This window comes from Neolamprologus multifasciatus, chromosome 4 (genome assembly GCF_963576455.1).
Source record: "Neolamprologus multifasciatus chromosome 4, fNeoMul1.2, whole genome shotgun sequence".
Classification (NCBI taxonomy): domain Eukaryota; kingdom Metazoa; phylum Chordata; class Actinopteri; order Cichliformes; family Cichlidae; genus Neolamprologus; species Neolamprologus multifasciatus.
Window position 1 is genome coordinate 18,512,864 of NC_140442.1, and position 72,089 is coordinate 18,584,952.

At 39.2% G+C, this 72,089-nt stretch overlaps 2 protein-coding genes, 2 long non-coding RNA genes and 1 gene segment (V, D, J or C); 2 read left to right on the top strand and 3 right to left on the bottom strand.

Moving 5' to 3' along the window:
• Positions 1-1,115: 1,115 nt before the first annotated feature.
• On the bottom strand, positions 1,116-18,393 carry nacc1a (nucleus accumbens associated 1, BEN and BTB (POZ) domain containing a). Of its 3 annotated transcripts, none has more exons than XM_085157720.1 (8): positions 18,259-18,393; positions 14,277-14,431; positions 12,740-13,018; positions 11,946-12,576; positions 11,594-11,764; positions 8,216-8,321; positions 7,910-8,007; positions 1,116-5,132 (listed from the first exon to the last, which is right to left on the bottom strand). In XM_085157720.1, the coding sequence occupies exons 2-8, from the start codon at positions 14,400-14,402 to the stop codon at positions 4,822-4,824; spliced, it is 1,722 nt and encodes a 573-aa protein (XP_085013846.1). In that variant the 5' UTR covers positions 14,403-14,431; positions 18,259-18,393; the 3' UTR covers positions 1,116-4,821. The 3 variants fall into 3 exon arrangements, with proteins under 3 accessions (XP_085013846.1, XP_085013844.1, XP_085013845.1); XM_085157718.1 differs by lacking the exon at positions 18,259-18,393 and adding an exon at positions 17,598-17,751; XM_085157719.1 differs by lacking the exon at positions 18,259-18,393 and adding an exon at positions 17,194-17,391.
• Positions 18,394-18,426: 33 nt separating this feature from the next.
• Positions 18,427-26,142, top strand: LOC146520258 (uncharacterized). 2 transcript variants are annotated; one of them, XR_014873814.1, is made up of 4 exons: positions 18,427-20,473; positions 23,473-23,521; positions 23,690-23,753; positions 24,152-26,142. It is a non-coding gene; the product is annotated as an uncharacterized LOC146520258 (long non-coding RNA). The 2 variants fall into 2 exon arrangements; XR_014873813.1 differs by lacking the exon at positions 18,427-20,473 and having other exon boundaries at positions 20,798-23,521.
• A 2-nt stretch (positions 26,143-26,144) lies between these two features.
• Positions 26,145-33,792, top strand: LOC146520259 (uncharacterized). The gene is made up of 2 exons (XR_014873822.1): positions 26,145-27,094; positions 27,126-33,792. It is a non-coding gene; the product is annotated as an uncharacterized LOC146520259 (long non-coding RNA).
• A 20,515-nt stretch (positions 33,793-54,307) lies between these two features.
• Positions 54,308-72,089, bottom strand: part of LOC146520260 (uncharacterized) — a 160,044-nt gene continuing 142,262 nt past the window's right edge. For 3 of the 14 annotated variants that reach the window (XM_085157705.1, XM_085157715.1, XM_085157713.1), the window contains 12 exons: positions 66,622-66,918; positions 59,227-59,550; positions 58,718-59,011; positions 58,322-58,636; positions 57,923-58,207; positions 57,514-57,807; positions 57,118-57,432; positions 56,719-57,003; positions 56,227-56,553; positions 55,816-56,133; positions 55,501-55,649; positions 54,308-54,550 (listed from right to left, as the gene is read on the bottom strand). In XM_085157705.1, the coding sequence (XP_085013831.1) occupies positions 54,539-54,550; positions 55,501-55,649; positions 55,816-56,133; positions 56,227-56,553; positions 56,719-57,003; positions 57,118-57,432; positions 57,514-57,807; positions 57,923-58,207; positions 58,322-58,636; positions 58,718-59,011; positions 59,227-59,550; positions 66,622-66,918 (3,215 nt within the window). In that variant the 3' untranslated portion in view covers positions 54,308-54,538. The other 11 variants (XM_085157704.1, XM_085157702.1, XM_085157701.1 and 8 more) reach the window with 9 other exon arrangements.
• LOC146520261 (Ig mu chain C region membrane-bound form-like) overlaps positions 64,101-72,089 on the bottom strand; it is a 35,856-nt gene continuing 27,867 nt past the window's right edge. Inside the window, 3 exon segments of the C gene segment in view lie at positions 64,101-64,651; positions 64,874-65,191; positions 65,279-65,611. Coding sequence covers positions 64,260-64,651; positions 64,874-65,191; positions 65,279-65,611 — 1,043 coding nt within the window.

The window sequence follows — 72,089 nt, forward strand, 5'->3', positions numbered from 1 at the left end:
AACAAAACAAAAAACCCCCACCATTAATATAGTTTAATCAAGATGTAGGCCTGGGGTTCTGAGCTCATGAACAACATTTGCTTTGGTTTAAAAACTAAAATGTCTCAGTTTAAACATCCATTTTCTGTGTTCTACTGTGAACAAAATATCATTTTATTTAACACACAAACCACTGCATTCTGTTTTTCCTTTTACATTTTATACAGCATCACAACCTTTTTGTTTAAAAAGGTGTTTCAAACAAGAGATTCAGAGGTTTAAATGCTATTTAAAATCCTACTTCTTTACCACACAGTCCAATACTATGGCAGCCAACTAAACAGCAATTTAACAAGGAGGCAAATCTTTGATATCAGATGTGGGTTATTGTATATAGATCAGTTCTTCATCTAGAAACCAATTTATAGCTGTATTTCCCAATACTCCAGTTTTAATGTTTGCTCTTCATCAGTATAAGATTACTGTAAATATCACCATAAGCTTAGATTTGAGCTGCTACAAGATCATACAATGTTTGAACAGTTTCAGTGATTTAATTTCCTGTATTTGTTGTATTGTTAGCCTTAACACTGGGTGGTGCACTTAACAATAGAAATTTAAAAGCCTACATGACACTTTTCTGTCCTGCATGTTTGACATCTGTTTTTAAAACAAAGATTTAAAAAAAAGGTCATGCATGCAATGAAAATGGAGACGGTGCTTCAGATCCTTTTATCTAAATATGAAATATAACCCATTATTTAACACCTCATCAGGAAGCTCTTTTCAAGCATGTCAAAGCAAAACTGTAAACAAATGATGGCAAGAACAACTGTGTGTGACACGTTCATACAGCATGAAAGCGACAGGTCATACATGACAGCTTCCAGGTGTGAGCACTGAAGCGTTGAGTTTAAATTAGGTTTATGAATGGTGCTTAAATAAATTACATTAAAATACACTTCTTCTTGCTGTGCTAACCACAGTAGTGCTAACCATTGCAGAGCTGTGTCATTAAATCATTTGCAATAAAGTAAGATTCAATTCAAGTTCACCCGTGAGCAAACGCCATGAGAGCAAATGGCAGGCAACATCATTAAAGCGATTAATGAAACACAAAAACGAGGAGTCTTGGAGAAATTGTTACAAATCTTTTATTAAGATACTCATTATTTGTTCCATTTTTGACATTTTCTCTATGATTTGTATTCATTTATCTTAAAGTTGTTAATGTGCAATTACCTTTGATAATGTTGGGTCACAGTTACAGGGCTTTCACAAAGTTATTGGCACTTGGAACACAGAAAGAGGAGGATGAGCAGTACAGGAGGTCCACTGGTGCTACAGGGTTACAGAGGGCAAAGAGCAGGGGCAAAGACATGGGCAGACCAATAACTGCACAGGTTGTGAAGAGAAGCATTGTATCTGGGTAAATATATACCTCATGCTGCGAGTGCACAACAAACAAACTATGTGTGCGTCTATATATAATATACAGTATTTATCTATACATGTATATAATCATATTTATATATGTACTGTTTAGTGACAAAAGATTCCCAATGCCGTGCCACACCTTATCCATTCAAGTGTGTAGGTCTACATTTTGTAAGTGTAAACACGTACGCTGCAAGGTAGAGAAATTGCTTAGAATGTGCAATAAAAAAAGCAAGAGAGCTCTCAAAAAAACACAAATTAAAAACGAGTAACACCCACATACCTAGTGATGATGGAGGACTGAGCGACTGAGCAATCAAGTTATGAATAAGGGAGTTTTTGGCTGCCAGTGAACTTTTACTTCAGGGTGAAACCCCCGAAATGTCCCGGAACCACATTTTATTTCAACTGAACTTGTTGAACTGATGGCAACATGGGCCCTAATCACTGTTTATATGTAGTAAAAGCTTTGAAGCTGTAACAGCAGCATAATCTTACTAGGTCAATGGTGCAGTGGGGACATTTCCGTATACGGGTTGGGCAGCTGCTTCATTAGAGTCGACACCAATTCGCTGGCGTAGCTGAGCTCTCGTTAATGACTCACAATACAGTACAAGTCATTCAGTGGGTCACTGAGTAATATGATTACTGTGGGAGAAAAACAGAAACGTGTTTCTCACGTTGAAATCTTAATTGGTCATATTTTATCTTATTTGGAGACTCACTGACAGTTCTTCTGAGTAATAGTATGTAATAAAGCAAACTTTTCAGCTGATTATGGCAACTTTAACATGCCTGGCAAGTCTGGTGATTTGAAAAAAAATTATAGTCATACTTAAAACAATGTGAAGCAACATCTTGTGAAAACCTCTACACAAATTAAAGCTACACATTATAATTCAGCTCAAACAGAAACCACTGCTTTGCCTTTATGAAGTGCATGAATAAACTTGGAGGAGTGAAACATGACACCAGCTGCATAAGGGACAGGAAGCACAACAGTCTTCAAAGATACTTGAGGTATGTGGGGGAGGGGTGCTCATGTGGCATCTACAGTCAAATGCAAAACTGAGGTTTCTTTGTTATTACCCTTAATGAATGCTCACAAGGTACTGCATTTATGTCTCATCCATATACTGTATCACCCACCTAAACCAACCTAGAATTTGAAACAATAATGAAAATATGCTGAGCTAGAATCTTTATCATGCCACTAGTCATTTTATTTCTTTTCAGTAAGACTTAACTGCCTTTGATAGGAAGCATCGGCATCTTCCTGGCTTTCAAACTCTACCTCTCTACACAAAAATAGAACCTCTATGGAAAAAAAGAATTCCTGAAAGAGAAAGTAATCAGTTGTCCGTGCGAACGTATCAGGTTAAGAACACATTCCGAGTCAGACCCGGACTACTTTCAGGTTTTTCCACCTGCAAATGTAAGAATGAATCCCCTGTACTGACCTCCGTCCTTAACAGATTAACATGCATTCAGAAGGTTTCTAGCAAACACCAACTTCCACATACAAAAGGGTCAGTTGTTGACATTTCTTAAATCAGACACATTCAGCAACAGAAAAAAAGAAGAACACTTGGGATTCAACTCAACAGTCTTCTTGATTATTTACAGTAGGCGTTCGTGCCACTACTAAACAACAAATACAGGCAGGCATGGGAGAAAGAAAAAACCAAAAAAAACCAAAAAAAACAAGGCAAATTCCACCTAAAGGGGTTTGATTGCTACACAACACTTCTCAAAAGGTGCATGAACTACTAGTTCTTCTCAATAAGGTGCAGAAACCACCACTCTTATCGCTCATGGAAGGTGCAAAATCATTTCAAACTTCAAAATAAAACTCATTTTGAATTTCCAGATGAAAGAGGTGGTGCATTGCATACATGAATAAGCCACACACCAAAGACACATCTGCACAATACAAACTTGGCTTTCTTACCAGAGAACTATGTCGAACACACACATACACACAGTACCATTAAAACCTTTTTGCTTCAAGCAGCATTGCCTCCCTGTGACATCACTGTGCCCACCAGCTTATTGACGTCAAGATTTGAAAGATGCTCTTGTTCATTTCGCAATTATTTCTTGTGAACGTCACTTTGTTCCTCCCTCCTTTTAGTAATTTTTCTTCGAAGGCTAAACTAGCAGAGCTGTCAGATAAATGTAACCTATAAATGTCCAAAAGTAATCTTCAAAACTGTGGGCCAATGCTGTATCAAAGGAGGCGAATGTTGCAGGTTCACAACCTAACAAGAAATGCTAATCATAGTCACAGTCGTGCCAGCGGAAGCAGTCTTATTATTCCTTTAAAGATAGTGAACAAACGATGAAATGTGTCAAATTTAGCAGTTCAACTGCTCATTCCATCACTTTCACTGTAAAATAAGGATAAAAATAAATGACTGAGGTTCTTATAAGACTCCTTTCATTATTATTATTGTACTCCTGCAAAAATAGCACTTTTCCTTACTTGACAAGCCCTCTTTCAATAAAAGCTGAATACTGAGATTTTAAAACAATCCCTCTTGCTCTCTTTGCTCACACCATTCTAGGCATGGGCACTTGTATAAATATAGTTTTTGTCTTCTAAAAATATGACCATCTTTGATTACCTGTTGCCCTTCAAATTTCATTTTTTTCCCCATTACAATCTTCTGAGTAAAAAGCTTTCACCCTTCCTACTGGATCACTTTTCAGTTCACAGACAGAGAAACATGCAAAGAAAATAAAAATAGGCAGATGAGATATATTTCTATAAGACAGCACACAGTGAAACACTCGAGTGAGATTCTCTGGTCTCAAGAAAGGTGAGGTGAGGCTGAAGAATACTTGCAGGGTGATCAGTGGAAGATGCAAGAGGAGGAAGAACAGGTAGTGTTACTTTGTTTTAATAATGTATCTATTTTGAAATTTAGTTTCTTTCCCGATGCTGGAATACAAGTTGTCAGGGTTGCATAGAGAAAAATGCCACCGACACTTACATTCAATATACCCGTCACTTCTGCTCCTGGAAATCTGTCCATCCAGCCATCTCTTCCTCCTCAGGCTGCACCAGTAACTCCCTGCCCTCCCCCCAAACCACCAGCACCTCAGGGAATGTATTTAATATGCAACAGTGGATGCGCTTACACACCTTAAAAAGACAAGGGGAGGCAGAGGGCAGTTAGGACACAACTAAAGACCCTCTTACGCCCTTCCTTTCCTTGATTACCTCCATTATACAGTCAAAGCAAAAAAAGACTTAAGTTTTCAAGTCCTGGTTACATCAGGGCAACAACTGTTGACCCTAACAGTGTAGTATAGACAGTCAAGATGTGAGAGATCAGCGTGGGCCAAAGAGTGAGAAGGCAAGCGCAACTGGGGAATACTGGTATGTGCGTCACCAAACATTCAAAATAACGGTCCTCCGTCCCCACCCACACCTGGTAGCGATTCACCTGAAGAGCCGCCCGACTCCATACCAGCACCACTGGCGGACTCCAATGAGGCAGGGTCGAAGGTTGGATCCGCCCCCAGGGTGTCTTCCTCTGTCTTGACACCATCGGGAAGGAACGCAGAGTAAGCGTCACTTTCCGCCATCAGTAGCTTTAGCTTGGGTATCCAGCTCTTACGGACCACACGTCGGGCATTGGTGCACATGTCGGCTGCAATGGCGTTCATCTCGCTCTCTTTGAAGCTGGTTGCAAAGTTCTGGCAATAAACTGACAAACAAAAGGGGGAAAATAATTAGGAATTAGGCTGATCACACTTTTATGATGTGACTGGAGCCAAGAATGAATTTCACGAGTGTACTGACAGATCCTTTTGCCTGTCTTCTACCCAAAACAGACAAAAGCATCACTTTCACCAATATTTGAATGAAGATGGATTTATTCTAAGTACATGCACATACTACAGTATGATCTGATCTATTATTGATGCTGGCAAAAAAACCTAAAAGGGGTAATAGCTTTGTTAATAAATATATTTAAGGACTATACTGGATTATATGGGACTGACAGTATAAAAGTGAGTCAATTTTTTATGGACCGCCTGCAATCCTTAGGTTCTGCTCTAAATTTAGATGGTTGCCAGGCAACATAATATATCAGATATATCCCAATATTCAAGTTTTGTGGATATAAATTAAATGCTGCGGTCACAGAATGAAAACAATACAATGTTGCAAGAAGGAGTATAAATGCAGAAATGCTAAAAATCGATCATATTAATGCATTTGTAGGTGGCTCCTAGGCAGCATGATGATGTCACAATGGCTGATATAGATAAGAACCTTCAGGAATCTAAGACGTACCTGTGTGCCAGGTTTAGCTGCTGAACTACTGATTGTATAGGAGGAGTTAAAGGACAAATAGGCACACAGAGGCCTGCTGTATGAGAGTTACAGTGTTTAGGGAAATGACTACAGCTATGGCTTTTTCTTTTTGGTTTTAACCGTGACAGTCTCTATAGAAGTTTGCACACAAAAAACTTCCGACAGTTTCAAAAGAATCAGATGAGGATATTTCCATAGTTGTCCCTATTTATGTGTAGCATACAGCATGAAACAGCCTGCTTTAGAGGTGTTCACATTATTGGAATTAACTCTGTGGCACAGTCGATGGAAATGCCTGCAGAGAGAGTGCGGAGGAAGCTGAAGTGACAACCATTAGGCAATATTCCTGTGTTATTACCTGCGGGTACCAAATGATCGCCTGTGCTATTTGCTTATTGGCACAGTTTGATATTACACAATCTCCGCAAGTTAAAGAACACTGCAACTCGACTGGATCGGACATCTTCCTTCTCATGAGCACCTCTGCTGAGTAAGTTCTAGAAATGATCAGGGCTGAAGAGCATATGTGAAAACGACTCATGACTGACAAAAGAAAGTCTATTCAATATGCGAATCAACACTTTAAGTGCTCGGTTTAAAATTCACCTGAAACACTTTAGACAATCGCAATCTTTTATAAACACCAGCCAAGTTATTTACCCAGCTGTCTCTCATGTTCAGTGTTTATTATCCTGGCTAAAGTTACAGTATGCAAAATGCATAAGAAACCCCCAGCACATGTGGCATGACCTCAACAAAGCAACAATTGTTTTGCTGACTGATTTCTAGTAAAAATCTACTTCAGGGGAATGTTTTTAATATTCACTACTGAAATTGCTTGGTTTAATGGGTGGCACAGTCAGTTTTTTTTCTTGTTTTTCACCCACAGGGGTTTTGGCACATCACCTACATGTAAGGTGCCAAGAGAATGATAGAGTATCCCCTCCAGGCATGTTCAAAGACAAAAATGCTATGATTTGCATAATATTTTGGGCAGGAGATGTTTTTCTGCAAATAATAAAAATTAAAGTAGTTCTGTTACCTTCTTAGAAATTCTAAAACAAGGTCAGGCTTCAACTGGCAAAAACCTCAGTGGAATACTGAACCCAAGATCCAATTAATGTAGTCCAAAAAAAACTAAATGTGAAAAGCTAGAAAAATGTAAACTTTCAAGTCAACAAGGACAAAACAGTCACATTTAACTTGTTTACTGGCTCACACCACAGTAAATATGCTCTGTACTGGGCAGAATAACGACGTGGCATACTCCACAACTCCATCAGCTACAACCAGTCATGTGATGCATGGCCATTTTTAGTTTGGTATGATCCAGTAAACATGTGAAATATGATTATTTTGTCTTTAACAACTCTAAAAATATATTTTTTGCTCAGCCCTCGATTGCAAACATGAACATACATATTTTTTTTGGTTTAGGTTTTACAAAAGAAGACTGCTGAAAGTGTTTCATGTGCTGCTGAAATGCTATTCACAATGTATTATGTGTGTTGTGCAACACAGGCTTCAGACTAGTAGTGATGTCACGAGTCCCGCTCACAGCTACATGTCTTTAAATCTGATTTTATGGTGAGCATGGATACATTTTCCACTTTCAGCAAGGTTTTACTGAAAAAACACAGCTGTAAAGAAAAAGGGCAACTCTCAAAACTCAAAGCTGTGAAACCTCCTATAAGCAGGACAATATCTCTGTTCTGGTGTGTCTGATGTCAACACTTGATTTCAGGGTAAATGTTACTATCTAGCAGTCACAGAGTGCCAAACACTAATCATACCAATGCAAATCTTATTTATGCTTTTAAAACAACAAAACCAAAAAAAACCAAACTATGCTTGTTTTGTTGCTGCTGTGAGGCACGTTGTAATGTGGATTTTTTTTTTTTTAAATTACTAAGTATTAATAAAGATTAATATTATTGTTGTTACTATTAGTACTATCTAAATGTATCTGAAAGGAAAACTGAGACATTACACAGCTAACTCATTAATTCAGCTACGGTTATGATACGGCTTAGTTTACAGTGTAAATACACAGTGTGTGCATGCAGTGTGAATGCATGTACATTCCCCTCCATCAGTACATGCACAAATTGTTTGCATGCTTGTGGGCAAACACCCACAGACAGACAAAACATGTACGCTCACATTTGACTGCATGGAGCACTCTGTTGTCCAAGGGCTTGCGGCTCGGGTCATTGGTGGACGAGCGAATGCCTGTCCCGCAGCTGTTGGCCAGAGTGTTCCTGATACATCAAAAAAAAAAAAAAAAATAAGAAAGGAGGTAGACAGAACAGAGGAAACACAAAAATAGTTGATTTATCTTTCATATGCCAGCAGATTAAAAAAAAAAAAAAAAGGAAAACAAAAAAACTTTAATTTCTATATTAAAACTACGCTTTGCATGAAACACTTGCATAAATAGACCCAGACAAATCGAGGGAAGAAGCAAACCTGTCAAAGAAGGCGGCCAGCAGCCTCCTCAGCAGCACCTTGTGTCTGGTCCCTGCACTCACATGACAGTTCATTAGCTGAGCTCGTGATATATACACAGAAGTACCTGCAAAGAATCCAGAAAGAATTGAGACCATTTATTATCACTGTAGATTATCTACTGAGATTATCTGCTATCTCGCTTTATGGCATTTCCCTTCTTCAACTTTTGTGGGTCAGGTGCAGCAATGATACAGTCAGGATCTTCGCTTTCGGTTACTGGAATGGAGAGTTTGTTTATCTAGCGACAGCTCTGATTCATATCACACTGCAGCTGTGGGTGGGGAGAGAGAAGCCTGTGCGCCAGTTAAATGTCACAGCTTTGAGGTTTGATTTGGTTTCATTACTTCAGTTTATTCCTTTGACTTTTACAAATGTAGTATAAAACTACCCTGAAACACTTGCTTCAGGTTGCTCTGTCACAGGCACATGCTGCTGCAGAGTAAAGTGTGTAACCCCACTGGTAAGGTAACACGCACAGTCACAGTATGTCCTTGACATAAACAAACTGAGTCACATGTGCAATACAGCCCTGCTTGCCAGTGCCAATCTCAGTCATCTGAGGACAGCGTCCTCTGAAGATATGAATATATATCAGTGCTACCTGCCTTGTCCTATTTAGACCTCATACTATACTGCCTATATGTATTTAATAGTTCAGCTCTATCTTTAACCATAATGTCATTCATTTCCAGACTGCAGACTGAGGCAGATAAAATTATTCACCTAAAAACAACACTAAAATAAAATATATATTTATTTTTATTTTATGTTATATAAGATTTGTCTGTCCTCTTCCCCTTATCTTTATCAGGGTTGTGGGTGTGCTGGAGCCTATCCCAGCTATCATGGGGTGAGAGGCAGGGTACACACTGGACAGGTTGCCAGCCTGCCGCAGGGCTAACACAGAAAGACAGATAACCATTCACACTCACATTCACACCCATGGGCAATTTCACAATTATCAGTTAAAATAGCCCCACTAACTGCATGTCTTTGGACAGTGGGATGAAGCCTGAGTGCCCACGCAAAAGTGGGGAGAACATGCAAACTCCACACAGAGAGGCCCTGGCCAGATGTTGGAGTCAAACTCAGGACCTCCTTTCTGTGAGGCAACAGTACTAACAACAACACCACCCTGCTGCCCTTGTGATATCAGATAAATATATAAATAAGATAAGTTAGTTTGATAACATATTTCTGATATACGCAGTACTGTGCAAAACTCTTAACCAGCTGCTCATTTCTTTATCTTTATTTTTGCTTCCAAGGAGCCAAATTTTTGTAAATTTTGTAAATTTTTTTAACGTGGTCTTGAGCAATAGTTCTTCCGGCTTTCTGAAGAACTACTTTTCCTTGGACATCAGCTTCTTCGTTTATTCATTTTCAGTCCTTGTTGCTGACCATTTGCAGAGGAAGGATTTTTATATGTTAAGCCACTTAACACTGACTTAACTAAAATTAAAACTAAAAAAAAAAAAAGATACAGTATCGTAACACAGGGATACCAAATATCAATATAGTACGAAGAAGCAGCAGGCTCGTGTCATCTGACAGGAAGCAACCTTTCTGCAAGTAGTCGCAGCCTGACTTGGACTGACAGCAATCTCCCTTAGACAGAATACTGAAGGTTTACAGAAACTTTTAATTTAGAAATGCAGACAGATTTCTGACATGTTGCAATCAGTCTGAATGAGCCTTTATGAAGAAGGATAACTTGTGGGGACTCAACACAGCTGACTGCCAGCTGGCTGTATTCTGGTTATACTCATATGGAGCAGGAAGGTTGCTGAATGCAAATGTATTAGTTTTGATAATTCAGTGACAGTGTTTGTTTGCTTCACAATCTAATTTTGAAGCAAAAAATAAATAAATAACTGAAATAAGATCACTTTATCGTATTGGATAATATCAGTACAAACAAAGTTTAATTTTAGGGACATAATGTGCAGTTGGAAAACGTGATAAATCACAATATATTTCACTGCAACACTCAGCATGCCACAAAATGTTAAAAATTGCAATAATATCGTACCATGAGTGAAGCATTGTGATAATATCGTATTGTGGAGTATCTGGTGATTCCCACTTGTAGACTCAACATTGGGAGAAAAGGCTGAGGTACGCCAAATTACACAAGAACTGGACTGAAAATCAGTATCCACAGGTCTTATGGGGTAATGAAACCAATTTGGAAATCTTTGGTTCAAATTGTTGTCAGTGTGTATAGAGGAGGAGGACTGAGCATGCATAACGATATAGAGGAGGTCAGTAGAGAGATACAACACTGAGTGTCTACAACCTATAAGCATTTCAGTCAGATGTGTCAGATATCTTGTTAAAACTGATTAAATATACGAACACAGAAATATATTGTCAGATTTTGATCCATTATGCAAAACCATCTGGAAATCATCTAATTGGGAACAGCTCAATTTTTCAGCATGACAAGAATTCCTAAAACACTGCCAGCACAGTATAAGCAGGATTTGAAGCAGCTTGGCTATATTTACGAATAAGATAATGACCCAACGACAGTCTGGTATAAATGTATCTATGATTTCTGTAGTTTAGATCAAGGTAAAGACTTCATTTTTGATACACTTATTTTTCTTTCTTTTTTTTTTTTTTTACAAACCACATGCTAAATATTTTGTTTTGACACTTGGACAAACAACAAATTAAAGAAGAAAATCCAACAACAGTATCAGGCCACCACAACAGCTATGCTGCACTTTAGATTCTCAGTCTCTGGTACTTCACTAGAAAATATATTTTTCCTGTTTTGTTGTTGATGGTTGATGATGGTTGTAGAAGATGCTTGATTCTCATCAACCATCAACCAATTCAACTCGACTGAGAAGAGGCGATTTGAAAGCCAAACAGTGAACATCAGTTTTATATCCAAACTATTCAGTGACCCCTTGCGCTCTGCAGATGGGTGGAGGACACCACTCCCAACAGGAAATGTTTCATCATAAGAAAAAGGAGATCACACATGGCATTTTCTTTCTTATTCCTTGCTTGCCTCTAAAGATACAAGCAGACCCAATCCACAAAAGCAAAAAATCCCCCCCAACAGCATCACAGAGCTGCTGGATTCCCTTTAGTGTAAAGGTCGAGGGTTTCAGTTTTTCTTTCATCCGTCACCCACCTGCAGGTTTCTCATGTTAAGTTTGACATTTTGGAGACAGCGAGCCAAGACAATTCTATGAAATTTGGATATTTTTGTCTCTCAAATCGAATCATTTTGAATTTCTTTCTTTCTTTTTTTTTTAAATTTAGTTGTAAATATTGCCGTCTTTAGGTACACACACACACACACACAGAGAAACATACCTGAGACTAACTCTAGTTTCTCAGCAGGATCTCCTTCCTCGTACAGTTTGGGATGACAGCGGTTGCCTATTTGGGCAATAAGTTCTGCAGGAAGACACGAAAGATCTCTGCCACGCATCCGACCTCGCGTCTCCGTGTTATCTGGCAGAGCCTCAACACGCTCACCAGCAGCTAGAAAATCACCATATGGAAAAATTTCGAATCAACTATAAAAATATATTTATGAGAATATTTTGTGCTGTTACAATGTCTCCACAAACCAAAAAAAGGATACAAATATGTAATCAAGGTGTAATGAAAAACGTCAGCTAGATATATTTGTATGTGTTGTTATAACTATTCTGTCCATTACCTGCAGCTCCCATGTTGAGCATACTGTACATGGTGTACATGTTGCAGATTTGTCTGTACTGCTCCTCAGCACTTTCATCTGTCCCCTCCTCTTCTTCTTCGTCATCATGGTAGCTGATAGGTGAGTCACTAGCGTAGGTACTCAGGGTGCCAGGGCTGGCGCCCTCTGACATGATAAGCCCTGCTGCAGAATTCCCGTTGGTGCTGGCACCGCCGCCAATCCCACCACCGGCCACCATTCCCACGAGGTTGGTCGTGGTGGCACCCATACCCACAGCCAGTCCGAGACCTCCGGGGCTCTGGATAGCGCTGCCCCGCACTGCCTCCTGGGAATAACGGGCTGCTTTCCTGGCACCTCCTCCTCCCCCTGAGCCTACCCCACCTCCATCTCGGGTGCTGCCACCCTCCCATAGTCGCTTGGCTACAGGAGTGCAAACCACTGAGTAAGGAGTGGCCGCCTCTGGTTGGCTCGCTGGCTGCTCCGTCTTAACTCGTGATACCAGAGGGAGCGGCGTCAGACAGGAGGCGGGCCGGGCTGCACCGTTACTGGTCTGTGTTACAGGGCTCTGGGGCTCTGAAGGTGGGGCCTCCTCTCCATGAAGGCCCTGGGAGTCACAGCTGGGGGAGGATACCTACCAATAAATGCATATATCACCTTTGCGTCAGCAAATAGATAGATCTTACCTTGCAGAAAGTCTCAACACAGAAATCTCAAATAACCTGTATTTTACCAGTTCAAATTGATGAAACAATGACTTTAGGTTTTCTGCTACTTCACTTTCTATTTAGCTTTACCTTGAGGAAGAATTCAGTGCCTTTTTCCATGATCTGTTGGATTTGCAAGAAGCCGGCAGTATACATGAGGAGAAACTGGTCCCCCACCGTCATGCTAAGACGGCCTGTGTAGCAGAAAGCCAAAATCTGCTGGAAGCTCTGAGGCTGCACGGCCGGCGGGAGCTCCACTACGGTTGGGCTGGCCTCACTGCTTCCGCCACCTCCACCATTGCTGTTGTTGCTGCTGCTGAAAAGATCCCGGAAATAAGAACTGCTAGCAGCCAGAACTGCTCGATGAGCCTAAGAAAAAAAGAAAAGAAAAAGAAAACATAATTTAAAAATGATTTTACATATTACAATATACTGATTTACTAAGGGCTAGTGAGATGTTTTGGAGATTTTATTTTCTCACGGTATAGCTTCGTTTAAACAAAACAACAACAACAATAAACAATACTTTTAAGATTAGGTTTAAAACTTCCCTTTTTAATAAAGTACATAGTTAGGGCTTGATTGGCTGACCCTCAATCCTCCCTTTGTGACACTGCAATAGGCATATGGCTGCCCCTCCCTGCCTCCCCTCCCTGAGCCTGGTTCTGATGGAGGTTTCTTCCTGCTAAAAGGGAGTTTTTTCTTCCCACTGTCGCCATGGCCCTTGCTCACAGGGGGTTATATGATAATTGGGGTTTTCTTTGTTTTCCTGTATTATTAACCCTTCTGACAGCTTTTGGTAAACTGCTTCTACACCAGAGGTGGGCAACTCCAGGCCTCGAGGGCCAGTGTCCTGCAGGTTTTAGATCTCACCCTGGGTCATGACACCTGAATCAAATGATGAGTTCATTACCAGCCCTATGGAGAACTTCAGGACATGTTGAAGAGGTCATTTAGTCATTTGAAACAGCTGTGTTGGATCAAGCACACATCTAAAACCTGCAGGACACCAGCCCTTGAGGCCTGGAGTTGCCCACCCCTGTTCTACTCCCAGCCAATGATTTATTAACATATTGATTTAGTAGCTCTTCAGTGTACTTTCATTTTTAAAATACTAATCGAGTTCTTTCAATGTCCCTGAAAAAGAAGGCCCTACTCAAAGTGAAAGATCTCAGAGAAGGTAAAAAAAAAAAAAACCTTAGTTAGAGGCCAATATTTAACTGAGGAATGAATACAATGCACAAATTACATTGTCTCTAATGGACAGGATAACTCAAACTACTCAGCAAATGAAAGAAAACCTGTAACCCGTAAAAAACAATCTTTAAAACAAACATTAATAACATCTTATATACTGGAGCTAGAAACTTGCACAAATGTGGATTCACACTGAATGATGCATCATCTGCTGCAAAAAGTTACATGTTGCAACATCCCCCCCACCCAAAAAAAAAAAAAAAAAAAAGAAAATGTCCAAACAGCAGTTCTTCTGAAGAATAATGACGTTCCTTTTCCACGGAGCACGACTGCCACAGGACTTTTTGTTTACACTCGGGTCTTTTCTTCTTCATTATAACCACGACCTTCAGTCAGTTGAGTGCAAAGAAGAGAAACAGTGCACCAGTACCTTGAAAGCATGGCCCTTGACCACCACGGACACATCACAGTAGAGTCCCTGCAGCCGCTGCTCATTCAGACACTCTAGAACGTTGTTGCCGAAGTTTGGGATCGCCATCTGGAGGGTCTGGGCCATGGTGCGCCTATGCACACCACCAAAAAGGTCTTGTTGGGAATGAATAGAGACAGGCAGAAACAAACAAAGAGGACAAATGAGGAAGTGAATAGATCCAAATGCTGGTTACTGAAAAACAGGATTGACTTCATATATGGAAATACTGAGCCAAATTCCCACTCCCCCAAACACGCTCTTTTTCTCCACTGAATTTTTTCCCATGATACGGAAGAGCACCCAACTCAAACTACATGTATAATCAGACCTTTTTCATACAGAACAACTACAACTATTATCAAACCAACCCAAATAACGATGGTTGATATATTTCTTTTTGCACAGGATTTTTGTTTTAATTCAGGTAACTTCATACTTCATATTCACAATCCAGTTCTTCATACATCTTAACTGAAAGCCTGTTCAATAAGGAGACCACACTAAACTAAACTTTCAGTGCGCTCCATGTTAGAACTTCTAATATGTAATAAGTAATTGGCAAACTCATGCTAAGAGAGTGGATGCCTCGGGTGCTGCCTCCTGCATGTTTCAGCTAGGCCACATGTGAGAACGGGCAAAGATATAATCGCATGTGAAAACCGCCGTCATTTACCAAGTATGAGCGCCTTCCTGTTGGTCTTGCCGATATGTGGATAAACTTTGACCATGAGGCTGGTCAGAAAAGAGCTTTTATCATGATTGATTAAAGCTCTTAAAGCCCCCCCCCCACCCGTAGGCAGTGTGAGGTGAAGGTGTAATGTAACACAGCTATGTTAAAAGACAGAAAGCTCAAAGAGAAGCTAAACAGCTGAGGAATGTCAGAACCTCACATTAACACAATGCAATAAAACGCCGAGCAAATCTAACTGGCCTGTTTTATTACTGTTAGGCCAAAGTATTCATAATGAAATGCCTGTCTGTTAAAGGAAGGTTCCCCACAATTAAAACAATATATCTCTTGAAAAACCCAAATGACATGGGCCGCATTTTCTCCTTCGCACAGTCTACCGAATAGTATTGGCAGGCTCGCAGCACTCTGATATTTCAAACTAGGTTTTGTTGAAACGTCCACAGGATAATCTACATTTCATTAATCCTATACGTCACTTCAGCCTTTCAGTAGCTGTTGGTGCCGGGCACCAACAGCTACTGAAAGCCTTTTTATTTTCTGTGTCTTCTGTGAGCTATATAATCCCATGTCCTCAGATAACTGGGTCATGTTCTGGTATTCTATGTGCAAACGTGTGTTTGTGTGTGTGGTCTAAACAAAAACCACATAGCATGTTTCCATTCACTTCAGTCAACAGTCAGAGGCAAACATGCCCCCCCTTTGCCCCATATCCGCTCTAAGATTGATAGATTATGCCTGTCAATATTAAATTAAAATGAGCCAACGTTCCCTCTGCTGTGGCCATGAGGGCTATAAGCAGGGTATATTACATTACTCGCTTGATACTGTGAAGGTATGTAAACATGCTTCGATGGTGTTACACCAGCTATGTTTTGTGATGGCACGTTCTATAAACAGCAATTTCGGTGGTGCCATTCACATGCATGTATATGCCCTCTGTACCCTCAATAAGAGCAATGCAAACAACAGATCCATTGATCAGCCTACATGGCATTGCACTGCTCGTGCTTACTTAAAGCACAAGGCCCGTCATAAGTATTTCTATGCACGCAGATGAGGGTACAGGTCTGCAATGCAGAGATATATTACCACTTAAAAGTGTTGCATGAATGCTTGCTGAACCTACATGCACCCACACATAGAGCGTTATCAGTGTAAGATACTATCTGATAATGTGAGAGCAAAGTGACTGAAGCCCACCCTGTGAGAGGCATAAAAAGCAAACTTTAGTGTGACTGACTGATGAGGGTTGAAGCGAGCCAGCCCATCATATCCAAAGCCTTTCATTTGGGACCTCGCCAAGCTCCAGGGTAAAGAGAAATGCTCCCTTTGTCTCCATCTCACTCAAGCTCCCCTCTCCCTCATACTAAAACACAGATGCGCACACACACAAACTCAAACAAACCCACAAAAGGCACACTGAGTCACACACAGACATTAGACAATACTGCTTGTTTACAGTTTGGCGAGCCACAGTAAGCACACATGGTTGCACATCAAGACACACAAACGCTGGGCCGAGAGCAGGGGTGTGTTTGCACAGTTTGCCCCAACAGTGAGCGAGAATGCGAGCGTGTGCACGCACATGTGTGTGTGGCCCTGTGCACTAAGGAGGGGCAGCGGGGGCCTGTAGGGATGAGAAGAATAATCTCAGGTCCTTAAATATATACAGTAGAGTGCAGCAGCAACAGCGTGAGCAAATGAAATTCACCCCAACTAACCCTGTAGCTTAGCTCTCATACCAACGAGCCCTGGGAGGAAAGTAGGTCAGACATGCAACATACTAAAGACCTTACATTTTTAATAGCAGCCTTTAGAATATTTCAAGGGGGGCTCAGTTGTGTTATGATGGACTGGTTCTCAGCCTATTTTGAAACTTATTCCACCAAACTCTTATGCTGGTTCAAACCTTTCAGATCATTATGTGGAAAAGCCCCTGATGCAGCTGGCACACACAGTTCCCTCTATAGGCATTTCCTCATTATATGCGCCCATGCTTGCATAGCTGTGCTCCTGGCAGGCCTGACTTTTGCTTATCCTCACAGCAAGAAGCCTCTGATTGTTTTACAAACTGACTTTTTTAACTTCACATTTCTGATTTTTTTTTTTCCTTTAATGTGTGTGCCTCTGTGCTGAAAGTGTTGCCAAATAACGTGGAGAAGGATAAGGAGTTGTTTAACCCACCTGGGGGTGTCCGATCCGTGCCTACCCAGCCGGGAGGCTACTGGGAGGTAGGGACAGCATGGATGCGTTAAGGGGGAATCCAGGATGGCGTGCGATTGTTTACGTGCCCTTAAATGGCAATCGGTTAGACGAATCTAAAGTAGTTTTACAGGAATCGGGCCACTTCGGGAGTCCCTATCCCCCCTCCATCCCCCCTCCTCCAAGTGGCTGTCAGCGCTGAAATATCTGATTGCCCTCTCCTTCCATCCGCAGCACGGCCTATGGGAGGTGGCTAACGGCTAAAGCTAACGCCACAGTTAAAATATTTTGGGTTCGCCCGGCGCACCATCCACCTCACGCACAGTCAGCCCCAGCTGCACAATGTCAAGCATTTCCGCACTCACAAAGGTAAACAAAGCACTTACTGGCCGAGCGGACGAGGTAGCCGTGCTGCGACGCCGGTTAGTCAGGCCCAAAATGTTGCTTATTTAAATATTTTGGCGACGGGGGAAATCGCTCCCCCTGCCATTCTCCATTCTACCGACATCAACAGGTCATCCCAGGACACGCAGCAGCTGAGGGCGAGCCAGACGGAACCAGTGCGGCACGGAGCAGGGGGGGTGGTTGGTGGGGGGAGCACAACAAGGCACAATTCTTTTTGCAGCCGGCGCTCACAAGAGCTGCCGTGCCAAAAAAAAAAGCGAGCGACAGAAACAAACTGACTGCCGTTGAATTTTCTCATGTTTTGTGAGTCTCGTTAAGTTAAACGTGTTCTGCTCCGCTGCTGATAACGAGCTATATTTTTATTATCATTATTATTGTTGTTAGGCTGAAAAAGGCGATAGAAAGTTTAGATTGTGCCAGCCTGGACCGGCTTTCCCCTTAAAGTCGCGCACTTATCCCAAACTTTAATTGCCCCACTGCTGCTGGTGCTTCTGCTGGACTGTCCCCCCCTCCTCCTCCATCAGCCTTAAAAATCTAACGGTGACCACCCCCTCCTCCTTCTTCTCCTCCTCCACCGCCGCTGCCGCCGGTGGATCATCAAACGTCCCTACCGACTGACTGACGGCCGAACAAGACACTCACCCCCTCGCTGGGAAGCTGATGCAGAGCACTGGTTCGTTTTTCCTCGCTCCGGACAGCCATTCAGTGGGAGCGGAACGGCGATAGAAGAGCCATCGAGGGCGGTACAGTATCCCAGGGGATTGCGGAACGCAGAGCCACCGATCGCAGCGAACAGCAGAGGAGGAAGACAAGCATGACGCGCTCGTCATTCAATCGCATGATCGTTGAGAGCGCAGCCTCAATTTGGGGGAGACCTATCCCACGGCGTAGACTGTTTGCGCATTGGCACAGGCTGCGTGGAGGAATTAGTCTGAGTCTCTCTCTCTATCTTGCTCTCTCCCTCTCCGCAAATGAACTATGGAAGTAGGCCGTGTGTATGTGTATATGTTTCTCCGTGTGTGCGTGTACTTATTTAACTTAAGTGAACTCCGCGGGCGCATATAAAGTAGCGATAAAGCCGCACCCTTGTTGGCTGTAAACAAGTGAAACCTATCATACTTATACAGGCATATTTGCCCAATTGGCATACAGTTATAAACCGTGCAGTGGCGTTATTTATAGCAGCCTATCTATAGAGTGCTCTGTTCTATGAATTCTTTCTTTTTTTCACCCTGTAAGCTGGAGGCACAGCGAAATCAAAATCCGAATGGACACAGTGCACGCAGAAACGCAAACCTGTGTCATCACAAGTTTGTTAATAAACGCAATCAAAAGAGCACATTCCCCAAACGTGGACATCATCATAAGAACAAGAAAACTCTATGACTATATATACTTTGATAATATAATAATTCCATATATCTGGCACTTAAACCTCGCACTATTCTGTTCACGTGCTTTTGCCAAATGCATATTTCAATGTGGGTACCTAAAACCCTCGTAAAAAAATCTCGTAATTCTTTGTTTTTACATTCATCGGGCCCCAATACGCTGAAATATCAAAGAGAAATTAAAAATGCATGCCGAGTTCGGGTCTTAGGAGGTTAAACCTTTTGAAGACAAATGTAAGAAAGTTGCTGATGAATTTCAACTCAGTGCTTCTTCTGGTAATAATCTGATGTAGAGCATTAAGATTTGAATGTGAGTTTGCTTTACTTTGATTTACATTGCATACTTTCAGCACATTCAGTCTGAAATAAAATAACAGCCAAGGCATGGGTTCAGCAGTGACTTCATCTGTGTTACTGAAGTTAACTGATTGCTGATTACCTGATAAACAGGTAATCAGCAATCAATGGAACTGACTGGAATTGGCCCCCTAATGTCAACCTTGGTAACTATTAAAACTGAGGAAAGTCTCTAATACACAAATCAACATTTTCACTGGTCTTCTGGTCTTGGCCCCTTAAGTTACCCAGGGGCCTCTGACCATGCCTCCTTTATATTTTCTTTTTCACTTCATTGAAGTTTCCTTCAATGAAAGGGAAGTAGGACAAATGCAGAATCATTTCAGGAGTGTCACCCCAATACATTTCTCACCAATACATTTCCTCCTTATCATTGTAACCTTAATAGTATTGTAGCTTTACAATAATGCACTTATTTATCCAAAAATGGGGAAATTATTGTATATATAATAATTTTTGTTATTCATCCATGGATAGATACATTTTCTTTCACTTATCCAATTCTGGGTCACGGATAGCTCGCACATATCCCAGCTGTCACAGGGTGAGAGGCAGGGTATACCCTGGACAGGCTGCCAATCTGGTTATTGTTATATTCATTATTACTACCAGTTATTTATTAATTTGTATTTTCTCTTTGATTATTTTCTTTCTTGATCTTCTTAAACACAGCCTCAGCTTTTGCGCTTATGCATTAAACATCTCAAAGAGTCACATCTTAATATCCAGCTGATCTACACTGTAAAATGTAATATTGTATTTAATTAAAAATATTAAATAGGCTGAACTCAGTTTTTACCAATTTGTTATCAGAACTGTATTTAAATAAGTCACCAGTACTTTTTATGCAAAAATGCTGATAAACTTAATTTATTTGAGTTGTCTTAACTTAGAAAAACTAAGTAAGCTGGAAGTTTTGCTTCTCAGGGCGGAAGGATGAAAGTTGTGTTTTGAAAATGCCACGTGACTACCGTCCTCCTCCCTCTTGGATCAGTCCGCATGTTCATGGTGCCAGCATTTGTTATGGAATATGTTGAGCAAACCTGGAAAAGCGTCAGCTCAAGATGTTGTTTTCATTGCTGTGAATCTTTACCTGATACACTGACTTGGTGAGTAAATGTTTACTCTTATTCAAACTGATTTTGTGGCTTCTCTTAGTTTAGCACCAGGTTTATAATCTTGCTAGCTAGTTAGTGTTAGCCTAGCGTTGCTGCTGCCGCTGGGCTCATGTTACTTAAAAATTAACACCACAGCCTTAAAAACCTTACATAAAACTATGTCTGTAAAATTTTCTATTGATTGTTTGAAATAAAAAAGTGAGATAAGAGCCCAGACAAAATTCTTCGGGAGGTGCAGCATAGGGGTGGGGTGTGGGGGGTATTTTCAATCCATAGCCATAACTAACTAACTAACAAAATATATATATATATATATATATATATATATATATATATATATATATCATGTTTAACCTGAGTAGCAAAAGAGTGCAGGGGGATTGAAAAGAATACGCCAGGAGTTAGCTGTGCTCCCGGACTCTATCGAGCCTTGACCTCCCGGTCAGCTATCGCGCTGGTGGATAACAGAGCTCTCCGAAAACGTGGAAGCACTTTTGCAAATATGTGATATTTTGATAAATTAAGTAGATATTTGAGCATTACACAGCTATATTCTCGCCTGAAAATATCTTAAAAGGTTATTTTGCGACCCAGAAAGGGTAGTCTGGGGAAAAGGAGGATCGCATTTGTCGTCTGGTGTTCCAGATCTACTGGCGTTTAGATCAACTGGCGTTGGTCGAACAGATGTGTGGCAGTCTTGCGTTTCAGGAGCTGCTACCGACAAACCAGCAAAAAAACGCCAAATGTGTCATCTGTGACACTTGTGAGGTTATCTCAAACAGACTCCGTCAGTCTTGATGCTGTTGAACAACAAAATGTTTAAAAATGTGGCGAGTTTACCTGATGATATCCTCATGCACGACACGATCGCGAAAACATCAAACAATTAGCACCACGCCGATGTTGTTCACAGGACAGCAAGAGTAAACGATCGGGAGACTCTTGTTGTCGTTATCGTTCCCCTCGCACGTTTTATTTCTCCGGTTTCAGCGTTTTTGCTTCACAACTACAGCGTGCAGTTTACTTTGTGTGTACTAACATGGACTCGAGTCAACCAGCGCCACCTCTGGCCAAGTGCCACAGCCTACAGCCAGATCAACTTGTGACACACATCTGCACCACGTTTGAATTCGTTTCATGCACATTTGTACCTTTCAATTGTGTCCGTTTGTTTGTCATGCAAATAAACCTTTGAAAAGAACGAAATTATATCATATATTTCCTATTGGCCTACATTTGTACAAAATTCCAAATTATATATACAAAGTCATAGAAATCAACACTCCAATTGGTCATCATGATTTTAATATTCTCTTTTTCCATAACAATAAAATACGCTTTGGACAAATATGACACATCAATATTTCATCAGTGTTGTCACATCACATCCTGTAAGCAGAGTCTGTCTGTGTCTTTTCTCTGGAAATGAATATTTCCAGCCAATATAGGCAATCCATCAACATGGCTGGAGAGTTGGTAGTTATATACAGTCTGTATAAGTGTGGTTAATCTAATGAACATTTGTAAGGAGATGGCAGTTACTGTGAATTCACAGCAGTTACACAGTGATTAGTAATAAACAGCCAGTGAGAGTGAGTGGATATAAGAAAGTCAGTGACTCAGGTGTGGCGATTGGTTTGTCATCTGTTGTTGAGACTGGAGGAGACGTAGAAATCTTTTGTTTTAAATCTAAGTTAAGAAGATTCCTGTTTTAAAACAAGCATTTTGTGTGAGAAATGCAAGAAGTACATCTGCAGAAAGCAGACAGTTACATTCTGTCCATCATGTGGACAAAATCGAAAATGTTGAGCATTGAAAAACTGAGAACGTTGGGCAAGTTCAAAAGAAATGTTTGTAAGAACAAAAAACCAAATTGTTCCTAAAATACTTATGGAAAGTCTAACTGTTGCATGTCTGTGTTCTACATGTTTATCTGATGGGAAATAAAGTTGCTATTGTTTTATTGCAGTTTCTTGACAATTCTGAGTGGATTTACACAGTGCGGGTAAAAATGACCTGCAACTAAATCAATGTCACTTTTTTGTTTTTCAACATAATACAAGGGTTAATTTCCAAAACTTGCATGTGATCTTCAATTTGTAGCAGATCCACTATCACATAGCAGCTAGAGCAGTCTCCAGTGGAGGTCAGTCCACTGCTGCCACCTGTGGCCAAATACCACAGCCTACTACTAGATTAACTTGTGACACATCTGCACCTGCTGCTATGATCACATTGAGTAGAGGCTGAGTGGCTGCACTTACCCCTGGTACATCCACATCTACCCACAAACATGTTGAAAGATGCAAGCCCAGCAATGTGGATTGTCAACACTAAAAACAATCAGTAAGCAAAGACAACAGAGATCACTTTTTTCTGTTTATTTAGCACCCACAACATTTGTAGTCGCCTTCTGCACAGGGGAAGTCCACACACACTGTGTGGTACCACTTTCCGCAGAAAGTGCATTCAATCTGCAAGATTGGATGAGATTGTCAGAGTCATTGTCTGACTGTTTATTACTAATCACTGTGTACCTGCTGTACATTCACAGTAACTGCCATCTCCTTACAAATGTTTATTAGATTAACCATACTTATGCAGACTGTATATAACAAGCAACTCTAACATGTTTGTTCGCAGAGAAAAGACACAGGCAGACTACGCTAACGACATGTGATGTTACAATACTAGTGAAATATTAGTGTCATTTCATTCATGTCAAAGGTTTATTTGCATGATGCACAAACGGACACAATTAAAAGGTACAAATGTGCATGAAACGAATTCAAACGTGGTGCAGATGTGTGTCACAAGTTGATCTGGCAGCTTTTGAACTTCTATGGCATCTATTAATGTCAAATCTAGACTTTATTTAACAACATAAGCAAATTCTATGTTACAATAATCGCACAGCCATTAAGGATCAAATCAGTTTCTAAAAAATGTTCTGTTTTTTCTCCCTCTGCTTGCTTCTTACTGTCTTTGAGGCTCGGGACCAGCACTCCTGCTGTTGGACAGAAAGACATCAACTCAGTGGTAAGTATTTTGGTTTTCCAATATATTAGCAACTGTCAGTGACATTTATATTAATCAGGCTGAACTTTAATCATACTTTAGATCAGCCTGTTTTACTTATTGTTTTATTTGTGCTTTGGTTTGGGGAAGTTGTTTCTGTACTGATCTTTTCCTGTCTTCTGTTATTAGACTTGATATATGACTGCACTATGCTGTTGCTGGTGACTCTAGTTAATTCTACAAGACATGCTGTGTAAGTAAACAAACAACAACAGTTTGGTCTGTATTTCTTGAAAGATCACATCCCCCAAACTTAGTTTAGAGGGTCTACACTGTATATAGTGAAGTCTGCAAGTTTTCTAACAGCAACATTTGTTTTGTGCCCAAATCATTTTGCATATCATTAGAATTAAAGTTATTGGCCATGTTTGCATAGCGCTTTTTAAAATGATGCTTTCATGACATTATTGTGTGTTGGGTGGTGGTCACGGCTATCCAGACTGAAGAGTGGGGCATTGAATGTCACCTCTCCGGTGGGGAGGGGGTTTGAGATTGTCTAAATTGGAGTCTGTTTTATGCCAAATGCAGAAAAAGCTGTTTTAAGAAAGCAATTAAGTTCATGTTCCAAAAAATATGATTGTTTGCTTGCAGGACAACAGGAGAGATGAGTCCTCCGTCACAGATGGTGTGGTCAGTGAAGATGGTCGCCTGCAGGTTCAAGCTCATTGCATCTCCAACCCACATCCACTGCCACTGTACTTAAGGGAAGTTAAAGACTTTCTTCTGCACCTACATTTGGATCACCTCGATCCATGACAGTCATTCAGGCAGTAATGCCTGGACTGGAAACAAGCCATCCTTAAAATAATACAACATTCCAGCTCCTGTGTTGGAATGAAAAACAAATGTGTTGTTCATTGTGAGATTATAACAGTGATGGCAATATAATTGTTTGTTGTTCAGCAGAACAGTGTCCAGTATGTTGGCTGTTATACTAAAAGTTGGGCTGATTTTAACATCATTACAAAAAGTGTTGTTAATTATTTTTAATCATATTCAGGTTACCACAAATTGTTTTTTCATTTAGTTGAACTTGAAATGTTTGTCAGTAAGTAAACAATTAGTACTGTACAGTCAGAAATATCAAGTTATTCTTAATACTGCAGACTTGCAATGTATAAGTTGTCCTAACAGTCATCTTAAGTAAGCGTTACTTGGTTTTTTTGAGGCAACGAGTTTCCTTAATTTGTTTGGGTTCTGGGAACTAACAAGGCTGTACAGTGTACTCAAAATGAGTAAGTTGCCCTAACTTGGTCATCTTACGTAAACTTGATCCAATTTTCTTGAGTTCTGGGAACAAATGAGCTTGTACAGAGTACTCAAAATAAATAAGTTATCCTAATTTAGTCATTTTTAGCTAAGCTTTACTCAATTTTTTTGAGTTCTGGGAACTAATTCGATTTTACAGTGTAGTCTTTTTAGTAATTTGTCTTGTTTCCACAAATATTTTCCTATTTGTGCTGTTTTTACAAATGTTCTTCTGTTTTTGAAAACAATAATTAAGAAAAGAAATATAATAACTGAGATCATATCAAAGTGCAATGTGTCATCAGTTTAGTTGGAATCTGTTTAGATCAACATAAAAAGAACTGTCTAAGGTTCGAAGGTAAAACTTTTTTTTTAAAATGAAAAAATTTGCATTTTATTATTTTGATGAAAAATCATTTGCAGTCAACATGGGAACAAAGGAACATCTTTAGGTTTTTGAAGATGTTTTACCTATCATCTTCTGTGAATAAGGTTTTCAAAAAAAACCAAACAAACAAGCAAACACAAAACTACCATTACCTAGATGACTGAGAACCTACAGAGACATTTTGCAGTCAACCATTCTCTGAAATCATTGGCCCATATATACTTTTTGCTTTGCTAATACTGGGTTGCACACTATATTGCCAAAATAAATAATTTGTCCATCCAAATCACTGAGGTTCAGGCATTCCATTCACTTCCAAGGCCACACGCATATACAGTAAAATCAAGCACCTAGGCATGTTCATTGTTCCTACCACACTTGTGAAAGAATGGGTCACTCTCAGGTAGCTCAGAGAATTTAAGCATAGTACTGTGATAGGATGCCATCTGTGCAACAAGTCCCACTGGTAAATTTTCTTGCTACTAAATATTCTGCAATCAGCTATTAGTGGTATTATAACAAAGTGGAAGTGACTGGGAATGACAGCAACTTAGGCCCAAAGTAGTAGCCCATGTATGATCACAGAATGGGGTCAGTAAATGCTGAGGTGCACAGTATGCAGAGGTTTCCAACTTTTGCAAAGTCAATCCCTATAGACCTCCATACTTCATGTAGCCTTCAGAATAGCTCAAAAACAGTCAGTAGAGAGTTTCATGGAATGGGTTTCCAAGGACAAGCAGTTGCATCCAAGCCTTACATCACCAAGCTCAATGCCACTGGACTCCAGAAAAGTGCAAGTAAAGTTTGGTGGAGGGGTTGGTGGAGGGTTGTTATGCAGGAGTTGGGCTTGGCCCCTTAGATCTAGTGAAAGGAACTCTTAATGCTTCTGCATACCAAGACATTTTGGACAATTTCATGTTCCCAAATTTTTGTGAACAGTTTGAGGATGGTGTTAGGTTTTGTAATGTTGATTGTCATTTATGCTTAGAAATATTTAACCATATATGCTTAGAGGTGTTTAATTAATTGTGTAGTGATAGGATGTGTGATCTTTAGCAGGCTGCAAAGGCTTGGTGTGCATTCCAGAGTGTTCTGGAATCCACACCTACATCCTGGGAGCATGAGAAAGTTCGTACATTGTTTTATTGTTTTATGGTAGGATAAACGTGGCTATATCTGTTTTAGGCTAAGTGCCTTTTGTTTATGTGAACTGCTGGACTTTCCAGACCAGTAGGTTTAGGGAAGTCTTTATGGGGTCACGCTCTGACCCCCCCCCCCCACACACACACACACACACACACACACAATCCTTTGTTCACATGTTTACCTATGTAAGATGTTATATGTTAATGACCCTATGCATATTCATGTAACCACAATAAAAGGAGTGCTATGGGGAACCTGGCTGAGAGTCTGATGGAGGTCAAGTGGTGGAACGACACTTGGCTCCAGGCAGGTCTCCCTCATGCATGAGTAACATGAAGAACTTTGCCTACTTTGTGTCTTGCTTTGCTGTGTAATTATATTGTCTTCAACGTTCCAGCGAATAGGTTTAAGCTACAAACCTATCATTAATTGGTCCTTCGAGAGCCGGAGCCCTGGAGTCGACATTCACCAAGGGGAGAAGAGACACGCTGAAAGACTGACGTCAGCCAGGAAGTTCCTGTAGTAAAGTCCCGAGACGTGAGAATTCGTCATCGGGCAGGTGGATTAGCTGTCTGTCTTCTCTCCTTGATGAATGACGATCGGCGGGATTCGAGGCTGATATTACACGCTAAGCAACACCAAGTAAGTTTAAGTCTTTGCCACTGTGTGCGGCAAAGCACGCAACCACTGTGTGAGGTTGCGTTGTAAGTCTTTGCCACTGTGTGCGGCAAAGCACGCAACCACTGTGTGAGGTTGCGTTTTAAGTCTTAGCCACTGTGTGAGGCTGAGTTCTAAAGTCTTTATCACTGTGTGCGATAAAGTGTGTAGTCACTGTGTGCGACTATTCTTTGCCACTGTGTGAGGCAAAGCACGCATCCACTGTGTGAGGTTGCGTTGGAAGTCTTTGCCACTGTGTGAGGCAAAGCACGCAACCACTGTGTGAGGTTGCGTTGGAGGTCTTTGCCACTGTGTGTGGCAAAGCACGCATCCACTGTGTGAGGTTGCGTTGGAAGTCTTTATCACTGTGTGCGATAAAGCGCGTGATCACTGCTATGTAAGTCTTTGCCACTGTGTGAGGCAAAGCGCGCAGCAACTGTGTGAGACTGCGTTGAGACGATAGGCCTAATTTTTGTTGTTTGTGTGTGAGGATATCTGTTGTTGTTGTTGTGTTCGTGGTGTTTGTGTGAGTGTGGAGTAGAACACGTGGTCTGAGACGCCCGCTCTTGTTGTTATCATGGGTTCCTAAGCAACCAAGAGTGCGTCAGAGGGTGACAGATGTTCATGCTGGACTTTGCTCCTGGCAGCGCAAAGTATTTAAATAAAAGAGAGCGACGGCTCCTTAGCTGCGCGGGTACACGCGAGCATGGTCGCGCGGGTTTCACGCGGACCTGAGCCGTGCGGTTAATCGCAGGCTTATAAACAAAAGAGAGCGACAAAGGCCTATTTGTGTTGTTTGTGTACGTCTGTGTCAGTTTTTAAAAGTAATCTGCATTAATCTTAGGGTTGCTCAAATTCGGTACAATGACATATGAGATGAAGTAAAATAGGCAAATATCTAAACTAATTACGTGCATAGAGGCGCTTGACCTGTGTGAAAGACTGTCGTCTTATTATGAGCCATTGTTGAGATATAGAGCACACCTATGAAAACAACAAATATGCTGAACCCTGTATGAAACATCTAAAGGTACATGATGGAGAAGCTGAATTGAATATGAAAGTGCAAGTCTTTGCCACTGTGGGGCAAAGCACGCAACCACTGTGTGAGGTTGCGTTGTGGTCTCTTCTGAGCTGATGAGCAAGCTACACATTATCAGATCAGGAGCTGGCTGAGAACTCATTAAAGAGAGGGAAACAGAACTATGATAACTATGATAACTGGAGTGTGCAGAGTTTCCGTGAGCAGTTTTCCTGCATCTTGACTCATGTGTGTAGAGTGTTCATAGCATCAGCATCATGTTTTTGTTTATTTGTTTTGTTGGGTTGAAAATAATTAAATAAACTTGTGATCTTATTTATGGATCACCAGGGCACATGCCATTGGCCAAATGATTTATTTACGCAGATGAAAAAGTGAGTGTGAATGTGTCTGACGTCACAGTGTTTTTGTGCGCTGTGTAAAAGTAATTGCCTCTGATTGTGAGAGCGGTGATTCTGCAGGTCACCAGCTATTGTAAAGAAGAAGAAAAAAAAAAAAAGAGTACAATAGAGACAAAATTTACATTGTAGATGAAAAATAATCTGTTTTGTGTTGATCAGCCAAGAACAACTACAATCTCATTTTCTGTTTAAAGGACTGTTCACAAAAACAGAGAGAGAGATGTGTGTTGATTAAGCAGTGATAATAATAATGAACATGTCTTAGTTTGTCACTTTCAGGTGACAAGCAGACCTGAATCAATTTTCCACATGCAGCGGTCGGAAGAAAGTTATAGTTTAACATCATTGGAAACGTTCAGGCCAAGTTTTTGGCTAACTTATTTACAGCTCCATGTGTCTCTCAAACTCACAAGCGAGCTCTCACTCCTCCCTGAAGACAAGGAATGCAGCTCCAAAGAGCAATAACATGGCAGATAAAGAGACAGCAGCAAAGTCCTGAGCAAAGAGTCCCAGCAAGCAGCAGCAGTGTGGACAAACAGCATCAGAGAAGAAGAGCAAACCCATCATCCTGCCTGATTGGATGAATGGCACTGTGTTTCCAACAAGCTGCAACTTCACTGTGCATGTGACAAGAACATTTGAGGAGAACTGAGGAGACTGTTGGAGTTTGACATTTGCCACCTTTGGAGAAAATAGCAAGAAGAGACAGTGAAACACAGGACAAAGCTGAAAGAGAACTGCCTGCTATTGGACTGTTGAAGTGGGAGAGGACAACAGAGTGAGATGGGTGGTGAGAACACATAGGAATTTTGTTTTCAATATGGGAAATCAAAATGTGGGTTAGCAAACCTGGGGAAAAGAAAACTGACTGCTTAAGTTGGAAAATTGTGAAGGAGTCTGAAACACTGCAAAAAAGAAACATACAAAATCACACACACAAGCAAAACATGCATTAACCCTACTAACACTTCCAAACACAAGAGAGCTCATGAAGATTAGACAACATCTTGAGCATGTGAGTCTGGTTATCATCTTGTCCAAGTCACCTCGTGTGATGCAAAGATCAATGGACTCATAGCACATTAGTTAAGAAATGATCAAATAATAGCAGAGAAATGTGTAGGAAAGGCAGCTTTAAGAACATGCCCTGCTGGAGATGCAGCTCCACAGACATGCATTAAACCTGCCTAATAACACAAACACACATGCAATGAAAGTCAGCTTGTTATCTTTCATCAGTGTTAAAATAGTGTTAATTTAACAGACACTTGTTATCAAATACTGAATTTATCCAATGCTGACAATTAACTCCCTAGGTTGCAGGACAACAGTTTAACTTTTGTAAAAAAAAAAAAGATTCTGGTTTGATCACCCAGTGATCAGATAATAAATTTAGTTGTTAATATAGTAAATTGGGAGATGCTTCCCGCTTGATTGATGCAGAACAAATAATTTACTGTATGAGGGAAATTCTATTTTTGTGATAACATTTTGAACATGCATTTCTGTTGTCCTGTCATCTTAGTGGGTTAATAGCTGATATGCAAATCAGTTGATCGTTCTTAGATTAAGGAAAGGTGACTGAATTCTAGCACGAGTGAATGAGATGTGTTGGAGTTTGTTGTGCGTTGAGTGGAGACTCTAAAACACTGAGTTTCCTGTTTTGATGTGCGAGTGAATCCTGTACCTAGATACACAACTCTGAATACGTCAGAACAAACTTCTTTTGTGAAGTGCATGACAACATGTCACATGTTTTATGATGAAGGGAAAAAGGAAAACTGAATAAAATGGGTGTGTGTGGCCTAAATGAGTGAAAAGCACAGACCTGGGGATTAAACTCATAGCTAATAACATATTAGGCTTATGTTGTGTGTTGTGCAACTGATGGTTGGTTTGGAGTGAATTTAGCTGATGATTTTTCTTTTGTTGTGAAGTTGAGCCTGCCAATTAGTATGATGGTATGATAAACCATGCTGATGGTATGATTTACCCTCCTGAGATGAGGAGCTTGTGTCATGACTTAACAAGGCCTTTTTATTTTGTTACTTTCACAGTGCACTGAAAGTTTTGTTCGATAATCTCTGTTTGAGCAGATCTGCACGATTAGAACAGAAAGCGCTGTACGACACGTCGTCGAGAAAATTGTTACAAGTGAGCTTCTCCACATTAAAATGGGCTCCGGAGAAAGTCACTTATCTGGGGACAATTAGAAAATGAGAGTCCCTGTCCAAAAAGGATTCAGCGAGGTAATCCGAGCTAAAGTTCTTCTTTTTCTTTTTGAAATGACGTCATTTTGCTGAGAGTGGAAACTGAATGCGACGATCGATTCCACTATTAGCAAAGAAAGAAAGAATGAATGTATGAATGAATGAGTGAAAGAGAAAAAAAAACTGATTGGTAAAAGCTGACAAGGCTTGACCACTACTCAAGGTTAACCTCCACCTAGACAGGCCAAAAGGGTGGATGAATCTATGTGTGTTTCCTTTTACAGGAGCAAAAAGATGCCAGCAACATTCGAGGTTGCGTGATGATTTAACCTTTTAAATGCCACTTTCTGTGTCTGTGCATCTACCAGGGGTGTTATTCACTACCTTGTGTTGCTCACAGAGGAAACTGTGAGAAAGAGTGTATACATCTGCGCAGCGCTAACATTGCATTTTCTTTTCTACAGCATTACAGTTCTTCATGTGATTTGATCATGTGATTTATACCAGGACAGCTGGTTGATGTTTTTTCCTACTACAGGATTTCTGGGTTTATTTGTGAAGAAAACTGTGTTTACAGGTTATGAGTGGTGATGCTGTTACACTGTGTTTTTGGGAAAATGTGAAGGCTACTTTGACAATGTGAATAACATGTGAGAAATTTCCTGTGTTGAAAACTAGTGTCACTTCTTTCCACAGCTATGGATGGTTAACTTTATGGTCCTTTTATAGCACCTCTGGAACCTGTCGACCTTCGTCTGACCACCGGGATGGTCAATGTGTGTTGCTAATGTTTGTTTTTCTAAGAGTACATGTAGAGGATTCGGCAGAAGCGGACAAGTGACATAAGAAAAACAAATAAGTTTTTTGAGCTCCTAGTGATACGTGAGTGGAGTGACTTTGCTTAAGGGAAGTCACCGATTACATTAATATTAACTGAGTACATGGGATGATCCATGTCTGAGGCAAATTATGGAAATAATTGTAGTTTACTGATTTGAGAAAACCTGCACATGACACTTGTCTTGCTGATGTTGAATGCTTTATTACTCTTATGATATAATTGTTTATAAGTGTGAAGTTTGATTTCACTTCCAGATCTGTTTTCCAGGCCATGATGGTGTGTATGCAGGCTCCTGGCAGAGCCAGGTGTTAAGCAAACTTAATATGCAAAACACGCTAACATCTTTTATTGCAGGGTTACGGAGCTACTCCGGAGGAGATGCCCTGATGTTGCCTGGGACATGATCTAGCTAACCTTTTTTCTTTGAGACAGGAATCTAGGTTTGATGAGTTGACTCATGGGAGTGTCCATGCGTCAAGAGGAGGGGTCCAGGATTAACATGAAACAATGTTTTCTATTATTGTTGCAGTGATTTGTGTGATTAACAGTTCATTTATGGGTATTTTAACCTATGCAAGTGGAGCATCCATGTTCAGATGAGGCTTTGATGGTCTATAAGTGAAGTTCACTGAACTAAAGAATGTAGTTTGATGATTGTTGAGATGATCTCCAAATAGAAGTTTTTCCTCCTAGCAAGGAAATATAGGTGCAGCAGTCAGAGTATTGCTGAAAGGGATCTCCTGAGAAATCTCCAGAGGCCCAGTGAGAAACAAGAACCATTCCAGGCATAGCTGACAGCCCAGGCAGTGGGTGAGGTCAAAGGTCAAGCTGGTTGGGGCCCATTATGAGATCAGACTTTGGAGCCACAGCAAGGACCACGAAGCTGCGTTGGAATGAGAGCTGTGCCAAGGGGGCTTTCCAGAGGCCAACAGAGGAGATTATGGACAACAGACGGGCACCTGAAGGATGAGGGGAGCGTGCCAAGCTCCATCGACAGCGCAGAGGGAGTCCGAGGATGGCATCATGATTCTATGAAAAGCACATGAACCAGAAGCTATGGTGGTGATGGCAGCAGTTTCCTATGAACATCACCTAATGCTGTGCCACTGTACTGTGCATATGATGACACTCTGAAGACTGCTGGGATCTTAACAGCAGTAAGATAACTGGACCCAGCACCCTTTCCACAGAGGGGTTTTTCTGCAGAGCATGGACAATGGAGGAGTCATAAGTATCCCCCACGCAGGACGAAGGCCTGAAGTGAGGTGATGGGGGTTGATAGAGGCCATAAAACTAGAGTGCTGAAGAGGTCTGCAGCTTTGGAGATAACTGAGACCCATGTTGACAAACAACAAAACCAACTGGTATGTTTGAATGTTTATTCTACATACATTTGGACTCTGGTCCTATGGACAATGATGGAAACAACTGGAAGAGACATTTATGACGCCCTGCCGAACTAAAACCACTCTGCACAGATGATGGGTGATCACCGCAGAGCTGGGATGTTTTTGAAAATCTTACTTTCTTATTTTGACTATTAACTTAACAATTCATTTGTTTGCTCGTAGGATGCAGTTTGCCATTGGATGAGATCAATGAGGAATGGGATAACGGCTAATACATTTGTTAAACTGTGTACTTTTACAGTAATTTAGGGTGATTGACATATGCTATGTATAAAAATGTTTGCATTTACACTGTCAGACATGAGGTGTTCATAACTGGGAACTTTTCTAGCATAAAGGTCAAAAAGGGGGGAATGTTAGGTTTTGTAATGTTGATTGTCATTTATGCTTAGAAATATTTAACCATATATGCTTAGAGGTGTTTAATTAATTGTGTAGTGATAGGATGTGTGATCTTTAGCAGGCTGCAAAGGCTTGGTGTGCATTCCAGAGTGTTCTGGAATCCACACCTACATCCTGGGAGCATGAGAAAGTTCGTACATTGTTTTATTGTTTTATGGTAGGATAAACGTGGCTATATCTGTTTTAGGCTAAGTGCCTTTTGTTTATGTGAACTGCTGGACTTTCCAGACCAGTAGGTTTAGGGAAGTCTTTATGGGGTCACGCTCTGACCCCCCCCCCCCACACACACACACACACACACACACACAATCCTTTGTTCACATGTTTACCTATGTAAGATGTTATATGTTAATGACCCTATGCATATTCATGTAACCACAATAAAAGGAGTGCTATGGGGAACCTGGCTGAGAGTCTGATGGAGGTCAAGTGGTGGAACGACACTTGGCTCCAGGCAGGTCTCCCTCATGCATGAGTAACATGAAGAACTTTGCCTACTTTGTGTCTTGCTTTGCTGTGTAATTATATTGTCTTCAACGTTCCAGCGAATAGGTTTAAGCTACAAACCTATCAGATGGCGCCTTCCTGTTCTAACATGACTTTGCATTAGACATGACTTTGCACCAGTGCGCAAAGCAAGCTTCATATAGACAGAAATGAGTGAGTTTGGTGTGGAACTTCATTGGCAACCCAAAAGATCACCTTTGGGGTGAATTAGAGCAGAAACTCTGAGCAAGACCTTTACGTCCAACATCAGTGCCTGATGGTCAAAACGTCCCATAAACACACTCCTAAACCTTGTCAAAAGGCTTCCCTGAAAAGTTGAAGCTGTTAGAGCTGCAAAGCGTCATACATCATATTAAACCTTATGGATTAAGAATGGTTCAATCAATCAGTTCAATTCATATGTGTAAGAAGGCAGATAAGCAAATACTTTGGGTAATATAATGTCTATCAGGTCTACCTGTGTACCTACCTGAGGACTCATGAGTGTGAAACAACATCTAAATTATGTTTTGATGCATGCTCAATCATCCAGGTAAATAAATCCCATTCTGATTCTATTCATCTGGATGTAGCGTTTTCAATGGGAGAAACGTCTAAGTGACAGACAGTTGTCCAAGAAACATTAAGAAAAGTGTCCAATAGCCAAAGAACAATTTTAATTTGGGCAATCTTGGAGTTAAATTAATAGTGAGGACTGGCAATTGTTTCCACAGTGTTCTAAAAGGTACAGTAGAAGTGCTACAGTAGAAATCAGTCAGTGTATTTATTAAAAATATTTATAGCTATTATTTTATTACCAGTGGCAACACCATGGTTGGTGTTGTTTTCACCTTACATGACTGTGTTTGCATTGTAGAAAAATGTAGTCCTGGGGACCCCTATTGATGCTGAGACAACCGCAAAGTTGGTTTTGAGTACTTTTCAAAAGCTGCATGTCTGTCTTTCAGTGGACAGATTAGTCAGTGCACTCACGCTGCAAAGATACAGTCATGAAACTTTGTAGGTGTGTAGCTGAGATCTGACCCAGATTGGGCCGCATACAGACCACTTTGATCTTAACTGGGCTCAACCAGTGAAACTCCCCTTTCTGTCAGTGTGAAAAAGGTACACATTTTACTGTTTTTCTAAGTGATAAACAAAATGCTGCAACAATGCTGCTCTTTAATCGTTTGCTGTTTTATCTGCTTGGTGGTTGTTGAAATGGTTTATTTGGTCTTTTGACTAATGTAATGACCGAATTTCATCATCAGTAGTACAATAGTGAACCGTGTTACTGATAGAATGATGTCTTCATTACATAGGAATGCTTCTTCCCTGCTAAATTATTCATGGTACGACTTCTTGTAGCGAAATCACATGCTATAATATTAACGATCTAAAACATACCGAAGCCTCTGTAACATTAGCTTTCATTTTAGGTTTTTTCAGACATTCATTCAATATATTCAAGTAACCTCAGCGGAAGATGTTACATGAAGAGGATGTGGGACCTATGGAATCTTCGATACCCAGCATCCAGTCTGACGGTGAAAGAATTAGTAGCTCAGTGTTCCAGCATTCAAAAAAAAAGAAGAAGAAGGACCCGCTATCACAGCTGGAGATCGACGAGGTACAACACAAATGTGTTAAGGTTCAATGCAGGGGACTCAAACGCGGGACTCCTGAATCAGCTGAATTCAAGGGCTTATTAACAGAGTTCACCAAGGTGTATATACAGAGAGTGCGGGGTAGTGCTATATACAGAAATGTGAGGGACAGGTTCCAGGGAAATCCAAGGGGGGGAATCGCTCGCTCTCCAGCTCTCCACATACACGACAGCAGTCCTCTTCTTTCACACTTGACGCACAGATTCACACGGGAAGGGTAATCCAGGGGGTTTGCAGATAAGAAGACAGGAATGAGAACGATATTCATAGAAGACACTTGACTTATCTTTAGCTGAAGTTCGACTTTCACTGACGCGTGGCAGACAACGATCCAGCGAAGACCAGCAGTCACCTCCTGGCTTAAATGCCGTTCACCTTGATGGGCATCAGGTGTGTTCTTTTCTATGTGGGCCGAGGGCGTGAACCCACAATGAGTTCCGCCCCGGCAACAGAGAGTCGGAGAGAAAGAGAGAGAGCACAAGAGAGAAAAAGACAGAAAAGGCCGATCAGCGTCACGCCGATCCCTCAGGCCGTGACAAAATGCAAGGGAGAGACAGGACAACAATTCAGGGGGGAGATATCATTGCCCCCACCTGAGATTTTGTACCAAGCCCCAGGTGTGATGGAAGAAGGAGCATTGAATGGAATAGAAACTAACCTGAAAGATGGAATCTTGGTGAAGATCGAAATTTGAACCCTGAGAAGGTGATAGGAAGTACAGAAAACTGCCCATACTTTAGGCCTTGGAAACCTCCAGGCAAAGACTCACAGCCTTGGCCAGATGATTGAAGAGCTATACCAGAGACATGGAAGGCAGGAGAATAAACCAGCTGGACTCCATGGAACCATCCAAGCTGTACGCTCAGTGGCAGGGGAACAGTATGAGAACAGCACATCCAAGGCTGGAGATGGAACTGGAAGAGTGCATGGGAGAAGGGCGCAACGCATAAAGTCAATGCTCATTGGCTAGTGCATCTAACAATAGCTCATGGCAACCTCCGTGAACATGGTCCAGTAACATCACAGTGGAAAACATCCAAGAAAGGGTCTCCAGTATGAAGAGCTGGACAGAACTAGGCCCCAACATGATTCAGGCCTAGCTAAAGAAGCTGACTGCACTCCATGAGTATCTGGCAGCACAAATGAATCAGCTGCTAATCAACGAGAGATACCCAGAATAGCTAACTGTAGGCTGGACAGTCCTGATCCCCAGAAAGGACTTGTCCCATCCAACTACCAGCCAATAACCTGCCTCAGTACCAGGTGGAAGCTTCTGTCAGGCATCATAGTGGCTAAGATTAACAGGCACATGGTTCAATAGATGAGCGGGGCACAGAAAGAAATAGGCAGGGATACCAGAAGAGTGAAACACCAGCTACTGGTAGACGGAACATTTGCCTGAAGCACCTCAGTGAGATCATTGACAGGAATGGCTATGGATACCGACTATGAAATGGAGCAATCATGAGCAACCTCCTCTACATGGATAACATCAAGCTGTATGCGAAGAGTGAATGAGACATTGATTCACTGATCCACACCACAAGGATATACAATGACGATATTGGAATGTCGTTTGGACTGGAGAAGTGTAGTTGGATGGTAACAAAGAGGGGGAAGGTAGTCAGAACTAATTGGACTGCATTACCAGAAGGCATCATTGCACACATTGAGAACAGCTACAAGCACTTAGGAATCCCACAGGCAAACAGGAACTAAGAACAGGCTGCTAGAAAAGCTTCAACCACCAAATACCTGCAAAGGGTCAGGCAGCAGGTACCCTGCTGGGATAATAAGATGGCCAAAGACAAAGGAGAAGATAGAAGCCACTGATATCAAGACAAGAAAGCTACTGACCATGCATGGGGGGTTTCACCCCAAAATCCTGAGACTGTACGCTAAGTTTAAGAAAGGAGGCTGAGGACTAATGATTGTCCGTACCACTGTTCAGGATGAGACAAACATCCAGGAGTACATCAGAAAGATGGTGACAACTGACCGGGTGCATAGTGAATACCTCAGGCAGCTGAAATCCAACAAAGAAGAAGTTCAAGAGGAGCAACAATCATGGAATGGCAGGATCCTGCACTAATGTACCATTGGCAGATATAAGTGGCTAACATACAGAGGTTCCACCAGTAGGTGGACAAAGCTGAACTAAAAGACAGCACAGAGGCAGTAATCATGGCAGCACAGGAACAAGCTCTACAAGATCCATAAAGGCGAGCATCTACCACACCAGTCAAGACTCCAGGTGCAGGCTGTATAAAGATGCCCCTGAGACAATCCAGCACTTAACAGCAAGGTGCAAGATGCTAGCAGGCAGGGTATACATGGAATGCCACAATCAAGTGGCTGACATAATATACAGAAACATCTGTGCCTAGTGAGGCCTGGAAGTCCTGAGGTCAAAACATCCCACATGCCTCCTAGGGTGTTTGAGAATGATCAAATTAAGATTCTATGGGACTTCCAGATACAGACGGACAACTCGCAAAGATGTGGAAGGTGGCAAGGAAGGAAGGCAAGAGAGGTCCCAGCGGTAATTGGAGCACTCGGTGCAGTCACCACCAAGCCAGGCGATTGGCTCCAAAAGATCCCAGGAAATACATCTGATGAATACAACATCTGCCACAGTAATTAAATACATCAAGTTGTCTTTTGGGAACATTTCAGCATGCCCCCTCTAAAAGGCAAGGTCTCAGGCATGGTGGATTATATAATTACTCTGCAACTAGGCAGCTATGTGAACACAGGAATAATTGACTTTTACTTTAGCTATACTATACATTTATCAGTTTTGTTTTGCTTTTTTGAAATGACTGAGGAAAAATGAAAATGTAGCTTCTTCCAGCCTCTTCTATTTTGAGCTCCTTTATCCTTGGTTAAATCATAAAAAACCTGAAACATGCTCAGCAGGGGGTTTGTAGAAAGATAGGACCACATAACTGTGAGTAAAAGCAAAAGACTTCACTAAGACAATGCAGAACAATAGTTTCTACAGCACCCGGGTCTGTCTATCTGCTTGCAGTGACTCCAGGTGACGTTGCTTGTTCTGTGTGCATTGGGGCCACCTCAGCCACCATCTGTGTGAAGACAGCCATCAGGTGCACTGGCTGTGAATCCATCATTTTCTGCATCACCAAGGCACGTTTGGTGCTAGTGTGACACATGCCTGTAAAATAGAGACAAAACTTTCAGTGAAAATAACCAACTGCAGCCACAAGATGGCAGTAAATTAAAGGATGGTCGCAAACAGGCGTAGGATCAAGTAAGAGCTTTTTAAGCAATGGTAGTTACCACCACCTTAAAAGCCTGCGGTATCTACCCTTTTAATATAGACAGATTATTCACATTTAGAATTTAAACATGATTAATCATGCAACTTATTTGAGCAGCCTTGCAGGAATGGAGTCTAAAGGGCATAATCATGGTTTTGAGGTAGAAATGATTGAAGTTAACTCAGAATGATTAATACTAGAGAAATAGTCTAAACTTCAGAAGTCATTAAAGAAAACATGAAACACTACAACTATAAAGGCTGATTCACACCAGGGAGCCCTGCTGTCAAAAAACGGACATAGATTTAACACTATCTGTGAAGCTCGAGTTAAGAGATAAGTGTTAAAAGTTTTTAGAACATATTTAGCGCCATCTTGTGTCAGTGCAGAAAATTACATCACCTTATTGGTTGCTTGCTGGTTATAGACTTACATTAGTTTAAGTTACTAGTTAAAGTTAAAGGAATATGTTGGAGTCAAATTGTTAAATGTTGTTATTGTGTTACTTAAAGTCTTGGTTCAAACTATATGATCAAAGACATTCCTTTGTTTCTGACCCCCTCCCCAGCCTGTTGAATGGTGGGGGAGACTATAGTGTTTTATTATAGGGACACATCCTATGTGAGGGTTCTGTTCTCTTCTTTAGTAAACTTCCTGCCTTTATGACCCTTTTGGTGAGCAGGAGATCACACAAACACACCCCCAAACACAAACACACACACACTCATGTGCACATGAATTGTTATTGCATGTGAAAACCGGTTGAGCTGTTCGTCTTGCTTCGTTAATGGGAATAAGTTTCTAAACCAGCGGGGCCTGTGGAAGCACAGACCCAACAGAATACTTGGCTTGACTTTGACTCTTTGTCAGCATGGCTACAGTGGTCAAGTAAAATCTGGAATGTTTTCTATTTTCCATGACTAGTGATGAATAGTGCTAGCTTTTAGGAGGGCATTTAAAAAAAATTTTTTGTTAAACTATCAAACTATTTTTTTCCCATTTGGATACCGGTACCTCTACACACATTACTATGATTTGATAATAACTGTGACTTATACAGATTAAACAGAGTATCAGTATACCTGGAAGCTCTCAGTAATTAGTAATTTGTTCCTACATGATCTTAAAAAAAAAAAAAAAAAATCACAAGCAGACTTGGTTTTGAGGCAAAGCCATGTTGAATATTGGTTTGAAGTGGAAAATGTCCTGTGTTATAATTTAATTTAATTAATTCATTTATTTATTATGGTGCTTGACCCCATTCATCCACCACATGCAATGGGACTCATTGTGGCATCATCTCATTTTGCAGTTGGCTTTACTTTTTTTCCCCATGTCATAATTACTTCGTCCACTAGAGTGCAGTGCTACACTGTAGTTGGACTGCATGTCTGCTGCACTATCTAGTCATGCTTTAATAATAATTTTCATATTTGGATTGTGTTTGGCTTCTGGACTCATATTTTTTTGTCTGTGAAGTTTTGAGGTATGAAATTACTTTATTTGCTGTAGTTAATCATCTGTTTTCTCAAAAGAAAACACTTGGTGGGACTTCTTGAATAGAGACAAAGCTGTAGCATCGATAACAAGGGCAGATAAAATACTGAGACAAAAAGACTTCAGGATAAGGGGAACCCCCCACTCATGGCCAGTGTTGGGGAGTAACGGAATACATGTACCGCCGTTACGTATTTAAAATACAAAATATGAGTAACTGTATTCCGTTACAGTTACCGTTTAAAAAGGTGGTATTTAGAATACAGTTACTTTGTTGAAATAAATGGATTACACAGCGGTACTTTCCTGTTTCATATTGTGGCGGGTCAGGCCTGTTTGGGTTTTGTTTGACAGCTACGTTCTGCTGTTCCAGGTGGCAGCGTTACGGTTGCCATGGTTACAGGGTGACGCTCTCTCTCTGCGTGTTTCCTGGGTGAGAGAGGCCTTTTTGTTGTTGTCGTGCTAAGCTAATAGGCAGAATGCTACCGTTATAGCTCTAAAGAATGTAGCATCATAGGCAGTGTAGTCCGTGCTGCAGGGAGAATGGACTGCCATACCCGTTATGTGTCTGTGAGCGAGGGAGGGAGAAAAAGGAAAAGGAAGAGCTGTCGTCGAGCAAAAACGGGAGCTGGAAGCATGTAAATATAATAATAACCACTGCAGCCAAGAAGAGTGCCTGACGAGCCCAGTTGTAAGTAAGCTATTAAGACTCGACTGTACACCGTGTTCGTGTTTTCCTCTGAAACAATAAGTTCTGTTGGAGCAGCCTTTCAACGCCTCTCTCTGTCTCTCGCTAGCAAAGTTGACCCAGACAACAAAGTAAAGCTAGTTTTCGGCTACGAGCCCGACACAGAACCCGAGGTATTAGCCAGAGGTCCCTTTACTACGGTTTGGAGCCGCGGACCTTCATTAACAGTAATAAATCACAGCAATAGTACATTCATGTAGTTGTAAACAGCATGATAATATATTAAGTAATCCAAAGTATTCAGAATATGTTACTCTCATTGAGTAACGTAACGGAATACATTACAGAATACATTTTGGGGCATGTATTCTGTATTCTGTAATGGAATACATTTTAAAAGTAACCTTCCCAACACTGCTCATGGCACACCTATGTGCCATGAGTGGGGTTTCCCTCACATAGTCTTCAAATTGACAAATTGTCAATCCATCCTACGATTCAATTTTATATGTATATGTTTTAGAATATTAAATACTTTATGGTTGGTTTAAATTTATCAATGGTATGTATAGAATCATAGAGGGGTTCAGGTAAGGACCGAGAGGGAGGGTGTTTGGTGGGGATGTCAGACATGGAGACGCTGTCAGGCCTTCTGCTGGGCATGGTGCCCTGCTTCCTTGCTGCCGGCTCCTTGCCACCTAGACTGGCAGCAGCATGCTTTGACTCCATCCCAGCAACAGCGTCAAAGATTTGGGCTGGCTGCCACAGGGTCTTCAGCCAATCGGGGCAACACACTGCCAGATCATTTCAGAGGCAGCCAATAGTAAGCCTTAATTTTTTTGTGTCATTCCTTCCAAATGTGAATTCCTCCAAACCCACAAGGTACACAAATGCACATGGAAACACACTCTAAGCTTTCACTTAAAGACAGAGTTCAGAGATTTACAGTGACTCTGTGTCTGTCTGGAAAGAGGAAGAGTAATATAAACATTCTTTGTGCTTTCAAATGAACGCACCTCTTCATAACACAACTGCCTTCCCACTGCATCTGTCAGCATCTTTAAATTATGATCAGCATAGGTTTTCACATAGAGGTGGCACCCACAATGCTGCTACTACACATGGAGCTTTGTCTCACTCTTGTGGAAAATCCAAGTAATACAACATGATGACATCAATAACAATGGGAAAACAAAGCATTACATGTTCAAACTAGTCAGGACAGGTGCTGTTCAAACCCCCAGAACTTAGACATTTCAGTCATAATACATGAACCGTCCTGTGAACATCATGATTTAGTCTGAAAGAAAAAATGAGAGAGAAAATGTAATCCTTTAGTGACAACTTTGTATTGTTTTATCTTGAAATAAATAAAAGAAACAACAGCAACTTTTATTATTATTATTATTATTATTATTATTATTATTATTATAATACTATATACTCCAAGATTAGTGGACTAATCATAATGAAACTTTGCATAAACATTGCACAGGGAAATTTGAGTGCCAACATCTATGTGGCATATACACGTATTTCATTCAATAACCAAAATTGTATATATTTGTCACATTTGAAAGTTCAACTAAGCACCAAATGGAATATCATAATACAGTCTTAGAAGCTGAGAAAGAAAGTAACTGGACTCCTTTAGGTTTTGTGAAGATGTTTCACCTCTCCTTCAAATGACTTCTTGAGTTCTTAAACCAAATGGTGGGGAGTTCCAGGTACTTAAACACTAGTTAGTGTTGTTCCTTACGAGGGCCACTATTAACCATGTGCCTCATTATTTGATCCAAGGTGTGAAAAAAAGTAATTAATATGATAGGTGTTTGATAAACCATTGTGAGATTGAGGTCACTTGAGGGACGATGTGAGCGGGGGGTTGGGGAGCTTGCTGTAATCTCAAATCTGTCTTGTAGGTGGCTGACAGTTGGTGTCGTAAGACACCCCTCTGTTCAATGATGGTTGTTCACAGTGGATATAGATGGTCTCTTTCACTCATTCAAATCATCTGTTTTCTCAGTTGCAAACACTCAAAAAAGTGATCTTTATCCTTTAGATCAATGTTTCCCAACCAATGTACCACAGCACATAGGTGTGCCATGAGAAATGATCAGGTGTGCCATGGAAGATTATCTGGTTCCACGTGACTAGTACTCCAAGTGATTGGCATTGAGTAATGGGCATTTTCCTCCATTAGAGGGCAGTGCAGCTACCTGCTCTAATTAAATGGGTTGCCAAATGTCAGTAAAACAGAAGAACATGAGGAAGAAATTACATAATAGTCATACTGTGAGTGAGACAAGGCAGTGCATAATAGCAATAGATAAATATTTGAAAAGAAAAGTAGTCAGTCTGACCTGGTCCTGGAGAAAATTCTGACTCAGATGAAGGCACTAGCATGAGTAGTGGTCAGAAGACAGCAAAAAAGGATTACTGGAGACAAACAGAATTAATTCCGCTATGCCTGGTGCACAGGGGAAAACTGTCAATATGCTTTTTGATAGATGATTTGATTGATGATTTTTTGTTTTTTGTGACATTTTTGTTTGGTGGTATGCCATGCGATTTTTCTTCTGGCTCCAAACGGTTTGTGATCCTGGTAAAGGACAACCCCCCAGGTTTAAATACCTGGGACTCTCCACCATTTGGTTTTAGAACTGAAAAAATGTCTTGGATGAGATGCGAAACCTTTTAATGAAACTTAAAAAAAGTTGCTTTCTTTCCAATCTCCTTAGATCATCATGATATAAATGACTGAAAACATACACAGACACAATACAGACTCAGATTGTCAGATTAGATTAGTGTATCACAATATAATTTATCACAGCATCATACTGTAATGATTTTAGTGCATGTATATAATGTGCTGGCCCATGTGTGGATTACCTCTGGCACACCTGATCTGGGCCACCAAAGGGCCATCATTTTTTGCGGTATGTGGGCCATGTGTAAGTTGTGTGCAGCCACGGGCCAGTTGCAGACACGCTGCTGGCCGTGTGCTGGCCCAGAACAGTTTCAGCTCTGGCCCCAGATGTCAGCTTAATGTGTAGCTTAGTCAAACGATGTAATAACAACATGTGCCGGAACACAATACTGTGAAAGTAACATGACGAAACTCTGTTCAGACAGTGAATGGACTGATTCTTATATAGCGCTTTCCTACCCTCTCGGATTACTCAAAGTGCTCTATACAACATGCCACATTCACCCAATCATACACTTTCTCTAAGATGAGTTCTTCCTCACTACATCCATACACATTCACACTCTTGACATCACCAGGTTTTGGATAAAGTCTACACTCACAAACCTGTCAAACCTGCATTTGAAACATTGGCTACCATAGCAGTGTAGTATTGCAACATGGCATTTGGGTCTTCTATCTAAAATAGGAAAATAGGAACATAAATAGTGCCATCATTGCCAGACCTGGCCCACATCTGGTCTGCAATGACACCAGTTAGTCAGAAGTGCCAGCTTGATGCCGGATCAGGGCCAGACCTGTTTTCAATGAGCCTGGGCCACATAAACCAAACCCCGATCGGGCCAGATGTAGCATGCCATCACAAAAATAGTGCCATCTACTCCAGGCCTGGCCCCGGATGACATACCACTTACCATGCCAGAAGTCAGCCAGCAGTGCCAGCTTGACACAGACCTGTCTGCTATGTGGGTTACTTTTAAGCAATCAAATAACAAGTGCTTACCTTAAACAATGTAACTATGATACCATATAAGGTGGTGATGATGAAAAAAACAATGAGGGTGAAAACCACATTCCAGCTTTCCTGAGCTGTGTCTTGAATTATATCAGCATGTACAATGTTTTCAATTAATTTCCAGTAATACAGTGTATCTGTGAAAAATATATAAATTTGGTTATTTATCACTTGCTTGACATTAAATTCAACCAACTGTAAAATCTACCACTTTGCATATTTGGTATCCGGTCTTTAACGCTGACGCCATTAGCCATTTCTGGGTCCAAACTCTGCGTTAGGTCCCAAAGTCAAACGGACACTGCAGCATCACTGAGAGTTACAAAATGTATAATAAAATGATCAGTGGCTGCTCTATCAGGTGTAACAATTAAGTTTAACATCCAGGCATCCACGAAAACAGAATTTATGAAGTTTAATGGAGTTCGAAGTTAGCAGAGAGTTAGCTCGCTAGTTTCCATTTAAAGATCATATACCATGTTCTGACTGAGGGATTTCTGAAAAATTAAAATGTACAACTCTGCTATCACTTCCAACATAAATGAAGAGAGAAAACGTTTGTAGGGTTACTGACGCTGGGCTAGCTCCACACACACAAAACTCAGCACGGTTCCATGGAGAATGTTAACAGCACCAACTTCCTGGGAGTTCACATCTCAGACAACCTCACCTGATCCACCAACACCACCTCCATCACCAAAAAGGCCTAGCAGCGTCTCCACTTCCTGAGACGCCTAAAGCTTGCCAACCTTCCTCCTCCCATCCTCACCATGTTCTACAGGGGCACCATAGAGAGCATTCTGACCAGCTGCATCTCATAATCCTGCCCATGTTTACAAAATTTAAATTATTATTGATCCTTTTACCTTAGTCTTAAAGTGTATATTTATTTCTTACTCTTCTTATATTTATTGTTTTTTTGCACTGGATGGAACTGGAGCCTCATCGTCTCGTCTCTCAATATACTGTATTGTTTAAAGCAGAGATGACAATAAAGTTTGCTTTGACTTTGACTAAAGTCAGGAGAACAACTGAGATAATCCATCCACAATATGAGGTTAGTCATTAACATACTGGTGCATGGTGTGGGCTGTACACAAAAATGCATTTTCTCCTCCTGTAAATGGACACATAAACGGACACACAAATATGTGTATGCAGAAGCAGGGAATAATATGCAGAAGCTGAGATAAATAATGTGCTACAATGTTCATACTATACTGATTTTCTATATAAACAAGTTCCTTATGCGCATATACTTTTACTTAGCACTTTTACTTTGCACATTGTCCAAAAGAAAATTGGATTCCTGTAGACACAAAAGGAAATAACTGAACTGCAGAGCTTCAGTGCTCACTTCTGAAGTCCATTGAGCAGGTTAGGGAGGAGAGGATGTTGTCTAAGCTAACATCCATCATGGACAACACCTCCCATCCCCTGCCTGAGACTGCACGAGCACTGAGCAGCTCGTTCAGCAGCAGACTTTACACCCACAGTGTAGGATGGAGCACGACCGCAAGTCATTCTTACCAGCAACTGTCAGACTCTATAACACAATTTAACATCCTTTTGGTTATCTTACTCATCAGCTTGTTTGTTCACTGTACAATTTATACATATCTCCGTACAATTTTTTCCATACATATTTCTTTACATTGTTACCTGTATATACGAACTTCAGTTGCTTATGTATATAGGACCACTTTGTGTCTTCCTTTTATATTTTATATTTCCCCCTGCTATGAGAGCTATGTAACACCCAAATTTCTCATCCGTGGGATAATGAAGGTTTATTCTTGTCACGGTCCAGCAGATCTGCCTGAGAAATATTCTGCTTTGTGTTTTCTCTTTCCTCTCTTCCCATCTCCCTCTCTCTCTCCCTCTGTCGCCTGGGCGGAGTTCATTGTGGGCTCCCACCTTTGGCCTACATACTTGGGAGATGGGTAACACCTGCGTCTCATTAACTGGCCTTTACTTAAGGGAAGAATCGAGACTTCTCTTCACTGGATTGTTGCTTAACCTGTGTCAGTGAAATCCTGGCTAGGACACTGCAATCTAGTTCCCTTAGTTTTGCTTCTTGTGTTAACACATTGTTTTCCTGTATACAGACACTGTGGACCTGCCCTTGTTCCTCACAGAGATTCTGGTGTGAGAGAGGAGTGAGAGACTGGTAAGACACCAAGAGAGACAGAAGAGGAGTGAGACTGTTCACCTGCTTTCCCCTGTGGATTCCCTGGAGCCCTGATCCCCACACCCTTGTATATAGCACTTTGTCACTGTTGTACATTTCACCTGGTGTTTGTGAATAAACCCTTCCTTTGAGTCCCTCCAGTTAATGTGACGATTCTATTCTATTCTATTCTATTCTATTCTATTCTGCATATAAATTGACTGGCAAGCAAACACAGATTTAATATTAAAGTTAATTCAATTTATTAATGCTCAGTGAAAGTGGAGAGGGACAGGCAGAGATCAGTAAGGACAAGGATTATGTAGACAGACGGAAAGAAGCATACTATTTTTCAGACAGGCGCAGAGGACATTAACATTAGGACAGTAAGTAATTACCATTTATTTATATAACACTTTTCATAGATAAAAATCACAAAGTGCTTCACAATAAAACCAGAACCATAAATAAAATAAAAATATAAAACAATGACAAAAAAATTAATTAAAAGCTTGTTTGTATAAAAATGTTTTTAGCTGCTTCTTAAAAGAGTCAATGGAGTCTACACAGCATTAAACACAACAGAAGAGCCCTGATCGCCACGTGTTTTGAATCTAGTACATGGGACCAACAGTAACCTCTGACCTGACGACCTAAGTGCTCGGGAAGAAGGAGGTTTCAACAGGTCAGAGATACACTGTGGAGCTTCACCACATAGAGCTCTAAAAGTTAAAACTAAAAGTTTTAAATGAAACCTAAAATGTTCTATTTAATAATATGTGACCTCTTAAAAGTCTTGCTGCAGCATTCTATACAGTCTGAAGGCGATCCAAAGGTTATTTGCTGAAACAAGTAAAAAGACCATTACAAAAATCCAGATGAGAAAAAAATAAAAGCATGAATAATCATCTCAAGTTCTGCCTTTGACACCAGTAGTCTGAGTTTAGAAATGTTTCTTAGATGATAAAAACAGTTCCAAACCAGTTGTTTGGAATGTTTCTCAAGCGACATTGAACTGTCAAATATGACACCCAATACAGTGTATGAGTGAAGAATTAAAAAAAAAAAGACAATGTACCAAAGCTTAATAATCATGAGCAAGACTGCTTGGATATATTCTAGTTCTCATTCCACCTTACTATGTGTGTGTGTGTGTTTCCACAAAGTCTATGAAAAAATTATGAATTTTGAAATATTTAACAATATTTCATGTTATTTAATGAGGTAAAATATTTAATTTTACGTTGGTTATGTTTTTTTTTGTTTGAATAAGTTTGGGTTTTGGTTGTAAGTTCAAACAGTTATACCTCTCTGTGTTGAGATTATTTATCAACATAAGCAGCTTGGGGTGCATTTACGATAAAGTCAGCCTCTACTATAATTTTTTCAAAAAACAAAAACTGGAGATTAACTCAATAACTGACTTATTAGAAGTAGCAATCATTAGATGTGGCCCAGTAATAATTTATAAGAAATATTACTTCAGAAAAAGCGCACTGAATAGGTTTACTGTAGCAATGTACTTTGTATGTGATGTATGTAGAATTCAAATAACCTAAGAAAAGGAAATTAAATGACTTAACATAAGTCTTACCAATTGGATCAACAATAGCCTGTACAGTCCCAGCAGCGTGATTCACAACACATTGGAAATTCTGTTGTGTATCCCAGTCCTGTTTCCTCACTCGGACTTGACTGACTCCAGTATAAACATTGCCTTTTTGTACTGAAGGGTACTGGATGAAGTCTGTCAAGGCAGTGCCGCCTTTGTTCCACGAGAAAGTCAGCGCAGGAGGGTTAAAGCCGGTGGCAAGGCAGCCAAGAGTGACCATATCTCCACTTTCAGAACCACATGGTGCCAGAAGAAACACAGTGGGTGCAGTTGAAGTGGCTAAGAAAGGGGAGACAACAGTAATTAAGATACCAGAATAGAAATACAATAATATACCACACATTTTCACTTAGAACTGATTAAAGAGAAAACACTTGAGCTGATTATGTTGCGTAATAAATCCCATCTTGAAAGACATTACATTTTAAATGTTTAGCATTTCAAATGTCCCGATTTATGTCCCATTTTGTTGATCACTCTCCATTAGTGTTATATATTAATATTATATAGTAATATATATATATTATTATATACTAATAAGTGTCACTTCTTTAGTAGTCTACACCACATCATTTTGTAAATTATTTTAAATGCATAATATGGACAAAAATCAATCACAAAAAACTGAAATAAGTAAAAAGAATAGCATATATACATCTTATTGACAGTAATGGTGACCAGACACAGAGTGATTTCATCTTAAAGCTAAAATTGGTCAGTGTGCAGCTGTGAGAGGATGTGGATTGTCACTGCTGGCTCTGTCCCATCAGGAAAAGATACTCAGCTAAACAGGGAGTTTATGTATAAGTTTAAAGTCAAGACATTGAGATAAAATTATATATATATATGAAGACATATGTATGTGTACGCATGTGTGTGTATAATTGTAACATACTGTTTTTCAGATCTGTGGTTGTGAAAAATTCTGATGGGGAGAAAAAAATTATTTGAAAAAAACCTAATGTATTATGTGTTGCACCTCAATTTATTGGCTATTAGTTCTCGTCAAACTTTATCTTTATTTTTTTTTAAATTATTTTTAAATTCCTCCAAAAGTTGAAGCTGTTGAAATATATGACTAGCACATTCACGTCAGTGCATTAGAAGTTAAAGAAACTACTCAAAACAAATTCTATATGACTTAGCATAAGGCTCACCTGGTTTTATGGTTTTATTTTGATTTATTACAAAATCATAGAGAAAAAAAACTTTTTCTTTTGTAAAGAAAATTATCAGTTTCTCACCTAGTGTGTTGTCTATATCACTTTTATTCAAAGATCCACTTTGCCCTCCCATAAACACACAAGTGAATTCAGTATCCTTATTCACATCACTGGAATTTACTGTGAGAAAACTTGCTGCGTTGTACACTTGATTCAGAAACTGTAGTGATCAGATCTATTTTGCTGGTGATGTCAGCTCCATTTTTCAGCCATTTGATATCATGTTTCTTTGGTGCAAACTCTTTGGCAAAGCAGGAGGCAGAATAGGTACCGTCCTCAACAGGAGAGGAAATCACTTTAGGAGTTGGATTCCTCTTAAACACCACTGAAAAAAAAAAAGATGTACACAAATGTATGTATGCAAAAGCATTGAATTATTAATTTCAATGTACATACTATTCATAAATATAGAAATCCATTCATTTTCTTGCGCTTGTTCAATTCAGGGCCACTGCGGTGCTGGAACCTATCCCAGCTGTGACTTCACAAAACGTACATGGTTTTAGAAAAGAAGCCTGTCCATTCCCAGTAGCATGCGTTGCAGCACACTGGAAAGTCTGTCTTGCAACCCAGTCCTGTCTCCTCACTCGGAGTTGACTGACTCCAGTATAAACATTCCCTTTCTGTACTGCAGGATAGTGAATGGTGTCTGTCAAGGAAGAGGACCAAAGGAAGGAACCTTTTGTCCATGAGAAAGTCACCACAGGAAGGTTAAAGCCAGTGGCAAGACAGCAAAGAGTGACCATATCTCCGCTCTGAGAACCACATGGCATCAGGGGAAACACAGTGGGTCGACTTGAAGTGGCTAAGAAAGGGGAAACAATAATAATTAATATACCACAATGGCAAAACAATAATAAAGCACACATTTTCACCTAAGATTAATTAAAGATAGATAATAATAATTAGACGTAGATAGATAAAGATAGACTTTAGCCTTTAAATGTTTATCATTTCAAATGCCCCAAATCCCAATTTGTTCATTAGCCTCTGTCAGTGCTATTATATAAATTACTGTTGTTATAAGTTCCAGATTTTGTTAGTGTATAGATCATTTTCTAAATTATTTTAAATGCAGAATGTGGACAAAAAACAATTAAAAAAATGAAATAAATAAAAGAATAACATAAAGTTAGTAAACTTCGTTTCACAGTGTTGATGGCAAACTCTTTTAAGAACACATTAAATTTGATCCCACTTCAGCATTGATATTTGGCTGAAATGGTTTACTTACCTGATGAAACAGTGACTGTTGTCCCCTTTCCCCCATAGTCTACAGCACCGTATCACAGTACTGAATATACTTAGTTCTCAGTATAAAAATGCTAAACTACTAATGATACACAGAAGCAATTACTTCTGAGATGAATTACTTCAACAGCAATTAATTAATACTTCTGGGATTAATTGTTGTTGAAGTAATTAATTATTACATTATATTATATTATATTAATTATAATTTATTATAAAATCCTATCAAATCACCCAAAATATGCTATCTGTTAATAATAATGGATTTTTATAGCGCTTTTCGAGACCCTTAAAGCACTTTACACTCTACAAGACCATTTCGACAATATCACATTTTTATAGCAAAAGTATATGAACACAATTCAAATTTGAAGTGACACTGGCAAAATGTCTGTGAAGGTTCTCAGTCATCCAGGTCATCGTAATGTAAGGAACTTGGAAAGAAAAGCGTCTGGACTTCTTTATGTTGCTTGAACTTGAACAAAAGTAACTTGAACAAGCAACTTAAAGAAGTCCAGACACTTTTCTTTCCAAGCTCCTTAGACCACACTGACAAAAAGTAAAATTAGAACGTATCCAATGGAAACATATCTTAACTGATGACGCTGTAACTGGAGAGCCATTTTATAAGTCTTAGAGCCATTTGAAATAGTTAATGGATACTTTTCTTACTTCTCACAAAATTGGTCTGAAATTCTTTTTTTTTTTTTTTTTTAACATATTCTGTAACAAACTACAAAAATTGTTGAAATAAGTACTTAATTTATCAAATTTATCATTATAGTTGTAAACAAATGAAAATGAATACATTGTATCGTACCAGGGGATCAGGAATTTCTCTCTTTAGCAAGAAAGATAACAATTCATACCTGATGTGACGGTGACTGTCGTGCCCTTTCCCCAGGAGTCATAAGCGTAGTCACAGTCTAACAACTTACTGACAACTGCATACAAAAACCTTACGCTCCATCTTATAAATTCTACAGTCTGATATATTCTCCAGTTAATTCAAAAGACTGAACAAAACCTGATTTTGTGTTGACCTTGTTGCCACCTTCTTAGACTCATGATACACCTTCATGTCTAATTCTGTCTCAGATTGGTGTCCTGGGGTGCCTGATGTGCTCACTGGAGTGCAAGGAGGGCTCCACTTCCACTGTAACGGCTTCAAAGTGAGAACAAAGTTAGCTAGGTAGTTAGCTTTCAGCAAGCCAAAATATATGCTAAATATATTTAGAATTTAAACATTATTAATCATGCAATTAATCATGCAATTTATTTGAGCAGTCTTGTAGGAATGGAGTTTAAATGGCATAATCATGGTTTCGAGGTAGAAATGATTGAAGTTAACTCAGAATGATTAATACGAGAGAAATAGTCTAAACTTCAGAAGTCATTAAAGAAAACATGAAACACTACAACTATAAAGGCTAATTCAGAGATAAGTGAGTAGTAAGTTAAGAGATAAGTGTTAAAAGTTTTTAGAACATATTTAGCGCCATCTTGTGTCAGTTACATTACATACATTACATCACCGTGTTGGTCGGTTGCTGGTTATAGACTTACATTATTTTATGTTTGCTAACTCATAATAGAACAAATAACTATTAAATAGAAAAGGAGACTAAAACTAAAAATCTGTTTTTGTTCTTCATATTTTGATGAACACTCATTCAAGAAATTTATGAAATTCATGAAAAGTTAAAGTTAAAGCCATACGTGACCTGGAACTTTGACTCTTTGTCAGCGTGACTACAGTGGTCAAGATAAACCTGTTATTGTTTCTGTTTTCTATGACCAGTGTTGAATAGTGCTAGCTTTTAGGAGGGCATTTTTTAAATTCTTTTTTTAGACTAAAAAGGTATTTTCTCTCTTTTGGACACTGGGACCTTCACACATGTTACTACGATTTGATAATAACTGTGACTTAAACAGATACCTGGAAACTCTCAGCAATTAGTAATTTGTTCCTACATGACCTTAAAAAACTGAAATGCAAAAATCAGAAGCAGACTTAATTATGAGGCAAAGCCATGTTGAATATCAGTTTGAAGTGGAAAATGTCCTGTGATATGATTTTATTTCATTTATTTATTTATTGTGTTTCTAAACCCCAATCATCCGTACTAACCACTTTCCTGTGCAGACAATGGGACTCATTGTGACATCTTATTTTGCAGTAAGCTTTCTTTTTTCCTATGTCATAATTACTACATCCACTAGAGTGCAGTGGTACACTGTTGTTAGACCCTCATTTCTGCTTCCTCCAGTAAATGATCCAGTCATGTTTTAATGGGAGAAAGGTCCCTGGCATGATGCAGTTTTCATGGTTGGATTGCGTTTGCCTCTGGATTCATATTTTTCTCACTGTGATGTTTTGAGGTATGAAATTACTTTATTTACTGTAGTTCATCATTTGTTTTCATAAGAGAAAACACTCAGTGGGATTTCTTGAATAAAGATAAAGCTGTAGCATCAATAACAAGAGCAGATAAAATACTGAGACACACAGACTTCAGGATAAAGGGAAGTGGTTTGGGTAATATTGGGGGTACATTCCCTCACATAGTCTGCAAATTGGCGCTTTGAGAATCCATCCTACAGTCCAATTTAATATATGCATGTATACATTCTACTGGTGGATTATTAGCTCATGTAGGATCTTTGGTTTAAATTCATCATTGTTATGTAAGGAAACAGGGAAGGGTTCAGGTAAGCACCTGGGGGGATGTTGTTTGGTGGGGGTGTCAGACATGGAGACGCTGTCAGGCCTTCTGCTGGGCATGGTGCCATGCTTCCTTGCTGCTGGGCCCTTGCCACTTAGACTGGCAGCAGCATGTTGTTCATTAGCAACAGCTTCACAGATTTGGGCTGGCTGCCACAGGGTCTTCAGCCAATCGGGGCAACACACTGCCAGATCATTTCAGAGGCAGCCAATAGTAAGCCTTAATTTGTTTTTTGTGTCATCCCTCCCAAATGTGAATTCCTCCAAACCCACAAGGTACACAAATGCACATGGAAACACAATCTAGGCTTTCACTCAAAGACAGACTTCACAGATTTACAGTGACTCTGTGTATGTCTGGAAAGAGGAAGAGTAATATAAACATTCTTTGTGCTTTCAAATGAATGCACCTCTTCATAACACCACCGCCTTCCCATCGCATCTGTCAGCATCTTTAAATTATGATCAGCATAGGTTTTCACATAGAGGTGGCACCCATATTGCTGCTACTACACATGGAGCTTTGTCTCACTCTTGTGGAAAATCCAAGTAATACAACATGATAGTGCACAACACAATTTTCCAAAGATAAACAGTTTTATATTAGTATGTGTCATTACTTGTATTCTGTAAGGCAACTTAGCATTTTTCTTAATTCAAGAACAACTGAAGATAGTTATTTGTTTTCTTTATTGATTTTTAATGCATTTTCTCACTTGTCTTACATACATGTCACATCTAGCACAAAACTAAAGCACAAATGCCAAAAATTGTAAATCATAAACAATGCAATCAATAACAATGGAAAAACAAAGCATTATATGTTCAAACTAGTCAGGACAGGTGCTGTTCAAACCCCCAGAACTTAGACATTTCAGTCATAATACATGAACCGTCCTGTGAACATCATGATTTAGTCTGAAAGAAAAAATGAGAGAGAAAATGTAATTAGTGACAACTTTGTATTGTTTTGTCTTGAAATAAAAAGTGTATTAAAGTGTAATAGAAACAACAACATTTTATTATTATTATAATATAAATTTATACATTTGTCATATTTGAAAGTTCAACTAAGCACCAAATGGAATGTCATAATACAGACTTAGAAGCTGGGAAAGAAAGTAACTGGACTCCTTTAGGTTTTGTGAAGATGTTTCACCTCTCCTTCAAATGACTTCTTGAGTTCTTAAACTAGATGGTGGGGAGTTCCAGGTATTTAAACACTAGTGAGTGTTGTCTCTTAAGGGGGTCATTGACCGATATTAGCCATGTGCGTCATCATTTGATCCAATGAATGAAAAAAAGTAATTATCACCATAGCTTTTTGATAAACCACTGTGAGACCTCACCCAGTCATATGACCTATTGAGGTCACCTGAAGGAAGATGTGAGTGGGGGTTTAGGCACTCGGTGTGATCTCAATACTGCCAAGAGTGATCTTTATCTTTTAGGTGGAGATTTAAAGCTAACTCTTGCAATGCTGGTAAAGGACAACCTGTGCCAAGGTTTAAAAACTGGGGACTCTCCATCGTTTGTTTTTAGAGCTGAAAAAACGTCTTGGATGACAGGCGAAACCTCTTCATATAACTTAAAAAAAGTCAAGTTGCTTTCTTTCCAATCTCCTTAGACTATCATGACATGGATAACTGAAAGCCTACATAGATATAATACAGACTGGAATGTCAGATTAGAATGGTGTGTCACAATCATCACAGCATCACACTATAATGACAGTGCATGTACATATTTTTATGCTCCCTGTCTCCCTTGTACAGATAATAATAACAATAATTATAATAATCTTCATGGTTCAAATGAAAAGCTAGACTGGAATCTTACTTTTAAACAATCAAATGACAAGTGCTTACCTTATATAATGTAACTATGATACCATATATGGTGGCGATGATGAAAAAACCAATGAGGGTGAAAGCCACATTCCAGCTTTCCTCAGCTGTGTCTTCATTCACATCAGGATGCACAATGTTGTCAAATAAATTACAATATTTCAGCGTATCTGTGAATAATGTATACATTTGGTTATTTATCACTTACTTGACATTATTATACTAACAAAGAAGCTGAAAAGAGATTGGAAAAATAATGGACTTTACATGTCCAGTTTGTTAAAATGAATATAATTGAAATAATAGGTAAATATTAAATGCTAAATGGCAGCTCACCAAACACATCAGTTATATTGTCTTCAACAGGCGCTTTAGATGACTCATGTGTGACAACACAGGAATACATTGACCTTTTGTCTTCAGTTTTGGATATGTTTAGTCTGCTGCTCATAGAGTAAGAGCTGCTCCCTGAGTATTTCCATGGAGGACTGTTAACGTAATGTGAGGATGCGAGAGCCTGGCCATCTTCTTCCCAGTGCACTATGATGTTAGCAGGGAAAAATCCAGACACTAGGCAAACAAGCATTAGGATGTCAGACTTAGAAAGGTCAGAGGCAGTTGGTTGTATTATCTTCACTGTTGGCTCACGGAAGACTTGAAAAACACAAAAGGAAGAGAACCATAAAAATACAGTCACAACCAGAGGAACATGAAGTTTAGAAAGATTTGTTACATTTCTAATATTACCTTTGCTTTTGCTTATATGGTCTTCATTCCCCTGATCGGAACATGGATGTTTTCCTTCACAAGAAATGTTTGTATGTGCATCCCAATCCACATCTGACACATTAAGGAAGCTCTGCCGAGTCTCTGTTCTATTGTTATGACTCACTGGGGGATTAGTTAGGACATCATAACCCTCAGGAATTTTGCTGCCACCTACTCTCCAGGTGATGGAGAAATCATTAAGATTAGGGCCGACCAGAAGACAGGTAATAGTCACATGTCCTTTGCTCTCAGTCAGCTGTGGTCCCTGGACATAAACCCCAACTAGCTGTGATGATGATGGAGTTTCTATAAAAAATAAAATTAATTTTAAAAAATGAATACAGAAATAAATGAAAATAATATGCAACAACCATGGAGCAGTTATAAAATGTCTCATATCCAAATTTCTAATTTAAAAATAGTTTTATTGTATTCTTAATGATTATCACAATAAGAGAATTTTCACTGTACCTGAACAGAGACTGATTGTTTTTGTGATACGTGTGTTCAGAGACCTGTCAGACACTTCACAGGTGAAATTATTCCCTTTTTTCCACTCAGATTGATCAATTACAAGTTGACTCGTTACTCTAACACGTCCATCTACACTCATGCTGAGATCAGTGGTTGTTGGAGATCTTTGCTGAGACTCAGACAACCATTTAATGTGAGGGTTGAAGCTCCATCCAGAGCATGAAAGAGTCTGTGATTCTGAACCTTTACTGGGAACCAGAAGAAGCTCCATGGATGGGTCCACTAAAGGGGCATACATCAGTGCATCTATTAGTCTATTTAATAGAAACCATGTAAGTATAAAACAACAAAGATAAATCAGCTTCTACAAAGGGAAAAAAACGGAAATCTCCTCACCAAAAATATTGCTGATGGAGTTTGAGTGAAAAGTTTTAGAAGAGCCTTGAATCACTTTGCAGGTAAAGGTTTGGTCTTTCATCCAGTACTCCTGAGGGACAATGAATTGACTACTGATTGAAAGATTGACTACTGAGCCTTCAGCAAAATTATAATGTTTTTTTTCAAGAATTTGACCATGATTGACTTCTAAGGCGATGAAGAGGTCACATGAGGACAGTTGTTTGATGTCACACTCGAACACTGCACCGTCTCTCTTCGGCAGATCTGTGAGAGATCGCCTGATCTCCACCAAAGGAGTATTAACTGGACAGCCTGGATGATCATGCAAAAACATTATTTTAATTGCTCTTTGGTCATAACATGTCTGATTTTCCTATTGTCGTATCATCTTACCTGCAATATTTATGGTCTTCTCAGCAGATGTGAAGCACTTATGCTCTGCTTTGCATGTTACATTCGTCCCTTTCTTCCATTGAGTCGAGGAAACTGAAAGATTGCTGATTATATGAGTTGCGTTTTTCTCTTGGGTCGCTCTTTCACTCATGGCTTTGCCATCAATCAGCCAGGTGATCATGGCATCAAAATAAGTGTGGACCAAACACGTTGCTTGCATGTTAGTATTTGAGGTAATTACAGTCTTGAAGCTGGGAATCTCCACTTGAATGAAGGGAGGGGAGCTTGGAAGAGCTGTTAATAGGAAAGTAAAAAAAACCAAACAAACATTAGAGACTGACATTGTTACAATAAAGGTGAATTTCTTGTATTCTTAATGATTATCACAATAAGAGAATTTTCACTGTACCTGAACAGAGACTGATTGTTTTTGTGATACGTGTGTTCAGAGACCTGTCAGACACTTCACAGGTGAAATTATTCCCTTTTTTCCACTCAGATTGATCAATTACAAGTTGACTCGTTACTCTAACACGTCCATCTACACTCATGCTGAGATCAGTGGTTGTTGGAGATCTTTGCTGAGACTCAGACAACCATTTAATGTGAGGGTTGAAGCTCCATCCAGAGCATGAAAGAGTCTGTGATTCTGAACCTTTACTGGGAACCAGAAGAAGCTCCATGGATGGGTCCACTAAAGGGGCATACATCAGTGCATCTATTAGTCTATTTAATAGAAACCATGTAAGTATAAAACAACAAAGATAAATCAGCTTCTACAAAGGGAAAAAAAGGGAAATCTCCTCACCAAAAATATTGCTGATGGAGTTTGAGTGAAAAGTTTTAGAAGAGCCTTGAATCACTTTGCAGGTAAAGGTTTGGTCTTTCATCCAGTACTCCTGAGGGACAATGAATTGACTACTGATTGAAAGATTGACTACTGAGCCTTCAGCAAAATTATAATGTTTTTTTTCAAGAATTTGACCATGATTGACTTCTAAGGCGATGAAGAGGTCACATGAGGACAGTTGTTTGATGTCACACTCGAACACTGCACCGTCTCTCTTCAGCAGATCTGTGAGAGATCGCCTGATCTCCACCAAAGGAGTATTAACTGGACAACCTGGATGATCATGCAAAAACATTATTTTAATTGCTCTTTGGTCATAACATGTCTGATTTTCCTATTGTCGTATCATCTTACCTGCAATATTTATGGTCTTCTCAGCAGATGTGAAGCACTTATGCTCTGCTTTGCATGTTACATTCGTCCCTTTCTCCCATTGAGTCGAGGAAACTGAAAGATTGTTGATTATATGAGTTGCGTTTTTCTCTTGGGTCGCTCTTTCACTCACGGCTTTGCCATCAATCAGCCAGGTGATCATGGCATCAAAATAAGTGTGGACCAAACACGTTGCTTGCATGTTAGTATTTGAGGTAATTACAGTCTTGAAGCTGGGAATCTCCACTTGAATGAAGGGAGGGGAGCTTGGAAGAGCTGTTAATAGGAAAGTAAAAAAAAACAAACAAACATTAGAGTCTGACATTGTTACAATAAAGGTGAATTTCTGTGGATTATAAGAAAAATTGCTTATTAATATGGCAAGCTAATAAAACAACCTTTTAACTAAAGACTGATCTTAATTTGTTTCACATATTAAGAATTTGTGCATGATAAATGTGTTCTTTGAGTCAGTAACTCTACATACTTACTGTGACAAATGTTTATTGTTCTGTTATATTGATCACCATTGGGCTCAGTCTTGCAGGTAAAAGTTGAGCCTTTTGCCCACAATGTCATATCTGGCCTAAGCTCACTGCTCAGGCTGAAGATTTTCTCCTCTCCTCCTGCACTTTGTAGCTTCCGTGTGCTTGCCTTATGGCTTTGATCCAGTTTTTTTCCATCCAGGAGCCACCCCAAAGTCAGTTTGTCTGAAAAGAAGCCACTCAATGTGCAGATGAGCCTTACTGTTGAGATTCCAAATTCCCCATCCCAGACTGAGTACAATGTGATGTTTGCTGAGAACTTCCGAGGCACTGAGAAAGAGCAAATATTAGTTTGACTTTACATGCATAATTATAAATATTATGTATTAACGCAGCAAGAAAAAAAGTTAATGCCATCTCAGTTATACATACCTTCAGATTTTGGTAAATGAGGAAATGTTTCATTTCATTTTTAAGTGTAGTGTGTTTGTCTTTAGGCTAGATGGCAGAGTTATAATTTTACATTGTTTGTTGTTGCTGTGTCAGGTGACGATAGGGCAGGAAGTCTGTTGCACAGTTGTTATGCATGATAGGGCAGAGTGATCAGGGCAAGCAGCAAGCGGAAGCATTGAGTAACACCCAGGTCTCAAAAAAGTACCAAAATACAGAAGTGAGAGAATGCAAAGAGCAACGGAGCATCACAGACACCAGGTGTGAGGTGTGGTTATGCCAGTAAGAGAAACAAAGTGCACATTTACATTTCTCATGTGAGTTTGCATGTGTACCACATGTATTTTATTTCACGTCTCATGACTTTGCCAAAGGTTTTAGTTCTCAAATCCTCTAATAATAGAGTAAAACGCAACCGACTGTAAAATCTACCACTTTGCATATTTGGTATAGCATGGGCCGCTGATTCCAGATGCTGTGGATGTGATGAACAGAACTGTATATTAGAGTTTAAAAAGGACAAAATATTAAATACATATAAATAATCTTTAAAATGCATTAAACTTTTACAGATCAACCTTCAGATAATGTAAACTGTTTCAAAATAAAGCAAGAGAAAGACAAAATTTAATCTTAATTAAAACATTTATTTTTAAAGACAGATAAAGCTTTTGCAGTTTAAAAAAGGCAGTTGTGATTACTTACATGATACTATGAGATTATATGAAAAAAAATGTTTGAGAAATATTTTTTTCACCACACACAACGGTCCTTTCACAGTCCATTTGTTTTATTTGACCTGTTAAAAAAAAAAAAAAAAAATAGTGAACTTGGAGCAAAAGGATTTATTTCATACTGCTCACCACTACTTCATTATAAATAGTGTTTATGCATGAAGTTACATTGCTACACATATATCAAAAAATTTATCAATACACAGGAAACTTATAATGCTGAACGTTTGTTTTGTAGTTGGTTAAATATAGTTCCTGAATAAACTTAGAAGGAACACTAATTTAATATCAGCTGAAATTCACTTAGGAGGTCAAACTAACAGTTGCAGACAAAGCTGCTTATAATAGATTGTTACACAGTATTAAGACAATTTCTAAATTAATTTACTTTCAATAATATGCATTCATTTGATTAAGGCATTCAGAAACTTGCCATCTGGACATAAAGCACTGGGATATACATGCTACACTGGAATATAAAGAAAAATGAATTCAAATAGTAACATTATGTAGTGTAATTATCTTTTAACTTACACATATAAAATTGGTTTAAATCAGAGATATGAACATATTTTATATGTTTTGACATTGGCATAGATTATTCCACACAATATCACACAATTTGAGTTTGATAATCACTTTTGTCACCATATCTTAAATATTGTAATCAACCACACATTCCACACTGATTTTGAAAGAGCTTCATTTTGATCTGACACGATTTTGTCTTTATGGTCTTCCAACATACAGTGGGGCAAAAAAGTATTTAGTCAGCCACCGATTGTGCAAGTTCCCCCACTTAAAATGATGACAGAGGTCAGTAATTTGCACCAGAGGTACACTTCAACTGTGAGAGACAGAATGTGAAAAAAAAAAATCCATGAATTCACATGGTAGGATTTGTAAAGAATTTATTCGTAAATCAGGGTGGAAAATAAGTATTTGGTCAATAACAAAAATACAACTCAATACTTTGTAACATAACCTTTGTTGGCAATAACAGAGGTCAAACGTTTACTATAGGTCTTTACCAGGTTTGCACACACAGTAGCTGGTATTTTGGCCCATTCCTCCATGCAGATCTTCTCAAGAGCAGTGATGTTTTGGGGCTGTCGCCGAGCAACACGGACTTTCAACTCCCGCCACAGATTTTCTATGGGGTTGAGGTCTGGAGACTGGCTAGGCCACTCCAGGACTTTCAAATGCTTCTTACGGAGCCACTCCTTTGTTGCCCGGGCGGTGTGTTTTGGATCATTGTCATGTTGGAAGACCCAGCCTCGTTTCATCTTCAAAGTTCTCACTGATGGAAGGAGGTTTTGGCTCAAAATCTCACGATACTTGGCCCCATTCATTCTGTCCTTAACACGGATCAGTCGTCCTGTCCCCTTGGCAGAAAAACAGCCCCATAGCATGATGTTTCCACCCCCATGCTTCACAGTAGGTATGGTGTTCTTGGGATGCAACTCAGTATTCTTCTTCCTCCAAACACGACGAGTTGAGTTTATACCAAAAAGTTCTACTTTGGTTTCATCTGACCACATGACATTCTCCCAATCCTCTGCTGTATCATCCATGTGCTCTCTGGCAAACTTCAGACGGGCCTGGACATGCACTGGCTTCAGCAGCGGAACACGTCTGGCACTGCGGGATTTGATTCCCTGCCGTTGTAGTGTGTTACTGATGGTGACCTTTGTTACTTTGGTCCCAGCTCTCTGCAGGTCATTCACCAGGTCCCCCCGTGTGGTTCTGGGATCTTTGCTCACCGTTCTCATGATCATTTTGACCCCACGGGATGAGATCTTGCGTGGAGCCCCAGATCGAGGGAGATTATCAGTGGTCTTGTATGTCTTCCATTTTCTGATGATTGCTCCCACAGTTGATTTTTTCACACCGAGCTGCTTGCCTATTGTAGATTCACTCTTCCCAGTCTGGTGCAGGTCTACAATTCTTTTCCTGGTGTCCTTCGAAAGCTCTTTGGTCTTGGCCATGGCGGAGTTTGGAGTCTGACTGGTTGAGGCTGTGGACAGGTGTCTTTTATACAGATGATGAGGTCAAACAGGTGCCATTCATACAGGTAACGAGTGGGGGACAGAAAAGCTTCTTACAGAAGACGTTACAGGTCTGCGAGAGCCAGGGATTTTCCTTGTTTGAGGTGACCAAAAACTTATTTTCCACCCTGATTTACGAATAAATTCTTTACAAATCCTACCATGTGAATTCATGGATTTTTTTTTCACATTCTGTCTCTCACAGTTGAAGTGTACCTCTGGTGCAAATTACTGACCTCTGTCATCATTTTAAGTGGGGGAACTTGCACAATCGGTGGCTGACTAAATACTTTTTTGCCCCACTGTATATATATGTAATAGAAATTACACTTGCTGCTTCTGACTTAAAACCCTTGTCTTTGTCCATACAGCTCAATCTTTGAGTAGGGCGATATCAGCATGATATCAGTTGGCCCTTGAACATTCAACTGTTAAATTATGTTTTTATACAATTTCAGCACTCTAAGTGAATTTTAGCTGATATATATTGTTTATATGATATTAGCAACAACTGTATAAAGATAATTAAATTCACAACAACAGCTGAATTGTGAAGTAGGTAATCCCTCACTGGGATAACGTGAACCTTTTTCTTCCTTTTTTAATTGTATTAAATAAATCTTACATTGGTTTATTAAACTGACATAATCATAAATGCTTCTAATGTGCATAGATACAATTTTTTCTGTAATCAGCATTTTTTAGTTTTTTTTACAATAATTTGAAAAGTTTGAGTTATTCTGACTCATGGTTAAAATGCAGAATGCTAAATGAGTTTTACTTTTTCCTATCATGGCTACGTGCTTGATGAATGTAATCTGTCATATTGCTCATTGCTGAGTTAAATCTGCACACAATGCCAGCACATTAATTTCTGATTACCTTGATAACAGTTGTTCCAAAGATTAACAGCAGAGTGATGAGGAAGAGAAGGATGAAGACGATGGCTACGCTTGCTACATTATCGTCTCCAGATAGTCCAGGGTGATGAAGCTCCAGAGAGTCAGCGATGAGAAGAGCTAGATGAACAAAATTTATTCTGTCAAATAATAGGACATTTGACATCTCACTTTGAAACACACATTGTACGATGGGAACTTATAGATTTTATGTATTTCCTGTTAAATACATTTTTTTTACTCTATATGCTATATCAGATTCATAGTCAGTCAACCTAGTTGGAACTTATAACAACAGAAAAGAAAAAAAATAAGCTGACATAGGTCGAGTGAGTGTCCCATAAAGATGAATAGAATTTCATGTCCTTTCAGACCTACAATCCTGACTTCTGACTTGCTTTAGAAAGACTTCAGCATTGTTTAATTACTATATTTAAGCCTTGGCTGGGAGATTTAAAGGGTTGTATTGAGCAGTCATCTGTTTTTAAGGGGTGCAAGACCCAGTAGACAAAACACAGCCACACAAAGACAAGTCACAGAAGCAGTGTTACTAAACTATCTGCATATTAAATAAACATAGACTGTTCTCTGAATACCTAATATAGTGATGTTGTATTATTCTAGTAGAAATTAGATGTTAAAAATACTTTTATATTATTATTGTTGTGTAAATAACCCAAACATGCTACTGTCTGCATTAGGATAGCACTGTGACTGTACAACAAACATAAAGCTCACAAAATGATTTAAATGAAGACATGAACTGCATGTAATGAACATCAACAGAGTTGCAAACTGTTTTTTTTTTTATTTTGAATCTGCATTAAAACACACAAACACAATGTCATATCACAAGCAACAGACATTAAACAACAAACAGCAGAAGACAGAGACATGAGAAACATCTACTAGGCCGAGCACTTGGAGTCTTGGTTGATGTTCATGTTGAGGTCAATGCGGTTTTTGTCAAATGTTCTGTACCCAATGGACCTGACAATAGCTCTAGTTGTGTTAACCACAGATTCGTGGTACACTACACAGCTATAGACAGCCTCATTGTTTTGCCAGTCGTGAAGGCTGACAAACAACTGGCCATACGCAGAATAGAATCCATTGTTTTCAATGGGTTCTGTGGTATTAAAAGCATAACTTGAGTGTGCTTCCTCGTCATCCACAAGCCAAGACACAAAAACATCCTTAGGGAAGAAGTCTTTCACAAAGCAAGTCAGGGTCACCTCTGCTTTGTTAGTTTGTTCTAAAGGAGCGAGCATAAACACTGACGGACGCTGAGGGTTTCCTCCTGTAAGCATGAAACAACATGAGACGTTGTGCCACACATAAATTAACCAAAATAATACAGGAAATCAAATCCACACACACACACACACACGCAGAGACATAGACACACAGAGAAAAACATACACACACCATAAGAAGCATCACCAATGATGTATTTGATACTAAGATGGCAAAAGGACAAAACACATGCTCACAGTGAACAGTTTCTGAGTATTTTCCTTACCGTATTCCCTTTTATATTCTCTCCTTAGGGGCTCAATCAATTCTTGGTGGTGAACAACACAGACGCGTTTTAGCCCCATGGTCCATTCATCATAGGTGATGTCAAGTTCAGATTTGTATGTGTTCCGATTGCCATCGACTGGAGTCATTGGCTTAGTCACCATGTCAGTTCCTTTCTCATCTTCCCAAGTTATATTGAGTTTTTTATTTTCTGCCATGACTTTACATGTTATAGTTCCTTTTTTCTTAAAAAGCATGTCCTTGGTTGTGGGGCCAAAAATTTGTGCCATCACATCTGACGAACTACATGGTTTAGAATCTGTATGATGAAGCCATGAATAGTTATAGAACAAAATCACTTCAAAATAATAATGAGAAAATAATTGTTTATTTTTCTGTTACTCACCTGGCTTATTGTCTTTGTAGGCCAGAGTTTTATTCAAAGATGCATCTTTTTCTCCGGTAAAGACACACATAAATATAGTCTTCTCTGTCAGGCCAGTGGAATTTACTGTGAGAAAACTTGCTGCATCGTACACTATTTTTCCAGTCGCATTTTTTGAATCAGAAACTGTTTCAATCAGATCTATCTTGCTTGTGATGTCTGCTCCATTTTTCAGCCATTTTAAGTTATGTTTCTTTGGTGCAAACTCTTTGGCAAAGCAGGAGGCAGTATAGGTACCGTCCTCATCAGAAGAGGATGAAAACACTTTAAGAGTTGGATTCTGCTTAAACACCACTGAAAAACAAAGATATACACAAATATGTGTATGCAGAAGCAGGGAATAATATATATATATATATATATATATATATATATATATATATATATATATATATATATATATATATGCAGAAGCTGAGATAAATAATTTGCTACAATGTCCATACTATAATGTTTTTCTATATAAACAGGTTCCTCATGCGCAGTTACTTTTACTTAGCACTTTTACTTTGCAGTGTCCAAAAGAAAATTAGATATCTATAGTCACAAAAGGAAATAACTGAACTGCAGAACTTTACTGCTCACTTCTGCATATACAAGCAAACACAGATTTAATATTAATGTTAATTATGTTAATCATCAATGCACAGTGAAGGTGCACAGAGACAGGCAGAGATCAGAAAAGACGAGAATTATTTAGACAGACGGAAAGAAGCACAACATGCTGCAATACTGTTTTTCAGACAGGCGCAGAGGACTTACAGTGTATGAGTGAAGAATTAAAAACTGACAATGTACCAAAGCATAATACTCATGAGGAAGACTGCTTGGATATATTCTGTTGTCATTCCACCTTACTATATGTGTGTGGTTCCACAAAGATTATGAACAAATTATGAATTTTGAAATATTTAACAATATTTCATGTTATTTAATGAAGTGAAATATTTGATTTTATGTTGGTTATGTTTTTTTAAATTTAAATAAGTTTGGGTTTTAGTTGTAAGTGCAAACAGTTATTCTCTCTGTGTTGAGATTATTTGTCAACGTAAGTAGCTTGGGGTGCATTTACAATAAAGTCAGCCTCTATTATAATTTCTTCAAAAAACTGGAGAGGAACTAGAGAACTGACTCCTATTACTATCACAAGTAACAATCACTAGATGTGGCCCAGTAATACTTTACTATCAATTTTGCTAATGTGTACTGAATAAAGCTACGTTAGCAATACATTTTGCATGTGATGTATATAGAATTCAAATAATCTGAGAAAAGGAAATTAAATGACTTAGCATAAGTCTTACCAATTTGACCAACAATAGCCTGTGCAATCCCAGCAGCGTGATTCACAGCACATTTTAAAGTCTGTTGTTCATTCCAGTCCTGTTTCCTCACTTGGACTTGACTGACTCCAGTATAAACATTGCCTTTCTGTACTGCAGGGTACTGGATGAAGTCTGTCAAGGGAGTGCCGCCTTTGGTCCACGAGAAAGTCAGCGTAGGAGGGTTAAAGCCGGTGGCAAGGCAGCCAAGAGTGATCATATTTCCAGTCTCAGAACCACATGGTACCAGAGGAAACACAGTGGGTGCAGTTGAAGTGGCTAAGAAAGGAGAGACAACAGTAATTAAGATACCAGAATAGAAATACAGTAATATACCACACATTTTCGCTTAGAACTGATTATATTATATTATATTATATTATATTATATTATATTATATTATATTATATTATATTATTGATAAGTTAAACTTTTTTTCAGTCTACACCACATAATTTTGTAAATAATTTTAAATACAGAATATGGAGAAAAATAAACAAAAAACCCTTAGAAATAAATAAAAAGAATAGCATAAATTTGGAAAAAAATCCTTTCACAATGTTGATAGCAAACTCTTTTAAGAACACATTAAATTTTATTTTACTTCAGCATTGATGTTTGAGATTAAAATGGTTTACTTACCTGATGAAACAGTGACTGTTGTCCCCTTTCCCCAATAGTCAAAAGCACCGTAGCACAGTACTGAATCTACTTAGTTCTTAGTATAAAAAGGCTAAACTACTAATGATACACAAAAGGTCTACTTCAACATTAATTAAGAAGATTTTAAAATCCTATCAAATCCCCCAAAATACACTGTGTGTTAAAGCCAATGTTGAAAATAACACGATTTTATAGCAAATGTATATGAACACAATTCAATTTTGAAGTGACACATAAGTTAAATTAGAACTTGTATCCAATGGAGACATATGTTAACTGATGATGTTGTAACTGGAGAGCCATTTTATAAGTCAAAAAGCTATTTGAGATACTTAATGGATAATTTTCTTACTTCTCACAACATTTTTGATACTCTTACTTAATTAATTTTTTTTATTTTTATTAATTAAAATCGGTCTGAAATTATTATTTTTTACATATTCTGTAACAAACTACAGAAAATTGCTGATATAAGTACTTAATTTACCAAATTTATTATTATAGTTGTAAACAAATGAAAATGATTACATTGCATTGTAACAAGGGATCAGGAATTTCTCTCTTTAGCAAGAAATATAACAATTCATACCTGATGTGACGGTGACTGTCGTGCCTTTTCCCCAGTAGTCAAAAGCGTAGTCACAGTCTAACAACTTACTGACAACTGAATACAAAAACCTTACGCTCCATCTAATAACAGTCTAAAATCTGATATCTGATATATAAAAGACCGAACCTGACAAAACCTGATTTTCACCACCAACATTTAAACCAAGTGTGTAAATTATAAGACATTTATCCATTAGTAGTCCACAAATGACGGTACTGAATTTTCTTGCAACCACAACATTTCTTAAAAAAAAAAAAAATCAAGATTTAAATTAAAAATCATAAAATTAAAGTGGAAGAATTAGATCACCTTACCTGATGTTACTGTAACCATTGTACCTTTCCCCCAGTAGTCAAAAGCCCAGTTAGCACAGTTAACAGAGTCTTTTCACACCTCTCACAAAAACTAACTTCTGTGATATGGCATTACTTAGTGACATCATTTAACTTTGGAAATAATTTGAATCACTCTCAACTAAATAACTGCTTATATAATTATTTTCTAATTGAATTAAAGAGAAAGAAACACACGGCACTTTCTCTTTTGTGCCAATTCTTTGTCAGATTTTATATAATTAAGCAGGAAAAACAAGTTAGTTATAAGAATAATGTTAAAATTCATACCTGAACCGACAGTGACCATTGTACCTTTTCCTCAGTAGTCAAAAGAATGGCCACAATCTAAATAATTATTTACCACTCAATACAAAAACCTGTTCACATTTTTCTGCGTTTTTCCATCTTATTTCACGATAACCAAAAAATCTGGAATAATCTCATTTTTTGCAAATTGAGATTCTGAATTCTTAAAAATAATACCATCAAAGATTAAACTGAGAGTACAGATTATAGGCTTGTAATACTATAGAAATTAGTTTGAAAAACATTTTTTCTTTGAAAAAACAACAACACAGTCTTTAAATGTAAACCTTAACATTAAGAGAAAGAAATGAATCATTTTACCTGATGTAACCGTGACCATTGTGCCTTTTCCCCAGTAGTCAAAAGCGTGGTCACAGTGTAAAATTTCATCATATCCGACATACAAAAACAACCACCTCCAAGTTCTAAATATGCCAAATTAACAATGAAAGTTTAATATTTTTAGTATTAAAATTAAGTCAGAAAGCTCATCTTACCTGTTGTGACAGTGACCATTGTGCCTTTTCCCCAGTAGTCAAAAGCATTGTCACAGTATAAGACATTAACACATTGAACATACAAAAACAAGCACCTTAAAGACTCTCATGGTCCCACTAATGTCGAAAAACCAACCAAACAAAAAATCCCAAAAATGCCTCTAAAAGAACCACATTTATAATATGAAGACAAAAGCCTTTTTTACCTGTTGTGACAGTGACCATGGTTCCTTTTCCCCAGTAATCAAAAGCAGCGTTCACAGTGTAATAACTCAACATATCCAACATACAAAAACATGTGCCTTTAAAACCCTAAATACAACGATTTAAAAAGTGTTATTAAATTTTTCATAGAACGGAAAAATACATATATTTTTTACCTGATGTGACAGTCACAGTTGTTCCTTTTCCCCAGTAGTCAAAGTAGTCATCACAGTGACAGATTTCAATTGCACTTTAGTGCAAAAAATATTTTGCCAGCTACTTGTGTCATTTCAAAGGTGATTACACTAAACCAAGAAACTATTACCTATCATTTACACAGATATTACACTATAACATTAGATGCAAAATATAACCAAGATTTTATTTAATACTACTAATAATCAGCTAAATATAGGATTTCACTAACTCAAAATACATGACATGATCACTTACCAGAAGATACTGTGACTTGTGTTCCTTTCCCCCAGTAGTCAAAGTAGCCATAGCTGTCACAGTGATCTGTTAGAGTCTGTTTCCAATACAAATACTTATTTAATTTAAACCAAAGGAATCAGGTTTCACAGACAAAACAATTCCCAGTGTACACTTTATTAGCAGTTTCCATTGAGACATCCACTTCCTGTGGTCTGGGTTATATAAAATTAGGTATCCTGCCAACAGTTTGTAAACACTTCCTCTTTATCAGACCCTTTGGCATCTCCTGCTTTTACAGCAACCAACCAGCACAAAGTCAGTAGGAGTTAATGTTACTGATAGAGCTTTGTTGGCCTAAAGGCCTTGTATATATGTTAATACTGAACAGTCAGTGCTTGTTTTTGGTTCAACTCAAACATGATTGATGTAGGTAAACATTCTCCCCTGCAATAGTGAAGAAATTTGAATAACAGAATTTAGCTTTCAATGTTGAGTTAGGTGATTGTTTTTTTAGTCACTGTTTCATAGCAGAAATGGCAAATAAGTTTGCCTCAAGGTGTCATCAAAATAAAGAACTATGTGTCTTGAAGAAGTTTGAAGAAACTTGTGGGCACCCTGGACAGGTGTTGATGAGATGTCCATGTTGCCCACAGTAAAACCACTCACTCCTTCTTCTTTCCTCTGAAGTCAGCTCGGTCCTTCTGATCTGCATCGGCTACAACTCCAGTTTGCTCTCATCACTTCCTGTTTCCTCTTTTGCCCCCCTGAAGTTTCGCACCTGAAGTGGAGTGGGAGTTTAGTTTTAGTTGACAAGAGAGTCAAGTAAGTGTTTAACAGCTAACACTTTCTTCATATAAATAACTGAACTGTTAAAAAAAACCTTGATGCTACACCATTGGTCCCCAGCCAGTCTCCTTCACTAGGATCCAAAAATCCAAAAATCAACTGAATAGTCAGCCACACTCCCCACCCCCTGTTACAGATTAAACATATTGTGAGCTGCTGTGTCTCAATTAGACTCTTTGACAAAAACACAAACTAGTAAACAAACTCTGCATCATTTCCATTTATCACAGCTTGTCCCTATTTTAAGACCCTGCCCCAAGGAAGTTTAACTATGTAAGTAACCTTGACATGATCTGAAAAATATGTATGCAGAGTAGTTTGACACTGAGTTAAAAATAATCATGGACATACCATGAAAAGCTTCACGACAAGGATGTGTTCTTTCAGGGAGATTGGGTTGAGTTTTGATTGTGGATCAAGAGTCGAAGTTACTGTGGAATGGGCTTTGGTTTTAAAGCATATAACTTTAATCTTAACTTCTGACATCAAGAGCTGGACACAGGGAGAAAGTGTTACAAGTTTTATCAACAGCAAATACTTAAGAGAATGGAGGCTTAGAGCGACAGGTGGTTAGCAGGCTGGTCTGGCATAGAAAAACACAGAGAGTTTACACATGTGAATCCACAGACAAGGTGAGCTGGGTTGCCTAAGAGAAATTTCCAAGGACCGAGAACTGTCTGCATGGAGGGAAACTGAACATGCAATTTGTAGGAGACCATGAAAGGTGTTCCTGCAGACAGTGGGCAGCATGTGGTTTGGAGATGACTGCATGTCCTAATATGCTGTGTCTTTTGATATATATGCATATGTATTCATTGAACAAAAACATTCTGAGTAGTCATGAATTATCAATGAATGAGTGACTGGTTAGTACAAAATCACTATAAGATAAGATAAGATAAGATAAGATAAGATAAGATAACCTTTATTAGTCCCACACGTGGGAAATTTGTTTTTTTACAGCAGGAAGTGGACAGTGCAAAAGTTATATAGCAAAAATTAGAATATAACTAGAAAAAGTTGCATTTCCTGCAAAAATGCAGTGTGAAATCCGTGTAGTGGAATCTGAAAACAGCAGAAGAAGGAGAGGTATCTGTTGAAAACAGGTGTAGAAGCTGAACTCTGCTTTATTTGAAAGACTACACTGAAGAGTGTCAAGAAAGCAGATTACATGCAAGCAGGGAAGATGTGCAGCATCTGTCCCATGTAGTACTTGAAACCTTGCCACGAGATCTCACAGCAGCTGCGCATCCCACTGCGCCAAACCAGTTCCGGTCCCAAACAGAGATATGATGAGAGGAAAAAAAATGTGCACTGTGCAGAAGAAACTAACTTGTGCTGAAAAGAGGTGAAAAGGCTGAAAATTGTGCTGATAAGAGCAGAAGAGGATAAAAATTGTGCTAAGAAGAGGTGAAAAAGCTGAAAATTGTACTGAAAAGAGGTGAATCAGCAGACTTTCTGCTGAAAAGAGGAAAAGAAGCTGAAGTTTGTGCTAAAAACAGCTTAAGAAGCTGGAATTTGTGCTGAAAAGTAGTGAAAAACTGAACGTTTTGC

Excerpts from the sequence above, each read along its gene's own strand:
- nacc1a (XM_085157720.1), bottom strand. The coding sequence starts at position 14,402 with ATGGCCCAGACCCTCCAGATGGCGATCCCAAACTTCGGCAACAACGTT. Across the intron at positions 11,765-11,945 it reads GCTCAACATGGGAGCTGCAG|CTGCTGGTGAGCGTGTTGAG; the intron begins GTAATGGACAGA and ends GTGATTTTCTAG. Across the intron at positions 5,133-7,909 it reads AGTGCTCCATGCAGTCAAAT|TTTATTGCCAGAACTTTGCA; the intron begins GTGAGCGTACAT and ends TTTGTTTGTCAG.